This window comes from Watersipora subatra, chromosome 10, assembly GCF_963576615.1.
Source record: "Watersipora subatra chromosome 10, tzWatSuba1.1, whole genome shotgun sequence".
Lineage (NCBI taxonomy): Eukaryota > Metazoa > Bryozoa > Gymnolaemata > Cheilostomatida > Watersiporidae > Watersipora > Watersipora subatra.
The window spans coordinates 10,488,092-10,560,180 of record NC_088717.1 but is presented as its reverse complement, the minus strand read 5'-3'; the positions used below and the strand labels follow the sequence as shown (position 1 = coordinate 10,560,180).

At 35.0% G+C, this 72,089-nt stretch overlaps 1 protein-coding gene across 1 annotated transcript; it reads left to right on the top strand.

Annotated features, from left to right (window-relative positions):
* The first annotated feature begins 51,954 nt into the window (after positions 1-51,954).
* Positions 51,955-71,862, top strand: LOC137405679 (mitochondria-eating protein-like). The gene is made up of 13 exons (XM_068092018.1): positions 51,955-52,084; positions 52,764-52,869; positions 56,996-57,123; positions 57,262-57,356; positions 58,231-58,326; positions 59,594-59,767; positions 63,016-63,229; positions 65,147-65,305; positions 66,087-66,262; positions 66,740-66,910; positions 67,692-67,745; positions 68,747-68,817; positions 70,606-71,862. Exons 1-13 carry the CDS (start codon positions 51,998-52,000, stop codon positions 70,701-70,703), a joined length of 1,629 nt encoding a protein of 542 aa, XP_067948119.1. The 5' UTR covers positions 51,955-51,997; the 3' UTR covers positions 70,704-71,862.
* The last annotated feature ends 227 nt before the right edge of the window (positions 71,863-72,089 follow it).

The window sequence follows — 72,089 nt, the reverse complement described above, 5'->3', positions numbered from 1 at the left end:
GACCAACTACTAATATTCCAATGAATCTAATTGTCTCTACGGCATTATTGATAGTGTGATTATTGCCTGATTTATGTAATTGAAAGATAAGACAGATTACTTATATGTAAACACAAATAGATATAAGGATTCGTTAATAGTGTCAACAACTCTACCTTATCTATTCTACCTTATAATAATAAGAATAATAATAATAATAATACATCTACAACATATATAACATAAGCGAGAGAGGGAACAGTTACATTTCTCACACATAAATCAAGCGAATGACATCTAGAAAACATCCCTCCATTACTATTCATGATAAGAGTTGTTTTATTACTTTGGTTATGTCTATGGAATGGTTCAAGTCCACTACCCAGTAATGTAAAAGCTTTCTTTCACTTCATATTATTATGGCTACCAATGCTCATATGTTACATAATAATAACTGTTTCAGTTCATTTTATACTACAATTACATACAACAAACTAACATTATATTCTTTTATGGCTAAATCAATTACTTTAAATGGCAGCATTCAGCAACAAGAAGCCTTTTACATTGTAAATTTTGTATTATCGGTTTTGCTCAAATGAAAAATATCATTGGTTAAATAAATACATTTTTTGTACCAAATTATATAAATAGATGAGTACTAGCCCTTGAGTGTAAAGCATATATATATAATGAATAATGAAATATTAACGACTCTGTATAGAAACAGATCATAAAAAGTTTCATATTCACTATAATATAGTAACATAATATTGTATGCAAGTTTGCACTCAAGTATTATGTATCTATAGAAAATAAACTAAAAAATCTAAAAAACTGATAAAATCTCTTAAAAAATAAGGAAATTATAGAGTATAGAGGTTCTTTTAACAGAGTGTAGTAGTTCCGTTACATGAGAGTATTTGACATTGAAGCATAGCTCTCACTTTAATGGCAGCACACAGAAAATCTACAAAGATAACAAGGTGAGTATAAGTCGTAGAGGAAACAATTCATAACATTTCCTGCTATTGGACACTCGATCACTGATGCTTTCATAACACTTCCTGTTATTGGACACTCGATCACTGATGCTTTCAAGTATGGCGAGTCCAAAAAAACCAACAAAACTATTTCTGACATTTTCATAGCACCTAACTTGATGACAAGTTCTAGATAAATCTAAGAACGACTTAAACAAAGTTTTAATAACTTAACATCATTTATTTGGCGGCAACTTGCATTGCTGAAATGTTTTATTGTCTGGTTAACCGTGTATAACTTTTTCATTTGGATAATTGAATGGGAATGAGAGTAACTCACATTTTTGTGATAAAACTGAGTGTTCACTGTTAAAATAAAATTGTTTCACAGTTTTGTTTTTCTCGCCAAGATTTAGCAGCACCAGTCTAAGAGCTCCATCAGAACAAGCACAGAAAGCGTTCAATGGCAACAGATTGAACTAATAAAATTCTTTTGAGATTTCTGGTGATCTCCTTCTAGCAATTGTTAATCTTGATGAGTGTTTGTTCAGTCAGTCTCTCAATTAACTACCATTGTTAGCTTTAGGAAGGCGTCTCTAAAGGGTCCATCTCAATATTTTTCTAACATTTTGTATCAAAGAGTATAGCAAGTTGTAGTAGATGCATTAACTGAAAAGATCCCATAGTTACATACTTTCTCCTCTGTATCTGGAACGCCCGAGAGCTCTTTCTACATAACGGTGTGAAAACTTCTCTAAGAAAATGATTAATTCATATTTGAGATCTTGATATACTTCATCAGTTGGATCAGGGTAATCTTCTTTAATAAAATTGTAGATCTTAAAGAACTCTAGGTATACCTACAAGAGATAATGTGCTACAAGTAATTCGACATATTTTATTGTATGAAACAAACAAAATTTATAAAATATTATTTTAATATGTTCATGATCTTTATAGTTTTGTGATTCTAGTGCAAAATCAAATAATTTTTGAAAAAGGTACAAAAGTTTTTGGGAGATATGTTTGTACTTGTATTGCATAAAAGAAATATCAAAACATGATATATATGTATCGACGATATTTATCTATATCATATATATACACAGTATATATATTGTCTACTTGCAGTTTATAGAGTGTATATATGGAGTGTATATATATAGTATATGTACAGCTTGAAAGTATTCTATAAATACCGTATATATGTATTTGTGGAGAATATATAAATTATACTGTATATATACATGTATTTGCAATATACATATACACTGTATATATACACGGTATATATACACGGTATATATATATATATATATATATATATATATATATATATATATATATATATATATATATATATATATATACAGTGTACATACGGTATATACACTGTAAATATATGTTATATATATGCATAACTATTTTTATAATAGATAAGTAGTTAGGCCTACTGCTAACGGCCCTTTACACTCTGAAGAGTGCGGAGTGTTACAACTAACTAGAGTGTTGGAATAGGTTAAGGTTACTTACCGTACCTTTTTTCAGGTTGATGTTTCTTTTTGGGGTTACGACAGGTCTGTCTCGTGCTTCTGCACTCGTCAGGTGACTTGTATATAATCACAAGTTACCTAACGAGTGCAGAAGCACTAAACAGACCTGTCAAGACCTCCGAGAGAAATGACAACCTGAAAAAAGGTAAGTTACTTTAATCTATTACATATATATTTTTACTAGACGAATGCCCGGCGTTGCACAGTTATTAAAAATCAGCTTATAAACAATGAGATGTAGTTGCTTGCTACTTGCTATTAGCTTGGCACATGGCCAATGGCTAATTTGAATAAGATTACTTATAAGAGCCAACTACTTGCTCTCACAGTTGGGCATGCATAAAGTTAAGCTATCGATCTTCATGACGTTGCGCCATCATGCTGCCTCGTAACGAAAAGCGGTAGCGTAATTGCACTTATATAACGACATATCTATGCCTAATGAAGCTCGCGTGACTTAATTGGTAAGGGGTTTGACTGGCAAACGGGAGGGTCTGAGTTTAAATCTTCTGCCCTCCGTTTTCGTTATTCTAAGATTTTAATAGCTATAGCTGGACAAGCACACAGACACAAAAATTTTGAGAAATACATATAGATTTATATTTATCTTCATATAAAAACCATATATTTATATAAATATACATATTATATATTTGTGCACACTGACTTACTTTGAATTTTTTTGAAAATGTCATTTGTGCACAGCTCACATCACATCCTCCAATGGTTGGGAGTGTCTCCTGCAATAAATGTAAAATATGCAGCATGTGCTTATCCTACCATAAGGCTGTTGAGTTGAATGATTTAGAGATTCGCTGTAAAGCTCTAAGTACCAAACTTAATATCAAACAGTTTCTAAAGTTCATATTCTTTCTCCAATAGTGGATTTCAACTTCTGATGAGCCTACAGTTTGTGGGTCTGTCAAAGTTTTTAAAATAAAGGGATAATGTATTTCTTATGTAACTAGACTGAACTGGTAAAATATAAAGTCTACTTCTTTAGTAGTTAACATATAGGGAGTTACCACTAAATACAAAATAAATAGAATTACGCGTTCTACATCGTTAAAAAAGAAAGTACTGTAGTTTGTTAATTTTTCTTTGCAAACTGAAGTGTAATTAAACATTAAGTGTGTAAAAAATGGAGCTCAACAATCATATTTAATCAGATAAAACTGAAAATAAATATTAAAATACATGTAGATAGCTTATATTTCCCATGCGTTAAAAATATTAATAACACGCAGTGTGTCAGCACATCCTAATATAGAAAGACTTACCAGGAAGGATAAAACACTGCAGTAAGTTATTTGAGCCTGATCAAACTGGGGCACTGTCAGCAAACATGTAGATCTTATAGTACTTGCTTTTGTCAGGTGAGTTATGGTAAGAAAACCTGAAACAATATCTAAACACAATAAAATATTCCGTCGTACCTGGTTCTTTAGGAGTAGTTAAAATCTTTAGCTAACTCATAAAAGTCCATTATAGTTCCAATTATGAATGTAATAATAAAACTATGTTAGAAGTGATGTGGTAATGTTACCTGTTAACAGATGCCAGATCTTTGTCATTTTGTTCTATATGTAGTGATGCCAAAAAACAATGTCTGAAATGTTTCACTGTATGATACTGTGTACAGGTGTATCTCTATTTATATGATTTCTTTTGCTGATAATGGGAATTTTACCATAACAGCACCTTGTCCCCTTCAGATAGCCAAACCAGGAAGGTTTCCTAGTTGCATGTTTATCACTATTTGTCTAACAAGATAAAATGATAGTACCATCACTTCCTTCTTGCAATACAATTTAACTTCTTGTGAATTACTGTGCGATGTACCGCCTTTAGATATCTGCAATGTTTGTACACAGCCCTAGGTGTGTGCAGAAGTGTCGCAATTCCTTGTGATCTATTTGTGTCAATAACCATTTGACGTGACAAAAAAATTAATTTTGTTATAATATAGACACTTGTTAGCAATCAATGACCAATAGTGGAAGATCATGCTAACCTTTTAATTTAATGATATAAATGAAGAGAAAGGAGAATGAGAGATGAGAATGAGAGAGAGCGGAGAGAGAGTTGGAAGTATAAACTGTCAAAAGCTAACATCAGGATGTCTGTCTTACGACTCCTAGATCACGACAAAATGAGTTTAAAGCAACTACTAGCTTGTTGTGTTATCCCGACGTTTGAAAATGGTTTCTGTTGGCAAAAATAGAAGCCAACCAAACAAGTAGGACAACCATTAATTTTTGCAGTGATGTCACATGGAAATATGGCACCGTCGCCCATCACTGTTTACCTAGATATTGTCAGTAGATAATGCTTTCTATAGCTATCAGATAATGCCTGTGTGACGCAATTGCACATGAATGGAGGAGATGATTTTGGGTAAGCTTCCTTCCAACCTATTTATAGTTCGGCCAATTAAACTTGCGCAATAGATCAGCTCTCTACATTGTATGTTGTTGTCACTGAATTTTGAACGCAAATATTTTTTAGTTCCAGTTTTGAGAATTTAAAGAATGCTGACCTTTATTTCACTACACTAAGAACTAACATTCATTGGCTCGTCGGAGCGCATTGTAAAATTGGTTGGCAGGCAGCTAATCTTTACATCATTGTTTATTCATTCAAGATACTTAGAAAAAAGAGGATCTATTGAGCACTAAGATAGAAATGCTTTTGGGGATGTAGCAGGCATTGCATTAGTCGTAACACTTTCAATGACCAATTGAATTAGTTATTACAATTTTAATGACCAATTGAAATAGTCATGACACTTTCAATGACCAATTGAATTAATTAGTCATAACACGTTCAATGACCTATTAAATTAGTCATAAAATTTTTAATTATTAATGCTCAGGGTTCTATCAATATTTAAGGCTTTCTAAAACTAGTAATTGGTAACAAGCTACACTGGAAATAGTTTCGAAGTAAAAGCTCAACCAAATCTGTACGAACCTTGAACAGTTTTCAAATTCTTTACTGCTGTTTTTTCTTGTTCTCAAGTCTCACTAGTTCAAAATTTAATTTGATGGGATTGGATTGAAGATGTAGTAAATTATCAGTTTGGAATGTCTATGCTTTACAAAATGTTTATATGCATCAAATTACGAAATGTTGGGCATCATGTCGTGGTTGTTACTAACACTCAACAAGTTAGCGACGATTCATCATCCTCGCCACTGTTAGTAACACCTGTTACTGTATGTTACTAGCTAGAATGTTCATCAAGTAACCACCATCAAGTAGTTATTTGGGTTCCTGTTAAACATCTTGACTTTTAGGTAATATATATAATAAATAATATTCTTTTACCTTATGTAGACATCTCTTTATTTTTCCCAATAGTAACACACAGTAAATCACTTGAATATTGTAGACATGTGAGTATTGATATCGGCAAGAGAAATTTCCGATACAAGTACATAATTTTGACAAATTACGTGATATCACGGCAAGAAATAGCGATAATGCATCTATAAAAGAAATGCATATAGCAACAGCGCCAGCATACACAGCAACCTGCCAAGCATGTCGATATATGGACAAGACAACCCTTTGTGACTTTTTTCTAAAAATGGTACATAAAACCTGCATTACCATATGTACCAGTGTTTAGTGATGAATGGTTTTTAGTATCTCTAGACAAAAGCATATCAACAACAACTTGCACTTGAGTGAAATCTGGCTTGCATTTATTGAGTGTTTATCAGTTGGTGAGCATATTCTATAAGCTTTGCCTACTCTCCTAGTTCATCTTATAGAGGCTGGCAAGGAAGGCAACCTATATGGTGACACTGAGCAGTAAACAGTACTCCTCAAAAATATTTTTTTGGCCAAGAAAAGCCCTGCATATTTAATGTGCAATACATTGCAGGAATCAACAAGGCATGTTTAGGCAAATGTTATGTTCCAGTCTGTATATTGTTGTATGCTAAAATGGGGTTATCTTGACCAGCTCGGACAAATCTTCAAATCGAATGTCTAGAAGCTCCTTCTTGCCTGAAGGAAACAGTTTGTAGAGATGAATAACTCTATCATCACCATCAGATTTGTCTGTCCCTGAAATGTAGAAAAAACCGTGGGTAGGTACAAAGTGCTAGCAGACTCGAGCTTGCACAAGATATTAAACTGTTGCAGGCTTTTTGTTGTTAAAGCAGCTGATCGACTGTGATAAGATTATAAGGTGAAACATTGGCAGCGAAAAGATGCTCTGATGCTCATATTGTGGTGGAAATCCAAGCAGCAACAGCTGTTTCAATGACCCAAACTTTGAAACAAGAAAACATTGTGCAAGGGCCTGCTGCTACATGCTAGTAGACAGTCATTTAAATTTGAAGAACTATCTGATATGCTCTGTTCTTTATGCTGGTGTGGTGCTTAGCCTTGACCAATATTCAGAAAACATCTGTCAACACTTTAAAGATGCTTAGGCAAGTACCAAACTCAATTTTAAACGCTTATAACCATAGTTCACAGGCTACTAAACAGTAACTTCCTCGTATGTTCAAACAACAGTAGCTGGCAGAAATAAAGCCTCCACTAACTTGACTGAAAAAAAGACCCGAAAAAACAGAGCAAAAAAGTTAATTTTTATTAATAGTATAACAATTCGTTGCTGTTCACTGCTTTTTGTATGTTGGAAAAAGGCTTAAAATTTATTCATGGCACAATAATATGAGATTTTTGCTTACTACTCAGGCTCTTGGACTGAAAGGAACAAAGATATTTTTAAAACTTTTGAATTTTACCAAATTACAAATTAGACAATCAGTGAGAAAGCAGATGAGGAATTGCGTTGAGTACACAACTCCTTGTTAATCGTGTTAAGAAAAGATGTAAATTCAGTTCAACGTAGCCAACAATACCGTGATGATAAAATTATTATTGGACTTTTATATAGATGTCTAAATAAATAACAATGAAATATACCATAAAATTAAGAAATAATAGCCATTGATTAGATATGAATAAACATCAATTCCCAGAAACGCACTGAAAGGTACATGAGCCAATGAAATGATTAAACTTCCAGCTGATAGTTGACATCTTTATTTTTGTCTATAGCAACGCTGCTCCTGTTTAGGCAAAGAGTTCCTCATAACCTCATTGGTTGATTGTGTTTACAATTTACACCAACTATGACACCATTAGAGTGCCATGCCTATAAAAATTGACCTGCACCAGACACAACCCTCCTCCCTTCATACACTCAAACAAATCTCTACTATCGATTGCCTTAACATACACATTCTCAACATTTACAAATATCCAGTATAGAGTAGATGCTTCTATAATGTAAACCTGGAACATGAATTCAACTTAACCTAAAAGATTTATGCAAATTTTAGCTTAGTATTACATAAGAAATTCCATACAACGAAAAGCGGCAAGTCGGATCAAGCTCTCCAAATTTGATTTGAATAACGAGAGAGTTCCATGTTCTCTTGCTGCACTTGGGAGAGAAAATGACATATACAGTGTCACTGCTACATACTAGTACTACCCCGACAGTCTAGTTCCATTACCTACTACGGATCTAGTGAGCTAAATAGAAACTGCTCCTACAGGAACAACTCCGCCCTCACCATACTAAAATACTGTCAGATGGACTACAGAGAGAGATTGTCATGTGTGTGTTGATAAAGCACCGAGAATAAATATGTGCACAATCATTCAGAAATAACTAAAGGACAGGTGTTACAGTGTTGGTCTACCAATCCAAATGTTCCAAGTTAGAGTCTTGGTGAAAGCGACTTTTAATCCTAACCTCTAACTCTGGATTCAGACAAACGGACAGACAAACAAGCACCTCTTTTACCATAATAAATATATATTTTATTTTACTGTATTTCGAACACAGATAATTTTTTATCACTTCGCAGAATAGACCTGTCTGTTTAGAGAAATATTGAAAAAATGAATTAAATTGTCATTGAAGGCACACGCTCCACTTACCTTAACGTAAAGTTACTGTAACTATGGACTCCAGACTTAGGGGAAGTATTCAGAAAAAAGAGAAAAGTTGTCAATACAAACCAATAATACCAGAGGTACTGAGTCATTAGTACTGTATAGTCATTATATGACAAGTTCGGTTTGGTTTTTTCCTATTTGCCGGGCCAAGGAGGTGAGTTTGGGACAATTATAGAACGGATTAAGCAATTTACATGTATTTTAGGGTTCGCATAACGTAAAATCCCTATAAAGAAATATTTTCAGAACTGAGTATTTCATGTTGTAAGGTGTCTAATGTATATTGAACTTGAGGTACTCAAAGTAATTTGCAACACACAGAACTCTCAATATGTGAATATTTTTGTATGTATAGGAGAAAGAACTAAAGAAAATTAAAAAAAATATTAGAATAATATAAACTATGTAAGCTAAGTGAAACGTTACCTCATCTAGATGAGAATAGGAAGAACAATTCTAGTTTTGGACTAACAGATTACCAAGCCTTCGCTTCTGTTCAAGCGCTTAATTATATCGACAAAGACAATTTTATTAGAACAATGACAACTTTATTATTGGTTTATTCTATTTTATAGATTCAATGTTTTACATATCTGTATGTGATGTATTTGTTTACATATCTGTATGTGATGTATTTGTTTACATATCTGTATGTGATGTGTTTGTTTACATATCTGTATGTGATGTATTTGTTTACATATCTGTATGTGATGTATTTGTTTACATATCTGTATGTGATGTATTTGTTTACATATCTGTATGCGATGTATTTGTTTACATATCTGTATGTGATGTATTTGTTTACATATCTGTATGTGATGTATTTGCTTACATATCTGTATGTGATGTACTTGTTTTAATGCTAATTAATTACCACTAGTATTTATGAACCCTTTCGCAGGCAAGTATTTTTGGGCTATTTGAGACCCCCTGGGCAGATTAATTTTTCACAAATTGATTAAAAACAATCATTGATACACTTTTATTTATGATATTGTATACGTGTAATATGTTTTTTATTATACAGGTAAATACAAATAAACATTTTCAAGTCAAATTATTATATAATTGTTTCTCTAGCTATGGTAATTTTGGAAGCATTTACCCTGGCAGAGGCCTCCACCGCAGTCTCGACATCATGCGCTTATTCTTGTTCCTCTAAAGCTTTGCCTATAGCCTTTGGAGGACGCCATGACAGTAAAATAAAGTTGTTGCACTCTGAGAAAATATTCAGAAAGCAGAAACAAAAGCAGAAACAAGCTACAAACAAAATTCCCAATTTTATTTTAATGCGTTTTTATTTCGGATTTTTCATTCGTTTAGTATTGCAAAAATGATCGTTGTTTTTCTCAAAACAGCTAACTTTGTGGTTGCTAACAGAGACCAACAAATTGCAGTTTACTATTAATAAAAAAATTAAATAAAAAAAAGCAATAAACTAACCAGAAATCAATTTATAAAAAACGTTCGCGTGGCGACATATTAGTCGCTTTGCCCATGGGCGTCAGTATCGCGCAACGACAATAATGTTGCTATGCCTGCAAAAGGGTTAAGGAAATATTGTAGTGTTTTTAATTAAACAAACTGCAATGTATTCTTATAAGAGTGATGGCTTTAAAATGTGAACATTTAGAAAAAATCTAATTTTGTATGCAGGGGTTTGAGAGTATTGCACATGAGACAGCTGATTGACTTGCCTTGACCTGCACCAAGTTTCTCATTAACTTCAAAGTGTAAAAAGTCTCCTGCCTTATAGAGGCCTGCCTCTTGTGCCTTGCAGAGCTTCGTCACAATGCGTCTGTCAATCTACAAATGAAACACTTCCTTATGCATTCTAAATAATTCTGAATGTTTAGATAACTCTATGGCTACCGCAAGCTAACAATGTTTGATGGGTGTAGCTCTATGGATCATACTTGTACATGAGCGTGGCAAAGGCAATGCAAGAAGGTTTACACTAGATGAACGGAAAGTGTGGCATTCGCAGACATATTTAAATAATTAGAACATGAGGTTATATAGAAATCAGTGTCCCCAGTATCCTCATTTATGACGACAATTTACCAATAGAACTATCATTAATTTTTGACAATGGGCAACAAAATTCCGCAGAAGCCAGCCACTAGGAATAAGACCTAATGTTGAATGTATCTCTCTCTACCCTCTGACCCTCTGCCTCTCTTCCCCTCTCTCCCGTCTCTTCCCCTCCCTCCCTCTCTGACCATGTGCCTCTCTCCCTCTCTCCCCCTCTCCCCCTCTCCAACCATCTGCCTCTCTCTCCCTCTCTCCCTCTCTAACCCTCTGCTTCTCCCCCCCCCTTAGATGGTAAAAAATATGGTGTAATATAGTAGGCGTACGACCGGTCAACAGGACACGGTATTTAGAGAGGGAGAATGATGGTGTAATATAGCAGGCGTATGACCGGTCAACAGGACACGGTATTTAGAGAGGGAGAATGATGGTGTAATATAGCAGGCATATGACCAACGCGATCTGTTTTTGGGCAAAACAGCATACCAAAGCTCGAATGAATGAGAAGTGATCATAATATGCAACATCGTGATCCTGACGATATACAAATGAGATTACAGTAGCACATGATCAAAGATTGGAATAGTAACAGCTCACCTCGTACTTTATGCTCCTCACTCCATACTTCTCATTAAATCCCTTATCTAACATGTCAAGGATTGACCGGTGCCAACTCAGTGTCACACCATGCTGTGCGGCAGCAATTCTACCGACCCGCCGCAGCTCTAGCTCTATGACCTGCTGACGCTCCACCGAGGAAAAGGGAATAAATATGGCTAACTCATTGATTCTTCCAATCAGCTCATCTCTCCTGAATGCTGCCTAATGACAAGCAAAAAGCACTGCTTACAAAATTTCATTACAATTTTTTTAATGTTTGCTATCATCTTCTCAAGTTTAATTGCAAAATGAACAACTTGGAGCCATGTTAAAAAAGGCTAATAGACGGAGCCTTCGTGTTTGTTGCTGATGGCTTTGAAACCAAACATTTGAAAAATATGTATGGCTACATTAAACTTATCATATAAGCGGTCAAAGCGCAAAACCCACAACTCTGTTGTTACTATTTCATATAAATCAGGGTTTTGTTAACATACCGCACAATGGCATTCTATTAGAGGTGATGTTCAAATAGAGCATATCAAAGAATATCAAAATATCTTTTGACTAACTGGTTAGAATTTTCGGAAGATAAATTTAGCCTTTTTATGAGCCAAGTGATGCTAATGTGGCTTCTCCTTCAGGTGACAATAATGCCGGCGTCTTCAGCATCTTTGCTAAACAGTTTTTCATATAAGTTGAGGTATCCGACCAAGTTGAATATTGAACTACATTGAGTGGATGATATTAGATGGATACGGTTATTACATATTTTAATGGTGTTGCTTTCAAAGATTCAAGGAAAACCTGAAAAGCTTTCGAGTTGGAAAATGGACATTGATACGCAATAACAATGGCAGCTATCACACCGTACGCTGTTCCTGAAAAGTATTTTCTCCATTTATCAAAACACTTTAAAGTCTTCAGATCCGATTGTAAACCAGCTTATGGACAAATCTGAAATGGAATAATCGGATTTAGACCTTACTGACTTCGAATCAGAATGTAGTTCTGATAATTGTGACAGTCAACCTTCTCATGTACACTGTCACTAAAACCATGGCAACTACTACGGCAACAACAATATAATTAATTATTATTGATATAACCGAGTCATTATTAGTACCATTTTGTGAACAATTTTTTACTGATCACTTCCTGTTATGAGTTTGTAAAGATCATCAAACATAATGCATGTCAAAGTGGCGATCAAAGTGGTGGCCTAACAGATGTAGCGTTCAATTAAAGGATGGCACTCAACCATTCCCCTATAGCGGTGTTCTATTAGAAGTAGTGTTCAAATAAAGGGTACACTCAAATAGAAGTTTCACGGTATACAAGACAGCATAACCTATTTATATTCTACGTAACATGACAAGAAAATGCTGCATCACTATGAAGCACTCCATCAAACTACTAATGATTTTGTATGCTGACTATCCATAGCGATAGTCCGGCTACCACATCCTACTATTGTGTCAATAGGTTGTAAAGAATGGCTTCAAATTTGTATATATCAGAGAAGACAACTTCAAGTTATGTATATCAGAGAAGACAACTTCACAACAACTTTGTGTATATCGACAAGTTGTGTATATCAGAGAAGAAAATTTCGAGTTGGTTTATAGTTGCATTACAAACCAACCTTCAGTGGTCCGTGCAACAAAAACTCCTTAAATTCCCTGATAAATTCATGCCGAGGAGGAAATGAGACGTTCTTGGAGTTGTCTTCATTTTTATCAGTTTGTTCATATCTCTTCCGCAATTCCAAAGCAAACTTGTCAATCTGTTCAATGCCCAGATTGGCTGTGAGGATAAACATGGCCTCGGTGCACTCTACTGTCTTACCCGTGCCGCTGGTCAGACGCCCTTCATCAAACAGCTGAAAACACAAAGTACGGAGTTATGGAAAGTCATATCGACTATGCAGGGAACAGAAAGCTCAATGCATAAGCCATACTCAAATGTGTTCCTTCAAATACACAACAAACCTAATCCCTATAAACAGGATCAACTTTCACATCTCAGGTTAATAAGACATGAGATACCAAATATGATGCTGCCATGCTTTGGTTTCATGTGACGTATTAATCAAGCGACGTCTCACAGATAAACCCTTATTATTAAGAATCCTATGGACTGGTTGAAGCTAAAAGCTATTTATCAAGAGCAGATTTCAATTCTCAAAAATTCACTCTTATTTCAACCAAGATGGCTTCTTTTTACTAAAGCAGCAAAAAAGCTTGCGTCAAGCATAAGAAAATTGCTGGCCGATTAATCTATATAAATCTTAAAGTTGGTGTATTTGTAGTTTGGTTTGTCCAGCTATAGCTATTAAAATATTGGAATTAAAAGCTCACTTTCTGCCGGATTTGAACTCACGATGATCACAACCACAAGTTTCCAAACTACGCGCTTGATCACTGAACTATACAGTGCTTATCATTTTATTGATATTATCATATAACTTATACCTTTTCTCAATTGCCCACGCTAAATGACATAATAATTGAAACTCTATGAACTCTATGAAACATTATGCTTTTTCGTCTTCGCCGCACTAGGGCTAATTTGTTTTCCGCAAAATGATATCAACAATAATTTCTCTCGAAATTAAAATTTGACAGTCGTACTGATTACGACGAAATTGCTGATCTGCTATTCGCCAAAGTCTCTTCCACATCGAATGCAAAAAATGTTCATTGTTAGCCGATGCAAGCTATAGTTGAACCGAAAACATATAGTTGATAAAATTTTAGCGGATAACAAATTTGAAGTTTGTTTTCGTAAAATACATACTCAATTTTAGCTTTAGGCATGCGTTTTGTAAGCTACATGTAAATTCATTTAAGTGAAATTCGACGTTAATGTTATATGTCTGTCTCGCAGGTAAGAACTCCCTACGGTGCACACTGCACGTAGTACATTGTAATCTTAAATTTTCTTGCAGATTATAGCCACAAAATACACTAAAGTTATTGTATAAAGCCACTAAAGTTACCTTTTTATACCGACACACTTTTATACAACTAATAGTTATTATTAATTCAACAAATTCATGATTTTTATTTGATTTTCTTAGTTTATATTAATTGTATCATCACCGAATCACCTGTTTTGCTACGATTACAATGAAAAAGATGTTTACATCGTAGCATTGTAGGTTACATACTTGCTATTTATTTCACATTTACATTTATTTGTTCTCTTAATTTATTTCAATTGTTCAAAAGACTTTCCAACTACACTACATTTTCCTTGATTCTGATTATAACACATTAATTTATAAGGAGTTCTTGGCTCTTACCTTGCGTTCCACAATCATTAAATACGAGTAAAAACTGTTTATTTTCTTTGTTGACGGCTTTTACGTTATTTCTTTCAATTAAAATTAAATCTTCAATTAGTCTTATTTAAAACCTATTTGTTTGTATGAATATTACCTATTTTTAATTTAATGTTTATTCTAATATGGGTATAGTACATTAGCACGCGCAAGTTCCTTTCCTTAACGTACGAATATTGAGTTCGTTACACATGCGTTTCACAAAAGTTCATTACAGTGTTTGCTTTGTGTATTAGCTTACCCATATTTCCTTCCAACCTAACCAATTAGTAATTAGTGTTTGATTTCACATTTCAGAACCAAAATAGTTACAGTACTACGTTACTGTACTATCGTGTAAGATTACAAGTATCAGCTATTCCCCACTCTCTTATATTCAAGAAATAATTATTACATTAGTAAAGTTCATAAATTTAGAAGTTTGTAATATGAGTTTGTAAAAGTTATTTCAAAGTTGCGTTTTTCTAAACATAATTTGAATATAGTGTTTTAAATTTAAACATCATTAATTTTCCTATCACTATTGTCATCACTTATTCGGTTTCCAATCTTCCTTCATTATTAATATTAACTTATCATCTAACTATTTTTTCAGACATTGTACTAATAAAATCTTAATTACAAAATACTTCCATATTCAGTTATAGTTTTATTTTAAATTAATCTGTTCAATACATGTATTCTGAAAAGTTACACATAATCTAATGGCTCCAAAATAAAGAACCTGCAATCATTCGCCTCTTGGGTCGTGTGGTGATGACATATGTCTTCAAATAGTCAAATCTACAATTTAACAGCTTCGTATGAAAGTTTAAATACTAAATGTTATATGTTAGATAAAAATCGATTTTCTGTACAAAGATATTTTTATTACCCGGGCAACACCGAGTAGTACAGCTAGCACTAAAGTCATTGTAGGTACCCATAGTTACTAAGGTTAACGTGGTATTATTGTAGGTACCTCTAGTTACTATGGTTAGCATGGTATTATTGTAGGTACCCATAGTTACTAAGGTTAGCATGGTATTATTGTAGGTACCCATAGTTACTAAGGTTAACATGGTATTATTGTAGGTACCTATAGTTACTATAGTTAGCATGGTATTATTGTAGGTACCTATAGTTACTATGGTTAACATGATATTATTGTAGGTACCTCTAGTTACTATGGTTAGCATGGTATTATTGTAGGTACCTATAGTTACTATGGTTAACATGGTATTATTGTAGGTACCTATAGTTACTATAGTTAGCATGGTATTATTGTAGGTACCTCTAGTTACTATGGTTAACATGGTATTATTGTAGGTACCTATAGTTACTATGGTTAACATGGTATTATTGTAGGTACCTATAGTTACTATGGTTAACATGGTATTATTGTAGGTACCTATAGTTACTATAGTTAGCATGGTATTATTGTAGGTACCTATAGTTACTATAGTTAGCATGGTATTATTGTAGGTACCTATAGTTACTATGGTTAACATGGTATTATTGTAGGTACCTATAGTTACTATGGTTAACATGGTATTATTGTAGGTACCTCTAGCTACTATGGTTAACATGGTATTATTGTAGGTACCCATAGTTACTATAGTTAACATGGTACTATTGTAGGTACCTATAGTTACTATGGTTAGCATGGTATTATTGTAGGTACCTCTAGTTACTATAGTTAGCATGGTATTATTGTAGGTACCTATAGTTACTATGGTTAACATGGTATTATTGTAGGTACCTATAGTTACTATGGTTAACATGGTATTATTGTAGGTACCTATAGTTAACATGGTATTATTGTAGGTACCTATAGTTACTATGGTTAACATGGTATTATTGTAGGTACCTATAGTTACTATGGTGAGCATGGTATTATTGTAGGTACCTCTAGTTACTATAGTTAGCATGGTATTATTGTAGGTACCTCTAGTTACTATAGTTAGCATGGTATTATTGTAGGTACCTATAGTTACTATGGTTAACATGGTATTATTGTAGGTACCTATAGTTACTATAGTTAACATGGTATTATTGTAGGTACCTATAGTTACTATGGTTAGCATGGTATTATTGTAGGTACCTCTAGTTACTATAGTTAGCATGGTATTATTGTAGGTACCTATAGTTACTATGGTTAACATGGAATTATTGTAGGTACCTATAGTTACTATGGTTAACATGGTATTATTGTAGGTACCTATAGTTACTATAGTTAGCATGGTATTATTGTAGGTACCTATAGTTACTAAGGTTAACATGGTATTATTGTAGGTACCTATAGTTACTATGGTTAACATGGTATTATTGTAGGTACCTATAGTTACTATAGTTAGCATGGTATTATTGTAGGTACCTATAGTTACTATAGTTAGCATGGTATTATTGTAGGTACCTATAGTTACTATAGTTAGCATGGTATTATTGTAGGTACCTATAGTTACTATGGTTAACATGGTATTATTGTAGGTACCTATAGTTACTATGGTTAACATGGTATTATTGTAGGTATCTATAGTTACTATGGTTAACATGGTATTATTGTAGGTACCTATAGTTACTATGGTTAACATGGTATTATTGTAGGTACCTCTAGTTACTATGGTTAACATGGTATTATTGTAGGGACCCATAGTTACTATAGTTAACATGGTATTATTGTAGGTACCTATAGTTACTATGGTTAACATGGTATTATTGTAGGTACCTATAGTTACTATAGTTAGCATGGTATTATTGTAGGTACCTATAGTTACTATGGTTAACATGGTATTATTGTAGGTACCTATAGTTACTATGGTTAACATGGTATTATTGTAGGTACCTATAGTTACTATGGTTAACATGGTATTATTGTAGGTACCTCTAGTTACTATGGTTAGCATGGTATTATTGTAGGTACCTATAGTTACTAAGGTTAACATGGTATTATTGTAGGTACCTCTAGTTACTATGGTTAACATGGTATTACTGTAGGTACCTATAGTTACTATGGTTAACATGGTATTATTGTAGGTACCTATAGTTACTATGGTTAGCATGGTATTATTGTAGGTACCCATAGTTACTATGGTTAGCATGGTATTATTGTAGGTACCCATAGTTACTATGGTTAACATGGTATTATTGTAGGTACCTATAGTTACTATGGTTAACATGGTATTATTGTAGGTACCTCTAGTTACTATGGTTAACATGGTATTATTGTAGGTACCTATAGTTACTAAGGTTAACATGGTATTATTGTAGGTACCTCTAGTTACTATGGTTAACATGGTATTATTGTAGGTACCTATAGTTACTATGGTTACCATGGTATTATTGTAGGTACCTATAGTTACTATGGTTAACATGGTATTATTGTAGGTACCTATAGTTACTATGGTTAGCATGGTATTATTGTAGGTACCCATAGTTACTATGGTTAACATGGTATTATTGTAGGTACCCATAGTTACTATAGTTAACATGGTATTATTGTAGGTACCTCTAGTTACTATGGTTAACATGGTATTATTGTAGGTACCCATAGTTACTATAGTTAACATGGTATTATTGTAGGTACCTATAGTTACTATGGTTAACATGGTATTATTGTAGGTACCTCTAGTTACTATGGTTAGCATGGTATTATTGTAGGTGCCTATAGTTACTATAGTTAGCATGGTATTATTGTAGGTACCTATAGTTACTATGGTTAACATGGTATTATTGTAGGTACCTATAGTTACTATGGTTAACATGGTATTATTGTAGGTACCTATAGTTACTATAGTTAGCATGGTATTATTGTAGGTACCTATAGTTACTATAGTTAGCATGGTATTATTGTAGGTACCTATAGTTACTATGGTTAACATGGTATTATTGTAGGTACCCATAGTTACTATGGTTAACATGGTATTATTGTAGGTACCCATAGTTACTATAGTTAACATGGTATTATTGTAGGTACCTCTAGTTACTATGGTTAACATGGTATTATTGTAGGTACCTCTAGTTACTATGGTTAACATGGTATTATTGTAGGTACCCATAGTTACTATAGTTAACATGGTATTATTGTAGGTACCTATAGTTACTATGGTTAACATGGTATTATTGTAGGTACCTATAGTTACTATAGTTAGCATGGTATTATTGTAGGTACCTATAGTTACTATGGTTAACATGGTATTATTGTAGGTACCTATAGTTACTATGGTTAACATGGTATTATTGTAGGTACCTATAGTTACTATGGTTAACATGGTATTATTGTAGGTACCTCTAGTTACTATGGTTAGCATGGTATTATTGTAGGTACCTATAGTTACTAAGGTTAACATGGTATTATTGTAGGTACCTCTAGTTACTATGGTTAACATGGTATTATTGTAGGTACCTATAGTTACTATGGTTAACATGGTATTATTGTAGGTACCTATAGTTACTATGGTTAGCATGGTATTATTGTAGGTACCCATAGTTACTATGGTTAACATGGTATTATTGTAGGTACCTATAGTTACTATGGTTAACATGGTATTATTGTAGGTACCTATAGTTACTATAGTTAGCATGGTATTATTGTAGGTACCTATAGTTACTATGGTTAACATGGTATTATTGTAGGTACCTATAGTTACTATGGTTAACATGGTATTATTGTAGGTACCTATAGTTACTATGGTTAACATGGTATTATTGTAGGTACCTCTAGTTACTATGGTTAGCATGGTATTATTGTAGGTACCTATAGTTACTAAGGTTAACATGGTATTATTGTAGGTACCTCTAGTTACTATGGTTAACATGGTATTATTGTAGGTACCTATAGTTACTAAGGTTAACATGGTATTATTGTAGGTACCTCTAGTTACTATGGTTAACATGGTATTATTGTAGGTACCTTTAGTTACTATGGTTAACATGGTATTATTGTAGGTACCTATAGTTACTATGGTTAACATGGTATTATTGTAGGTACCTATAGTTACTATGGTTAGCATGGTATTATTGTAGGTACCCATAGTTACTATGGTTAACATGGTATTATTGTAGGTACCCATAGTTACTATAGTTAACATGGTATTATTGTAGGTACCTATAGTTACTATGGTTAACATGGTATTATTGTAGGTACGTATAGTTACTATGGTTAACATGATATTATTGTAGGTACCTATAGTTACTATAGTTAACATGGTATTATTGTAGGTACCTCTAGTTACTATGGTTAGCATGGTATTATTGTAGGTACCTATAGTTACTATGGTTAACATCGTATTATTGTAGGTACCTATAGTTACTATGGTTAACATGGTATTATTGTAGGTACCTATAGTTACTATAGTTAGCATGGTATTATTGTAGGTACCTATAGTTACTATGGTTAACATGGTATTATTGTAGGTACCTATAGTTACTATAGTTAACATGGTATTATTGTAGGTACCTATAGTTACTATGGTTAACATGGTATTATTGTAGGTACCTATAGTTACTATGGTTAACATGATATTATTGTAGGTACCTATAGTTACTATAGTTAACATGGTATTATTGTAGGTACCTCTAGTTACTATGGTTAGCATGGTATTATTGTAGGTACCTATAGTTACTATGGTTAACATGGTATTATTGTAGGTACCTATAGTTACTATGGTTAACATGGTATTATTGTAGGTACCTATAGTTACTATAGTTAGCATGGTATTATTGTAGGTACCTATAGTTACTATGGTTAACATGGTATTATTGTAGGTACCTATAGTTACTATAGTTAGCATGGTATTATTGTAGGTACCTATAGTTACTATGGTTAACATGGTATTATTGTAGGTACCTATAGTTACTATGGTTAACATGGTATTATTGTAGGTACCTATAGTTACTATGGTTAACATGGTATTATTGTAGGTACCTATAGTTACTATGGTTAACATGGTATTATTGTAGGTACCTATAGTTACTATGGTTAGCATGGTATTATTGTAGGTACCCATAGTTACTATGGTTAACATGGTATTATTGTAGGTACCTATAGTTACTATGGTTAACATGGTATTATTGTAGGTACCTATAGTTACTATAGTTAGCATGGTATTATTGTAGGTACCTATAGTTACTATGGTTAACATGGTATTATTGTAGGTACCTATAGTTACTATGGTTAACATGGTATTATTGTAGGTACCTATAGTTACTATGGTTAACATGGTATTATTGTAGGTACCTCTAGTTACTATGGTTAGCATGGTATTATTGTAGGTACCTATAGTTACTATGGTTAGCATGGTATTATTGTAGGTACCTATAGTTACTATGGTTAACATGGTATTATTGTAGGTACCTATAGTTACTATGGTTAACATGGTATTATTGTAAGTACCTATAGTTACTATAGTTAGCATGGTATTATTGTAGGTACCTATAGTTACTATGGTTAACATGGTATTATTGTAGGTACCTCTAGTTACTATGGTTAACATGGTATTATTGTAGGTACCTATAGTTACTATGGTTAGCATGGTATTATTGTAGGTACCTATAGTTACTATGGTTAACATGGTATTATTGTAGGTACCTATAGTTACTATGGTTAACATGGTATTATTGTAGGTACCTATAGTTACTATAGTTAGCATGGTATTATTGTAGGTACCTCTAGTTACTATGGTTAACATGGTATTATTGTAGGTACCTATAGTTACTATAGTTAACATGGTATTATTGTAGGTACCTATAGTTACTATGGTTAACATGGTATTATTGTAGGTACCTATAGTTACTATGGTTAACATGATATTATTGTAGGTACCTATAGTTACTATAGTTAACATGGTATTATTGTAGGTACCTCTAGTTACTATGGTTAGCATGGTATTATTGTAGGTACCTATAGTTACTATGGTTAACATGGTATTATTGTAGGTACCTATAGTTACTATGGTTAACATGGTATTATTGTAGGTACCTATAGTTACTATAGTTAGCATGGTATTATTGTAGGTACCTATAGTTACTATGGTTAACATGGTATTATTGTAGGTACCTATAGTTACTATAGTTAACATGGTATTATTGTAGGTACCCATAGTTACTATAGTTAACATGGTATTATTGTAGGTACCTCTAGTTACTATGGTTAGCATGGTATTATTGTAGGTACCCATAGTTACTATTGTAGGTACCTATAGTTACTATGGTTAACATGATATTTTGGTGCTATTTTTAATGAGGATTTTTACCAGTAGGCAATTGCATTAGACAATGACTATGGGTTTCTATACCACTCTATGTATGTATATAGCCAGGTCACCTAGTCTGAGCATAAAAGTAGAATTTAAAGGCTTAAATTGAATAAGGATCAAATTTAGGAATTTTAATTTTAAAAGTGAATACCATGAGAACATTACAAAATTTATGCAGAAACAATTTTTTTATGTCGAAACTATAATTTATATCCTGCTATGCTATTTCATTGAAACATCGCAAAAGATAACATACCTGAAGCAGGGTGGCCAGAACATCGGGGTGGGCTTTATCCGCCTCGTCAAACAATACAATCGCCTTAGGATTATTCTTAAGCATGCTGATGAGCTGCCCCTCACCTGATGCGCCGTAGCCTACATACCCTGGAGGAGCTCCTGTGAACTTGGCAGCCTATAAATAATCGTTACGACACCTGTAGCTAACAATAGCATACAAAATGCTAGACAGCTTGGCTTAAAAATACAATTGTGATGAATGATGAATTTGCCTGATGATGAATGCGATATCAACTACGTTGTACTCTCAAATCTGATTTCATTGGCAGCGCTGACCAGTGAATTAGCATACCTTTGACCAGTGATTCAATATACTCGCGACTATATATTTCCTATTATCACCTTTAAACGTATAGACCAAAGTATATCAGAGAAGATAACTCCAAGTTGTTTTATAGTTTCATCCCAAACCAACCTTTAGTGGTCCATAAAACAGAAGCTAAAACTCCCTGATAAATCAGCAAAAGTTAATAAAGCCTTAACTAGTGAGCCAACATAGCTTTGGCACCTTGAAGTTAATAAAGCCTTAACTAGTGAGCCAACATAGCTTTGGCACCTTGAAGTTAATAAAGCCTTAACTAGTGAGCCAACATAGCCTTGATACCTTGAAGTTAATAAAGCCTCAACTAGTGAGCCAACATAGCCTTGATACCTAAAAGTTAATAAAGCCTTAACTAGTGAGCCAACATAGCCTTAGTACCTTGAAGTTACTTATTAGAGATGAACTTACACCAAATTTTCCCACGACCAAACACGAGCGAAACGATTGGTTTGGGAGATTTATGATAAATGCACATGTGCACACAACTCTCGAAAAATTATCCGTTAACGGCCGTCACCAAACCCTTGTAACGAAATCTTATCAACAAATTTAACTATCTTTCTGTAAAGTCGTTTAAGTATAATAATGATACAAAGCGCATAAAAACCTATTTAAATATGTTACCAAGCCTTTGAAATGTTACCGCAAATTCCTAAAACTAACTCATCTGATCGGATTATACATAAATAGACAGATTTATTTGGCCGAAAATCGTTATTAAAACTTGCTAAGCCTCACTTTTATCAAAATTAAGAGCGGAAATTAAAACACCGAACGACAGAGAATAGAACGATTAAGTCGTGCGCATTTCACGAAGAAATAACGTGCACTTTTCACCAGTCTATAGCATTGTCGAATTGCCGAAGGTTTCTGTAATTAACGTAGGCGTACTGAAATCATTTAATTTTTGCCGTTTTCCAAGTAGCTGAGTACTTCGGTATTCTAACTGATGTTCAAAGTAGTGTAAGTAAAGGAAACGACGATGATATTTTTTCTAACGGTTCTTATAAGATTATTACAATAATTAATTATAAGTTTGGATGACTACAGAACAATGACTACATAGTACAGATTTTCTAAAAATCTATATAAATATCACAACTTCGTGATATTGTTAGCTATGACGTTTTGAAATGTAAACAAAATTGTGCATTGGTTTATATTATTACTATATTAATAATATTGGTTATTCTAATAATATCAGTGCATTTTACTTCCAATATTGGCCAATATTGCATTTCTCCTATTGCAGGGGGAGAGATATAAACATATAATCTTTTCCTTTCATTATTGCTATTTGTTGTATACAATAACACCCAGTACGTTACAGCTACCATTGCAGTCATCCTATTGCACTGCAGTGCCATTTGACTGCTAATATTGCATTTCTCAACCATCAGTACCCTTTCTTTTTTTTCCAATATCACTTTGGTCGTGGGCTGTATGACAGTGGAATTTCTAGTAGTAGGTTTTATCAGAAAGTATCAGTATTTTTCTGTCATATGAAATTGTTTTTGATCTTTGAGGTGATCAGACCGTCAGGATGTTTCAAGATTAAAATCGCCAAAACTTGTTCAAGATTAAAACGCTGGGAAGAAAATGTGTGCCGGTATGATGTCACTGGTCGAGTGGCTGCATGTCTCTCTCATTATTGGTAGCGTCAATTGCGTTCAAGTAGCTATGTTACGCATCTTTATTCTGTCAGTCTCTGGGCTGAAGTACAACTATCGATACCATAATCGCACTTTCGCTTGAATCCGAGCATTCCAAGAAAGGATCTCATGCAAACTATTATGTCTGTCCTGGGTATGTATTATAAAGACAAAAATCCATCAAATTAAAGCTCAAGATCTTAGCTTTATATTGATATTATTCTCAGTAGCATCACTTCAATTGTGTAAGTTAACATTCAAAGTAATTTCACATAAACAAAATATGGTAGTATATATCATAGTACATACTAGTGATCTGGCAGTCCAGTGCGCCATGAGAGAATTTCATGTGTGTCGGTACAGCGTGAGGAATAAGTATATACACAACTATTCTTATTATTATTGGGCCAGATGATTGATTGGCGCAGATGTACGAATGCATGGCTACCAAGATGAATGCCCTGAGTTCGAATCCTACATACAACAATCTTTTATCTCGACCTGTAACAGTGACTTCGGAGGGACAGATGAAAGGACAGACACGGCGCTCATTATAGTAAAGACCAGTTGAAAGTCAGGCGTTGCCCAGGTATTAAAAAACAGCTTATAAACAGTGACAGGTAATGTAGTTGCCACTGGCTAATTTGAGTAAGCTTGTACCCGTATTGCTAAACTTACTAATAAGAACCGTGAGTTCAAGCTTTAGTGGCGTTGCACGTAACACAGAGTCGCTATACGTACTTTAACCCAGATAATGACTCATATCGCCCAATGTACCCCGTGTAGCTTGATGGGTTAGCTTGTCGCCTTGTGAACAGGAGGCTCCGAGATCAAATCTTCAGCTATATGGATTTTTCATTTTCCAGTGATGACGACAAACTTTGAGGTTTATATAGATTGGAAACTCGCCTAAGCTAGCTCAAACACCAAATAATTTTTAGAGGAGCCAATAGTTTTAGATTACCACTGAATAGTTTTAGATTACCGCTGAATAGTTTTATTTACAACAGCGCCACAAGTCAAAAATAGAGAATCTTCATTGTTAATCAGCCAGGCCATTTCTGTTAAGTTATAAGACTAGAGATCTACTGATACAGACATAGGGCAACAAACCTCATGTTCAGTCGCGTATTCTGATAGGTTGATGTGTAAAAAAGAATCCTTATCACTGCCTCGCAGGTAGGAAGCTAATAGCTTAGCCATCTCTGTTTTACCTGCATGAACAGGATCAGTGGTTTAAGTTAAATACATAAAGATACCTGAATTACAGAAGCTTATTAAGCTGATAGAGATCAGCAACTTTTTCTGTAATTTTCACGAGTATACGCGTACGAATATACGCGTACGAATATGCGCATACTAGTATACAGGTACGAGTATATTCGTTAGAGCACAATGTTCACTCGCTACTTTATGGTTCACCTGTAGCGGCTCAAGTACTTCACGGGGTAAAATATTTATTAAAGGCTATAAATAAAAAGAAATAAAACAAAAAGACATGTAACACGGTCCTCATTAAACCCCGATGAATGAGGGAACCCTGCATAGGTAACAGGTATACATATAACACATGACAATTTATATGTAGTTGTGAACACTTTGATGAGATGAAAATATTTGACTAACAATTCTTGTTTATTACCTTCCAGTGCACCTACTAAATACTAAATACTAATACATACAGCCATGAAATACATCAAATACATGAAATACAAACCTCTTAAACTTGAACATGATAAACTTTACAATTAATGCAAAGCTTAACTTATGAATTCATAGATGTAAACACATCAAAAACAACTCCCACTTTAGTTGCAACAAGTAAAAGCAATAAGCAACAGTAAGGAACCTCGATTATTCTTATTAATCATGTTTAAACGATATCAAACCAAGCAGTCTAACTAAACTTATTAAAATATAATTTCAATACAGGAGGTTGTCACTAACACAGAAGCTTTGTTTACCAATTGTGACATTAAATGGCATGACCTTGTAAACTTAGAGGTTGACTTGCAACAAAATTCAGATTACAGTTATTTGGTATCAAAAGGTTAACCATGTCTTACGCTGCTGTGTTGAAGGTGCCAAATATGTGGAAATGTGAATACAAGCTCTTAAAAGCTCAAAAACGAACAGTTAATCGCAGCCACCACGAAAATGCCGTAAATTGGAATCCCTTTCCTAAACAGCTCAAATGGGACGTAGACTGAACATGATGGCTTCTGTTTACACTTTCATGCAACCTCATTCATCGAAATACTTTCACAAATATACTTCATGCATTCAATAAAACCATGTCTATTGTCCTTACATGTCTATTTCATCATCATTGTAATGTTGTAACTTTGAGTACTGATATCTCAAAACCTACCATAAAAATTCGTTTAATTTTTTAACTTTAGCTCGAAGGAGTGCATATCATCCTCTGATAAACATGCAGAGCCTGCTGGTCACCTGTGATAGTCAAAAATGATGCAGAAATTGTTCGCACCATTTAGCAGGAAATATAGGTCACATGATCATATTACGACTAGATGATTAGACCAGGCTGAAACAAAACTGTAAAGTAGCGAGCATCTATATTTAATACAGGCTTTCCGGCAGAACCCAAAAAGCATGTCATAAACTAGTGCTACGAGACGTTTTATATTGAGCCTTTTATTGGCCTTTAAATTCACGTGATAACATCACGTGTTAAAACAATAACCACAATGTTTGAGTACGTCATCGAAATTAAGAGATTCCAAACTACGGCGTTGTCGTGATGGCTGCGATTAACTGTTCGTTTTTGAGCTTTTAAGAGCTTGTAATGACATTTCCACATACTTCGCACCTACAACACAGCAGAGTAAGACATGGTGAACCTTTTGGTACCAAATAACTGTAATGTAAACTTTGTTGCAAGTAAACCTTGAAATGATCAAGGCAACCCATTCATATTTCTGAGAATTGCCATTGTTCTAATATCATATTTGCTTGATATATATCGATAAACTGTTCAAAGTTATGTGATTCTTTACCTACACCTCATCAGCTATCTTAAAATTATTTCAAGATGATTGAAAATATGTTCTTCTTTTATGTATGATATACTTCTTTTAGCACTTCTTCAGAAAACAAAACGCGTATCTTAACAAAGCTGTATTAGCTCACTACTTCTTGGGAGTTATTATATACAATATAATGGCCTCGCCAAACTGCCAAATGCTTCGCAATCAGCCATTGACTCTACACAATATACTATAAAGTGAATAGGTACTTTAAATAGGAGCTACTTATGACACACTGTCATATTTATTCTGGAATCTGGATAATCCAGGATGAGGCACTCAGAACTAACGTTAGTCCCAGAATCGAGGCTTTTTATCAATCATTTTTCATCTTTATCTTACTACAAATTTTTAATCAACTGGTAATGAAATCATGGGCCAAAATGCGGACAGTCACTTCAAGACTATTACCCACACGAGGTACTAATCGGGTGGAATGGCGTAGCGTAAATAGGAAACAGCAGTAGATAAGAACCATGAAAGACACCTACCAAGACCAGATGCGCCGAGAAACATGAGCACGAGGGGATGCTTTTCATTAGTCCATCCATTCTCCAGCCGGCTTATCACTGCAAGAAAATAGACCGTTTTGCACATATAGCGCTAGATTTTTGTGATGATCGTATCATGGATATGACATAACACTCATACACTTGACCACTTCAGAGCGCTGACGCTAAGCGCTGACAATAAACATTGTAATAATGCACTTGCTCGCCAGCTGCAAGTCCTGATAGAGCAAATTAAGCTTGGTTCCCATATACACCACCGCAAAGCACCGGCGACAGCACCGTAGGCTATTAGGGTGAAATGTGAACCTACACGCCGAGTACCACCGAGTACCACTGGTAGTTGCCGGCAATCAACGCAAGAGGTTAGCGCGGTTCAAATTTCGCAATGAGCCGCAGGCAAAACCCTCCTGAAATGCACTGTACAGGTGAAGGTCAGCATTATCGAAACGGCATGGCGAGCGGACATTATTTATGCGGTTATTAGTGATGCAGCTTTATGTGAACAAGATTACCGTCGGGGTCTTGCAATCGATATGGGAACCAGGCTTCACATAGCAACTGGAGGTAATGACACTGAGTGTGTACAGTAAAAATCAATATAAAATCACAGCCCAACCTCTGCAGACCTCCTCCACGGCAACTGTCTGTCCGACCAAGTTGCATGAAAGCATCTCCTTGAGTTTGATCTTCTGGAACACATCAGAACATCGTCTATTATTTTGCTACAAAGAATACAATAGTATCCATAATTTAGCCAAGAAAAACCCAATAGAGGTTCAGATTTCTGTGCACTAGTAATTGGTTTTGACCATGCTCCAATTTTTCAAAAAAGGCAGTTTTGTCACAACATCAACCCTGTCTGAAACGTTTGCCTTAACAATGCATGACAGGTATTATACATATGCATAATATACATCTACGCATATACACACATACATATACACACATATATATATGCACCAGATGAATGCCCAGCCTTGCACTTGCCTTTAATAAAATAATTGCCAATGAATTTGAGTAACTTAGGCTAGTAAGCTAGTAACTTAGGCTAGTCTAAACCTTTACTATAACAAGAGCAGTGTGTGAAGCTAGCTTAATAAACGTTACGTGTAATGATCAAGCGTGCCATTTAATAACCAATAGTGTTTTCCAAAGCGATTTAAGTGTGAATATTTCAACTGATGTATTGAATACGTGCACTATTATTCATCTCTATGGCCAGTTGGACGTGTCGTGTAATTAATTATTGGTGAGTCTGTCTGCAGACCTAGAGGTTCAGAGTTCAAATCCTCTGCGGAGCAGACTTCAAACCTACCTAAAACTATCGCTATAACTGGACTGATTAAAAACAAACAAACACAGATATATATATATATATCTATTCGTTCATTACATTATGAGTATCTAAATCATCGTATTGGAATACCTTAGCTTCACATTGACTCATGAACTCCTTGGTGGCGACAGCAGCAAGAGACCTAGCTGTTGTCCCATTACGGTTCATTATAGTCCCATCCGCACCTACATAATAACTGCAAGTATAAGCTGTGAGCATTGCGTCATGGAAAATACATTCACTCATCTGAAAACTCCCTAAAAATATATTTATATAAAACTCTGAATCAATTAAAGAGCCACTCGAGTGAGATTTTAAAAGATTCCACCAATGTATAGATATTTTCCTATCATTTGAGATTATATTTGTTGTAAGTAATCGGACTGCCAAGATGTTTCAAGATTAAAGTCGACAAAAGTTGATCGCAATTAAAACTCAAGGAAGAAAAATATTCATCTAAAATAACGAACAAAATCTCAAATGATAGAAATAAAGAAATATATACTTTCCGCTAAAATATTTCATAATTTGACATGAGTGGCCCTTAAACAAGTGTAAATGGGTCGCAATCTCAGAAACCATAGTTAAGTCCCAAATCACGAAGTTGAGTTATCTGACTTTGAAGCTGCACTAACTGAATTTATAATATTGGTAACGATTTTTGCAACACATGCATTCAGACCAATCAAAGTGTGATCTTTTTGAATCTGAAGTCAGTTTAGCCAATAAAATAGAAGTCTTCAACCCTCGGAAAAACTCCCTTAAAATCGTTGCTACGCTATACAGGAAATACTGGAAAATGGCGACCGATAAAAGTAATCGACTCTTTTTTGCCGATTTCAAAGACAACTCAGACATTTTGTACGCTTTTAATGAGTACTTTGGCATTCCAACTGATGTTGAAAGCAGTGAAAGTAAAGGGAATGACAATGATATTTCCCTAACGATTCTCATAAGATTTGATTATAAGAATAATTTTTCGATTTTATAAGATTATAAGATTTAATTATAAGTATAATTATTCGATTTTACAAGATCGTAGTATATAGTGTCTGATGGCGTGTAATATGTTACTGTTATTATTTTTTTAAAGATTCTGTTGGTGATACTACGGCTGTGCACAAAATGGCAATACTACCAACCCCTTTTTAATGTCTGTACAATTAAGAATAAGTAATACATTTTCTGGTAGATATATAGCTAGTTCTAAGACAACCAGCTAAAATCTGTTTAAAATTTTAAAATCAGAATAATCTTTTGCATATAAATAGAGAAAACTAGATAAATATCACAACATCTTGATATTGGTTGCTATGACGTTCTGTAATGTTGACAAAAATGCGCATTGGTTTTCATTTCTCAAACTTTAACACCAGTTTTCTTATAACTATGTTTTCGCACTAATGGTGAACGTGCATTCAGTTTATTGACCATAAAATCTGCAGTAATTAAGCTAGAATCAAAATTACTTTTGCAAACTAACTGAGAATTTTTTCATTCTGTTGGTGTAGATAACTTCAAATCTCACACACCCGACTTAACCATGGTTTCTGAGACCATGACTCAAATACCATTTTAGCTATACTGTCATATTACTAAGTTCATATAAAAAGTTTACCTATATAAGTTGACAATAATTAACACAAATGGTAGGAGGAGCTTGTCGATGCCACCCCATAACAGGAACACAAATCTACATTACAGTAGGCCCTTGCCATACTATTTTAATTCGTTCCAGTGTAGGCATCAGAAGGTGAAAATTTTGTATAGAGTGGTATAAAAACCCATAGTAAATACCTAATGCAAACCACCCTTGGTAAAAATCATCAAAATTATATATATTTTATATATATTTAAAAATATATATTTATATTTGTTTTATATATTTTATATATATTTAAAAATATATATTTATATATGTTTTATATATATTTAAAAACTAGTAACAAAATAATATGTTAACCTTAGTAGGCCTAACTATAGTTACCTACAGTAACTTGAGTGTATTTAGTAGTTATAATCTGCAATAAAATGAAACGTTACAACGTGCTATGTACATTACGTACCGTAGAAAGTTCTTACCATCGAGGCAGACGTATATTACAAAAGTAAATTTAACGTAAATGAATTTAGCTTACTAAACACATACTTAAAACTAAGTGTTAGTATGTATTTTTAACTATTTTAATGAACTTCAACTTTTCCATCACTAAAATTTTATCACCTGTTTCTGGTTTCGTTTTCACAATAACTTATAGCGAACTGAGTGAGATCGAGCATCCTATCTCTTTCATTCGTTGCTAGAGGCATTTCGGTGAATAACATATATACATATTTGTTATTTTAACGTAATCAGCAACCGACTGCCAAATTTGAATTTCGAGAAAATTTTTTGTTGATATCGTATGGAGAGAGCAAAAAATCATCATGTTCTAAAGCGAAGAGCAAAAATTCGTACACCAGGGTCATCGTAACCCGAGGGCGCACTGTACATTAAAATGAACTTACGCAAAATATTAGTAAGTTTTAGAAAATATCGGTATTTTTCTATCATTTGCAATTTTTTTTGACGTTTGAGGTGATCGGACTGCCAGGATGTATCAAGATTGAAATCGGCTAAACTTGATCGCCGTTAAAACGATCAGAAGAAAAATATGTGCAAAATGACGTCACTAGTTGCTATGGTTAATATCAGATATTGCGTTCAAGTTGCAGCGTTATGCCTCTCTATTCTGTCAGTCTCTTTGCAACTACAGACCTCATAATCACACTTTAGATTATACACACTAAATCGGTCCGACCAATTTAACCATGATCACGTTTCATCAGTTTCAATTTTGAAACATCCTGGCAGCCAGACCACCTCAAACATCAAAAACAATTGCAAATGATAGAAAAATAATGACACTTTCTGATAAAATTAACTAAAATTTCATGTAAATTCATCTTTAACAGCTAGTCTAAAGAGCCAATCAAGTGACTTGTACTTACCATAGTCATAGAGGAGGCTTATGATGTCAGTGTGAGCTAAGACAGCAGCGTAGTGAAGTGCTGACCAGCCAACACATGGTACGGTGTCATCAAAATGAGGAGAAAATTCATCACGCCTCACATTCCCTATCAAAAGTATTGGGCTAAAGTTGTCATTATTAAATTCAATAAGAGAATTAAACTAATAACGTTAAGCTATGGATGAGTGAATAAAACTTCCTAATGAGTGGGAGAATAGACAGTGTCATCAGAAATTATGGGACCACTTCACATTTTGAGAGACATTTGATTGTAGTGACGATTTACAGCCTAATTTTCCTAAAAACCACCACAAACCATGCAGAATTTTGTGGCAATTAATATGGTGTGGGTTTCCAATAAGCAGTAACAAACAACTTTTCTTTGAAACTGTGTATGCATCTGATCTGGACCAAGATCAAAAAGCAGCCAAGTTATTTGTAGATTGTGTATATATATATTCTCAACTAATTAATTTTGTGATACTATTGTAACATAATTTGGACAACTCTTGTAATAATTGGTGGCCCTGAAAAGGGGCCATTAGGTTGTATAAAGTGTCAGTATTACATTACCATGATGACATATGGGGGATTACCATGATGACATATGAGGAATTACCATGACGACATATGGGGATTACCATGATGACATATGGGGATGACAATTTTATCTCCTCTGCATTGAAATGAGACTGAAAGGTTTTTGCTTTATTTCACTAGAACTTGGTGAAATATTGTTATTTAATGACTAGGTGAACGCCCGGCGTTGCATAGGTAATAAAATAATTACCAAATGAATTTGATTAACTTACCCGGTAAGCTAGTAGTCTAAATCTTTACTAAAACAATAGCCGTGTTTGCAGTCAGCTTAATAACGGGCCTTTAGTGCCTAAAGATCAACAGCGCTAGTTAATGACCCCAAGCGATTTAAGCATGATTTTTTCTTATCTCTATTGAAAGTTGGGCATTGTAGCATAATGGTTAGATGGCCCTACCAGTATACCTCTAAATACGAGTTCAAATCCAGTGCCATACAGATTTCTCATTATCAGATTTTATTCGCTATAATTGGAGGCAGCGAAAATGAAGGACATACATTAAGATTTATATATAGACTAGCTGTGCTTCCCGGCGTCGCCCCGAATATTAAAAATCAGCTTATAAACAATGAGAAGTAATGATAGTTGCCTGACACACTGCCAATGGAAGGTTTGAGTAAGCTTACTAAAAAGAGCTATTGGTCTCCATGACGTTACGCAATCACTCTGCATAGTACGCAGCCATTGGGTATTTGCTCCCATATAGCGACATACATCGGCTAGCATATGATGTCGATCTCTGTGGCCTAATTGGTACGGCGACAGACTGGTGGAATGGGAGGGGCCGAGATCAAATCTTCTTCGATACGGATTCTTTAATCCACGATTCTAATAATAGCTATAGTTAGACAGACGACAAACTTTGAAAAATATATATAGACTAGCTGTACCACCTGGCGTTGCCTGGGTCGTCCCACATGGTTTCTCCCTTTTTGTAAAGAATTTACAAAGCGTAAAGTGCTTATCCATTTCCAAGCGTTTTCAGAGCTTTGTTAATTGCAATGCCGCATGCTCCAGTGTAGTCAAGAACCGAATTTATGTTCAAGCTCCGAGGCAAGCAAATCTCAAAATCTTTGGTGAAAAACCTAAGGCTAAAATAATTAGAACGCGCAGGCTGTATATTTTATATGAAAACGTACATGATCGCAATGGCGTTATAGCTCAGTGGTAGAGCATCCAATGAAATTCTCGTCGATGAGAAAGCCATCGAGAGTTCACATCCATCAGATTGCGGTAAACCAAGATTTTAATATCTATAGACGGAAACCTGACATATCTACGACACACAACATACTTTGAGAAATATATATATAGATGTGCAATATGTGGTAATTAAATAGATTAACATGGCTCCAGCAAAGGTGGCAAGATGAAAAAGGTGTGAATTATTGGGTGGTCTCATAATTTCTGACAGCACTATACAGTATCAGCCTAGTTTGACTTAACAGTGACAAAGCACAAAACTTGCAAATAAAATCCGAACTCATGACTATGGAATGGTTTAAACTAGCCAAATTTCAAAAATGGCATAAGTTACACATGAAAACAATAAAAATGATTTAAAACATAATCCAGCCAAAGCCTCTGTACAATGGAGGCTATCGAGGAGGCAGTTACTTTAACCGATAAGAGGCAGCAATATTAGTTGTAAGCTATTTTTTGCAGCTGTCACTTGAACAAAGCAACATAAAGGCCAGCAAAGCATCTCTTACAAAAATCCCGATAGCTCAAGGATATGAGATTTTCTCGAGAATGGTCAAAAGGATCATATTCATCCTGCAGATTAGGATCCGCCCCTGATTCCAGCAGTAGTTGAACCACACTGTGTTGCATATAGGAGTGCATTTCTATGTTATAACTAGTTGAACCACACTGTGTTGCATATAGGAGTGCATTTCTATGTTATAACTAGTTGAACCACACTGTGTTGCATATAGGAGTGTATTTCTATGTTATAACTAGTTGAACCACAATGTGTTGCATATAGGAGTGAATTTCTACCCTAGGACACTTATATTTCGCTAGTATTTAGTTTCGTGAGTTGCATACAGAGTAAAATTTCGCTGCAACTTAATTTCGCAGCTCTGATGAGTGCGAAAATATAGTGATGTGAAAATAAATGCAGTGGAACAAACATCATTAGATTCCTCAGGTCCAGTTCACTGGTACGAAATATTTTTCAATTTGGGACTACCGTACTTTTCGGACTATAAAACGCACCTCTATATAAGCTGCATCTGCTTTATTTTCCAATAAACGATAATAAAACAATACATAAGCCGCACCTTTGAATAGGCCGCAGAACTAAGGACTGTGCTTTTTAACGTGGCAGCAACTTTGCCGTTTAAAACGGAACAGTGCAGAACGGCAGTTTCGTATTATCCTACGCTTTTTAACTTAGTGCCTAACGGGACAGTACTGTGAGGCATTGTTTCGTATTTTCTTTCACCGCTAGAAGCGCACTAATTGGAGACGCCTATTAGTGAAAGAAAAAGCTACAGATTAGCCACATGGCTCAAATCATCAGAAAAAAGTAGCGGCTAATAGTCCGAAAAGTACGGTAATTTTTATTTGTGAACCGCAGGTAGAAATGAGTAGGCGAGATCAATTATGCAATTGGATCGCTTGCTACCATTTGTTTCCTGGACTATCAATGACGTCAAGGTCCCTGCCGCAGTGACCTATGTGGTACCGATATTAGAATTCAAGTGTTTATAGCACGCGGTGGCCATGGCTCCGGGTTGTTATTGCTTTTGGTTGGTAATAAAATTCATCACCACAATAATTATTATTCAATTTTATGACTTTCCCTACCAGACTGTCATCCTCATCAGTTACAAATTCAATGACTAAACTAATATCATCATCTTCCTAATTTGTCTAGGCTTTTCCAAAAAAACTTATTATCTTAATTTGTTTTGCCATGCTGCTCAGTCGGTGTATTAGCTATAATGAGTTTAGCGAAAATTGCCCAATGAGCCAACCACACACGAAACTTGCCTGCATTTCTAATATGACGATTTTATTGTGAATATCAATGAACAAAGCCATTTAACTACGCGTTTCCGCTCGTTTGTTATGATAGTTTAGTTTCGCTCATGAAATCTTCGCGAGAGGATGTTGCCGCGAAAATGCGAAAGTTGTATGCCGCGAATACATAAGTGTCCTAGGGTATGTTATAGCAACAAACTAATGCAGTCGAACCTCGATTTACGATCACTTCTACATACAAATTATCTGACATAGGATAGAAACTGTCAAATAATCCTTCGTTTTTTCGTGACGTCATTCTATCGTTGTCGGCCATCTTTATGGACAACTTTTATTGTTAAAAACACAAAGCTTTTGCAATGAATTTTTGAAAACGATGCTTTTGTTTGCAATTTTTTCATTATAGTATTAAAACAACACATAAAAATACTATTAAATAAAAGAATAATGATCGTTTTCTACAAATATGGCGGCTTTTTTGTAAACGAGCGCATGTGCAAACGGCTTGATGACGGCAAAAAAAACTAAGGATGTTTAGTTTCAACATACAATTTTCAAATTGCTTTTTTCATTGTTGCTTTTTATTTCTTTTGGCCTATAACAAAAAACATCATTTGGTTGATGATCGAGGATGCCAATGAAAAGTTATACATACGAGGTCTGATCGAAAAGTTCCAGGAATGGAGCTAACTCAAAACACGTTGCTTCAATTTAGCAATATAGTTAGTCCCCTTCAAAGTACTCCTCTTGACTACCAATACACTTGTCCCACCTCTTCTGCCATGATGCCATGCAGTGCTGAAAGCCATTGGTGTTGATGTTGTTTAGCTCTCTCGTTGTTGCACATTGAATTGACTCTATACTGTAAAATCTGGTTTCTTTCATAGTAAGTTTAAACTTAGGAAATAGCCAGAAGTCACAGGGAGCTAGATTTGGTGAATATGGAGGATGTGGTAAAACGACCATGTTGGTTTTAGCGCAATACTGCTTCACAGAGAACGCAGTGTGGGTGGGTGCGTTATCATGATGCAGCATCCATGAACCTGTGCGCCACAGTTCAGGTCTTATGCACCTAACTCTTTGCCTAAGACGTCTCAACATATCAATATAAACATGCTGATTTACAGTAGTACCCTGTGGTAAGTAGTCATGGTGTACTAATCCATGAATGTCAAAAAAATGCAATCAGCATGATCTTTACACCTGACCGAGACACCTTCGCCTTTATTGGTCTTGGAAAGACCAGAGACTTCCACTGGCTACTTTGGAATTTAGTCTCTGGGTCATAACCATACACTCAAGACTCATCTCCAGTTATTATCTTCGAAAGAAAGTTTTTATCATTTTTAAAGCTTCCGTGAAATCATTGCTAGTGTGCATCCTGAGCTCCTTTTGGTCATCAGTTAGCAAACATGGCACAAACTTTGCTGCAACTCTTCTCATGTTTAAATCATCAGTTAAAACCCTATGAACAGTTCCAAAACCAAGTCCAGTCTCTCCAGATATCTCTTTAATGGTTAAATGAAGATCTGCCATGACTAGTGACCTCACACTGTCGATTGACGAACAAGTTCTTGCCAAGGCTGGTCTGCCAGACCTCGCATCATCTTCAGTACTGTCTCTACCATCACAAAAACGCTTGTGCCACTCAAAAACTGGTGTTTTCTTTAGAGCATCATCTCCAAAAGCAATATTTAACATTTCAACTGTTGGAGTACGTGTTTTCCCTAATTTCACAAAAAATTTAATGCAAATACGCTGTTCCGATTGATTAGACATTCATGATAATAAATTTGTTAAAAAACGACGGGAGCACCTGACAGACAACACTTTGACATATCGTCGGCTCACGTGAGAACGCGTTGTCATAGCAACCCGAAATTTTGTGACAACACTCCGGAGGTGTTTCCCTGCAAACGGTGCAATGGTTTTTCCATTGTGCAAATATGCAAGTGTATACAACTCCATTCCGGAAACTTTTGGATCAGACCTCGTACATACATAGTGATTTCCAACATAGGACATCCAAAATTTCTTGAAAAATGACAGTTCTGTAAATAACAGTAAAAATGAAGTACTTTTATCTCTCACTCTATCAGTAAACTTGAGCATTTCTGAACCTAGACATCTGCTGACGAGTCTCTAAAGCAGAATTTTTCAATTACCTTCTACATAGTTTTATGTAATATAACAAAGTATATTATTTGTTTTTTGGTCCCGTAATGTATGAAACCAAATACAATAAATTCTTATACAAATGTGAGTTTTAAAATACAAATACTAGTATCAGAATACAGTAACTCTAAAAAGTCATGTCGAGGTTTGACTGTACGTGCTTAGATTACAGAAGGTTTGACTGTACAAGGTTTGACTGTACGTGCTTATATTACAGAAGGTTTGACTGTACGTGCTTGTATTACAGAAGGTTTGACTGTACGTGCTTATATTACAGAAGGTTTGACTGTACGTGCTTAGATTACAGAAGGTTTGACTGTACGTGCTTAGATTACAGAAGGTTTGACTGTACGTGCTTAGATTACAGAAGGTTTGACTGTACGTGCTTAGATTACAGAAGCTAACATAAAACTCAAATAGCGCATGTACAATGTAAAATGTACATGCTAGTCACTAGTAAAAGTCTATGCAGAGTACCGTTAGATGTAACAGTACATGTACATTAGAGTGTACACCAAGACTACATCAGCATGAGCATACAGCATTTCCGCCACGGATAATTAAAGAAAAATGAAAACTTGTGATATACATGTACATGTAGGATGAGAATATATGTAACTTGATTGACTTGTTAGAGCAATTATAGAGACACCTTTCGACTTACAAACCCAGACTCTTGTAAACACTTTGGAGTAAATGGAGAATAAGTAAAACCATGTAAATTGTGCACTATTTTATATGAAAATCATTCATTTGCATTAAGTCGACTATAATTATAAATTGGTAAATGAAATATGCTATTTATGTGTACAATGAAAAACTTTATTTGTTACACAATATGCAATACAAATGGCAATGTTATCTTTAGAATTTTTGAAATTAATCTTGAAATTTTAAACATAATTTAAATGACAGGATGTTGTGATGTCATAAAGCTTGCAACGAGAATAAGTGAGTGGTTAGTATTTTGGATAGCAGCGCAAATATTTTAATTTAGTCAGGCACTTTATACAATACATAAGGCACTACCGCGAAGAACTGAGTACATTAAACACAAAAACAGTTCACACTTTAAGGCATGTTTACGGTGTGAAGATTACTACACTAAAGAGAACTCAATACTGAAATATTTGAGCAAAAATACAGAAAATTCTTCAGACGTTTCACAGTGCAAAAACACAAATAACAAAAATTTAATTGCGAAAAAACAGTTGGATCTAGGCAAAAGGAAAAATATGAAGCAGAGCCTGTCACACGCATTTCTCTTCACCTAGCAGTTGTTTGCCCCTACATGCTTGTTCCATGCTAAGTGACTGTCTAATGTCCCCATCAGTGTGCAAGAATTTTCAAGGAAAAGCTGATCAACTTGAAAGATCATAAACCAAATAAAATTGAATAACTAAAAATGCAAAAAAATTTCAAAGAGCAAGTCAAAAACAAAATCTCAAAGCAAACTTTCGACCTTGACATACGATAGCTAAAGACAAGCTAAAGACAAGAGATCAGATGCGGGGTTATCAGCCAATCACTGGACGATTTGGCTAGTTATCAGCCAATCACTGAACAGCAAAAGCGCAACTTTCAAAGCGTAAAACTAATAGTTTTATCAAAACAATGACTGTTAACTCAAATCCATCAGTGCATATCGTTTAGCTAATAAAATGTGTTTCCTTCGTTAAAATGAAAAAATTATCTATTTTAAAATGTGTATTTAAAAGTATGGCAGTTTTATTATTTCAGTTAACAATATCTATGTGACACTGGAAGATTGAAAGAGCTGCTCAATAATGGAGCACCTAATTGATATAGAAAAGCTAGTGACTCGAGAGGAGTTGCGTACTCACTGTCTCTTCTGGCTATTTGTACACCATTTTACACTGTTACTAGCTCGCAGTCTATACTATTTCCTACTAGCTAGGTTATTGCGTGAAGACTCACTCTGTATGACCGTTCACAGCAGCAACCATTAGTCCAGTCCATCCAAACTGGTGAGTAGCATTTATGTTCTGTCCATCAGAGAGGATTCTGTAAAATGATACGGTAGTCATGAAATTTTATCGACTAATACGACTAATACCAGAAACGAGAAAATCAAAATGGCTAAATTTGTGAATATAGAGCCTTTCACAAATCACTGCTAATGTATTTACACTCGGAAAAAGCGTATGCACCATTTATATCACCATAAACAATGTGAAGATAAAAATATTACCCGTGTCAAGCTTCTGGGCATACAAATAGACAATCACTTATGGTTCTCAAGCCATGTCGACTTTATTATCTCAGAAACTAGACCCTCAACACATGCTATAATTCGGCTCAAAAAGATAGGTGTAAAATGATTAGGCCTATCACTCTTTTACCAGAATCATATATTAGCCACTTTGTCTTACGCTTTTCCAAGCTGATATGCTGTTGCATCAATAACTGATAAAGAAAATTTGAATGCTTTCAAAAATTACGTTTTAGGGTTATGCCACCTGATATGGACAGTTGCGACCACTGTCTATATGCTCTTAATAGTGAAGAGCTAAATGGGTTTGCAAAAATTTGCTGTTTAAAACACTCAGACCGTATCTCCTATCTGCCTGACCATCCATTATATTTCTACTTCCCAAAAAAATCACTAAACCTTTATATCAGATACCAACACCTTGCCAATTTACACTATAGAACAGCGTCATGCACAAAGAGCTTTTTCTGTCAATACACATAATTTTACTTTACCATTTTTTGTTTTCGTTTTTTGTCTCGTGGTCTAGTTGGCTGTAAACGGCTTTGACCGGTGTAAATAAAGTTAAAATTATCTACTATACGACTGAGTGATATACAGCAAGGTACAAAGAGTATTTAGTAATTCAGAGGAGAAACAGACTAAAATTCAAAATAATGCTAAAACCACCTATCAATCATTAGATGATCCATTTAGACACTTGTGAAGGATGTTTCATAGAGTAGACGATTACTGTAAAGAGTGAACAACTTCACAAACATAGAATTTGATAAAACAGATTATAAGTACAGGCACACTGTACACAAGTGCGGTCACATCTAAGTTCTGAAACATCTATGATCTAGAACAATGAGAGTTAAAACCAATGATACATTCTTCTTTGGATGTGGAACTAAAGTCCATAACTGGAAAGTCTCAATGGTCAAGGAATGGAATGGTCAAGGAAATATGCTACAAGTAATACACTTCCAGCCAAGCCTTCTCTATTAGTAAAGTCGTTATAAGAACTTAATGTTGCAAAATATTTTGTAATACATGTGTAATATTATAATATATACCATAACATAAACATAAGGTACAAATGCTTAAAAATTGGTTCTACATCATAAAATGGGTTAAAATAATTCAAATTTTTATAATGGGAAATCTCATTTCAGAATTTGTACAACTTGCCTTTCCAAAAATGCTTTTGGAATGGATTGAGGCCAAACCAAGAATTCCATCTAAGCTGTTTCGAACAGCGCAATAGTGACTGAATATTAATGAGGTGCAGCACCATCAAGCAAAAATCGTTTTTCATAAATTATGTGATAACGCCTTCCAATGTCAATCGTACTAACACTCCAGTTTCTGGAAGCCTTCTTAAATCACCGAGTAAATAACATTTAAAAATCAGTTTTGCTAGCGTAAACTTACAAATGCGAGATTATATAAAAACTTCATGCGAGACGACAACACCTTGCAAATGAGTATTATCTAATGCGTAAGTCAGAGGGTAAGATATAACGGAATTAGAATCGGAATGATATGGTAAATAGTCGTCTGTCAAAAAGACATTTTGTAGAGCTGAGAAGACAAGTAGATGTGCATCTTCCTAAGCTATGTCAACATGTTTTAGACATAATTTATCAACATTGCCGCACACAACCAGATGTAAACCTGTCTCGCATATAAGCAGACCCTGGAAAAACAGCCCTGAAATCCGGAAAGTTATAAAAATTCGCATATAAGCCCACCCTATGAGTCATAACACGCCTTATGTACCTATTAGAGCAAATGGTTAAAGAATTGGAAGGTTTGGCAAGCTTAGTACAAAGTGTTTCTGATTGGCGAGTAGTTGAATCATTAGCTTAATGCGTCTCCGCTTAATCGAAAGAAAACACTATTGTTTCCGATGAGCCAATGAAAAACACTATTGTTTCCGATGAGCCAATGAAAAACATGTTTGCATTTCACGATGACCTTAGTATCGCTTTGCAAAAGCACTTTTATAGTTAGTTTCAGTTATGCCAAATAGGTTTTGACAATAATTTATCAATACTACCACTCGCATAAAGTAGCACCAGTGTACTTTCCAACTTCTGAAACACCATTGATTGTAATCTGCTTGTATATATTTTAGGATAGCAACTAAACAAGTCTTAAAGGTTGACTTGCAACAAAATTCACATTACAGTTATTTGGTATCAAAAGATTCACCATGTCTTACTCTGGTGTGTTGTAGGGGCCAAATATGTGGAAATGTGATTACAAGCTCTTAAAAGCTCAAAAACGAAAAGCCGCCATAGATTGGAATATCTTTATTTCTCGGACGTAGTCATGAAATTTATTTATTGTCTTGTCACGTGATGTTCTCACGTGAATTGAAAGGTCAATAATAAGCTCAATATAAAACTTACCGTAGCACTAGTTTATGACAAACACTTCGGGTCTCACCGAAGGCCCCGTATCAAATATAGATGCTCGCTACTTTACAGTTTTGTTTCGGCTTGATCTAATCGGCAAGTCGTAATCTGATCATGTGACCCAATACTTCACAAATTATTTTTGCAGCACTTTTCGATTATCACAAGTGACCAACAGGCTCGTCTTGATTATCAGACAATGATATGTACTTCTTCGAGCTAAGGTTAAAAAATTAAATGAATTTTTACGGTAAGTTATAAGATATCACTGCTAAAAGTGACAGCATTACAATGACAATAAAACAGATGCGTAAGAACAATAGACATGGTTTTATTGAATGCGTGAAGTATATTTGTGAAAATATTTCGCCGAATAAGGTTGAATGAAAGTGTAAACAGAAACCATCTACCACAGCTACGTCACATTTGAGCCGTTTTGAAAAGAGAATCCAAACTACGGCGGTCTCGTGTGGCTGCGATTAACTGTTCGTTTTTGAGCTTTTAAGAGCTTGTAATCACATTTCCACATATTTTGCACCTACAACACAACAGAGTAAGACATGGTGAATCTTTTCTTATCAAATAACTGTAATGTGAATTTTGTTGCAAGTAAACCTTTAATAATTTTAGGATAGCTTCTATTAGAGTTGATAGTCACAGCAGTAGATTTGATTGCAATGTAAGCAAAAGTGTAAAGTTCATTGACAAGCCAGTCTTACATGATTGTCTGGTACAAACCAAAATAATGGCCATCGGATTCAGCAATGAATGTGTATATATACTTACTCCTTCAACTCTGCAATGTTGGCAACTCTACACGCCTCAAAGAACAATCCAGCTACAAAAAGACAAGCTTCCAAATAAACTGCTGTACAATAAGTGTGAACACATGAAACATTCAACAATGGCAACCTTACCTTCTTTCAGGAAACTTGCTTTGCAACTGAGCACATCGACTAATATACACCGTCATTTAATGTCACATTCGTCATTCTTATTGCTTGATAGGAGAGAGTAGGTTGTTCTTTGTGAGAAAATGTAACTACACTCGGTTCACTCTGATTGGTTGTCACAACTACGCAATCATTTGCAAATGGAGAAAATTTAAACTACAGTTCGGCTAACTTTTTGAAACAATTTTTGTTGATGAAAATATAATTTAAAACCTCTAATTGAAAGCCACTTCTATTTGAGCGCAACTACGAGAGACAGATTGAAAAATAGAACGCCACCCTTTATTTGAACACTACCTTCATTTGACCACCACTTCAATTATCTTTGATCTTTATGAACCCATGATATCAAGTGATCAGTAGAAAAATGTCCACAAAATCGTATTAATAATTAATCGTTTACATTAATAACAATCACGTCTCTCGTTGTCTAACTCCAAAGCTTTTCATTTTTTTTCAATTATTAAACCTTTGAAAGCAACGTCGTAGAAATAATCAATAATGGCCTTAGGCTAATAGTAGTTCCTTGTTTAACACGGTCTTGATACTTCGAACATGATTGATACATTGGTAGAGGAACTTTGAAATAAACGCCATAGAAACAATTAATATTTGTTTTAAGCTAATTATAGTTTCTTGCTTAAAGCACATCAATTACATAAGTGCTGTTTCAGCTTATTCAGGTTCTTCAATATCTTGGCTTTCAAATGAGCCATTGTTTGACATGGTGAGACAGACATTGGTTGTTGTTTATAGGATTTCCCCAAAGCTCTATCGCAGAAATGTTCAATGGTATAGGCTCGAAAATTGTGATGTCACAATTTTCATATTCAGTGTTGTGTGCTTTTACTGCTTATTTTATTGCTTAATGCTCATACCTATCAACTACGATAATGACGCTAGTGGCAGGCAAAGGTAGGACAACTCCAGAGAACAAATGGAGATGACAAAGGAATCAGTGTGATTAGCATGTACAGATTATTTCTATGATAAATAACTCGGATTCTAAGCACCATACTATGTTTTCCCGATGATATTATGCAATAGCCCTCTTTTTTGTGATGTTGAGGGGCACGACTGAGACTAATTAATTTCAAGCATTGCGAGATCTCACGAAAGTGCAATTGACATATAGTTCTATGGCCACGCCACTGCAGGTCACAATTTAACCAATATAATTCATTACCTTTATCAACGATAGTATATTTATTGAAACATAATTAATTAACCCAGAACATGTGTTTGTATTGGTCGGGTTAGCACCATCTCTGGGCGTTGTTGATTATCTAGAATCCTAGTTTATTATTAGAGCTCTCTGGGTTTAACAGCACCGATTGTCACAGAAAAGCGCAGCCTCAATGGCAGTGAAAGGGATCGACGACCTAAGGCTAAATAATAATTATGACATCACATTGTGGGAACCGCAACCAAGTGTTTTTTTATTGCAGGACATACTTTTAGCACCCTGTTCTTATAGTCCTATTATTCTTTGTGTATTGAATATAGGCTTATTTGAAAACCAAGACTCTGATGTATTGAAATATATGATAAAAAAATTGTGTAATTTATGTGCTTTAATACAGTCTTTTTACTTCGAAGTAGCCTACATATATAAAAAAAGATTTAAATTTACGATGGTAGATGAACTTTCAAAACAACACCATAGAAATAATTACTGTCTCAGGCTAATTGTAGCTCCTTGTTTAACACGGTCTCAATACTTTGAAGAACATGCATATAAAATTGGGTTGCAAGTTTTGGGCCGAAGGTCACGTTTGGTGAGCCAACTTTTACGCGTTGCATTTGTACTAAATGCAGTTTGCTAAATGCAGTTGCTAAATGCAAAAAAGTTTTGCTCTGATAAAAAATTGTTTGGACGGTAATATCGACTAGTTCAGCAGTGATGAAGAGTTGAGGCCAAAAGATATTGTGGAAGGTATTGGACAACTAGAAGATGTCTAGAAACAACTAGAGGCAACAATCAGAATGCAGCTATCCGAGCAAACAATGGAAATATTTTTGTTTTAGGAACGTAATTTTTTGTTTCTGCATGTAATATAAGTATGGTCCATTTATGTCACTTGTTCATGAATATATATTTGTATGATTTAATACATTATCATTATACTAGAAATTCCACTGTCATACAGCCCACGACCAAAGTAATAATGGAAAAAAGAAAGGGTACTGTTGGTTGTTGAAAAAGTAGTTCTCAGCAGGAATTGACAGAGTATAATGTAAATGAGACTTGTTTGAGATGATATAAAATAAATTTGAGGGAGCACGACTCTAAAGAGACGAAACAAAAATAACAGAAATGTAACAGAAATAAATATTAATAAAATAAATAATTAACTATCTCAAAATTATGTTTTACAATAATAAAATAAATATTAATTCAAGCTGTAGACCTAAACTACTGTACGTAATTTAAATAACAACAGCAATAATGATATATACATGTATGTTTATTATATCTCTTATTATATTGAAATGCAATATTAAAAGTAAATGGCAAGCTGCCGTGTAATATACAATTTGAAAGTTGTTTGTTGGTTAAAATAAATATTAATTCAAGCTGTAGACCCAAATTACTGTAAGTAATTTAACTAACAACAGCAATAATCAAATATGTTTATTATATATCTGAAATGCAATGTTAAAAGTAAAATTTATTGTAATATACAGCTTGAAAGTTGGTTGTGTTGAATGTAGAACGGTTTTGACAGCGATATGTAACAGAAATAAATATTAATAAAATAAATATTTAACTATCTCAAACTTATGTTTTACAATAATAAAATAAACATTAATTCAAGCCGTAGACCTAACCTACTGTACGTAATTTAACTAACAACAACAATGCCAACAATAAAGAAATATGTTTATTATATCTCTGAAATGCAATATTAAACGTTAAACGGCAAACTGATGTGTAATATACAGTTTGAAAGTTGGTTGTGTTGTGATGAATGAAGAATGGTTTTGACAGCGATATGTAACAGAGAGCAAGCGTTGGCATTTACGCGTCTGGAAGTTTTATGCAAACTGGAGTGAAATAAAGAAATATTCTTGTCATAAAAGGGCGTTGTAGTAACGCCCTACCTTGTAGATAAGATGTAAAGAAATCTGGCTGATGTTCTAGAGAATTTGAAAAACCTTCGGTAATTGGACAAAAACGTAGGCTGATAAACTGTGTACCACATTTTCGTACCTGTAAATCGGTCTACGCCTCAAACAGTAGACAAACAGTACACAGTAAACAGTTCTACTATCTGTCGCACGGCTTTATTGGCGTTTCGTAGGTCGGTCGAAACTATTAATAAACCAAGCTGTTCAAGCGTTTTGTGGCGATTTGTGGCAAGACTTTATCGTTCTATTCTCTGTCGCTCGGCGTTTCAATTTCCGGTCTTAACTTTTATTAAACGAAGCTTTTCAAGCGTTTTGTGACGATTTTCGTCCTAATAAATCTGTCTATTTATGTATAATCCGATCAGATGGGTTAGTTTTAGGTATTTGCGTCAATCTTTCAAAGGCTTGGTAACATATTTAAATAGGTTTATATGCGTTTTGTATCATTATTATACTTAAACGACTTTACTGAAAAATAGTTAAATTTGTTGATAGGATTTCGTTGCAAGGGTTTGGTGACGGCCGTTAACGGATAATTTTTCGGGAGTTGTGTGCACATGTGCATTTATCATAATTCTCCCAATCAATCGTTTCACTCTTGTTTGGTCGTGGGATAACTTATAAACATGCAGAAATATATTCAATATGTTATTCAATAGCATTCTTGCGGCTATCGTATCACGGCTTACAATGGATCAATGCTCATAACTCCACTTTTATTGCACATAAAAAGCTTAGTTTTGGTTGCAACCTGTAGGAAACATATCAATGAGTGCAATGAGCTTCTATGCTACATCGTTAAACCTTAACTGTCACGCACAACTTTTATCGTATTTTCTAGGTAAATCAGACACGCTGATTCCGATTTTGTACTTAAAATAAAGATTGGTCCACGAACCTTCAAAGTCATTAAGGCTTTTTTAAAGCGCTTCAATATCCGTCTCGAAAACAACACAATTGGCATAACAAGCTCCACCCATAAATATGTGACGAAACATAGCTTTTTCAGGAACGAAAGTTAGGGATGTTTAGTCCGAACTAGAATAATAGAGATGGGTGTCTTAAAACCCATTATTATCTAAATCCAGCCTGTAAAATAATCTCGGTCTTTTATGAAAGGTATATGAACTACAGTGCACCCTCAAGATACGATTACCCTGATATACGATTTTTTCACCTTACGAAGTCAAATATTGTGACCTAAGTAGATCTATATCTTCACCTCGCTATACGAATTTTATTTCACCATACGAATTTGAAAAAAGTTTCGCCCGAGTTAAAATTTGGCCGTCGGTGTGCTTATAACACACGTCGAAATAAAAAAGACACCGAAATATAGTTTGCCGAAAACATTCTTAGAACGTTTAGAAGAGACACGATGATCGACTTCTCTCATGTCCGCGTGGAAAATTTCGTGTAAAATACACAAGCGAGAACAAATATTCATTTGTAGCGTTATTATAGCTTTTACTATAAACATTCAACTCAGCATACGTATATAACTACAACTATCTACATTTAATTCGTTATCTATGGAATCTGAGACCGATACAAACGTTACAAAACGAAGGAAAAATTATTTCTATGTCAACAAAGTTGGATGTCGTAAATAAGAAGAAGGGACCCGTATTATTAACATTGTCAAGGAATATGATCGCAACCAATCAGCATTTGCAATTATTATTAAAACAAGAACTCCATTAAAGCAAGCACAAGAAAGAGCTTCCAACTGAAGATTTGAATGAGCTAGGTCATGCACGCAATCAGCATTCAAAAGGAGCAACCATTTTGTAAAGGCGAGGATTTAGAAGATACAGAAAATCCCACATTCGCAGAAATGTTTCAAGTGTTTAATTTACTGATGTGGACTGGTACATTAAAACAATGCATGTATAATATATAATATTTATCTCTTGTGTGGCATGTTTTTCATATTTTATTCATGTTATTTGTTTCCTTTTGATTTTATGTTATATTTTCTTGTTTAACCATGTCTTTGCATATGGGCTTGTTTTCTTCTACGTGAATACAATTCATCGTATGTATGTATGTAACTCATATAACTAACTACTCAAGATAGTTGACGCATCCACATTACTTTCTGAAACTTGCTAAAGCCCTGTCCCCCCATAGGGTATAAATACGTACAAACGTTGTATGTATGGTTACATTGATTCTTGTGCACATTTCATACAAGACAAACTACTGTACCACATTCTCTGGATCCTTTTACAAGCGCTAGCTAGCAATTTTCTGCATTGCACCATCAATTTTTTTGTAGAAAAATTGGACAGGAATGGACAACTTCTTTTAGTGTGCTAAAAAATTCCAATTCATTACGTTTTAAATTTATTTTCAAGAGTACAGCACCATAATTAACATTGATACGTTTTTGCCTCCTCTCTGCTTTACCCGCTACATGTACTAGCTACATTACTCCAAAGGTATGTACGTCCAGTATAGAAAATATAATTTTATTTTTCTTTTCGGTAGCCATTAAATGGTCAAGTGTGCGGGAAGCCGCTTTCTATAACTGCATCGCTCGGCCTTATTGATTTAGGTCGAAAAAGATTTCAACCACATAGGCTAAAGTTTATAGTGAAAGTGAAGATAGGAACTGCTGAAGGATAAAATTTCGTAATAAAAAGTTGAAATTCAGTAAAATAGTTCAAAATACATACTAAAACTTAGTTTTAAGTGTAGGCTTAGCAAGCTAAACTTACTTGAAGTGAATTCAAAGTTTATGTTATGTGTACCTTTTGAAGGCAAGAACTCCTTACCGTACGTACTACATTTGGTACACACATTATAATTTTGCGTTTTATTGCAGATCATAACCATTAAAATACACTAAATACAATACAGTTACTGTAGGTAACTATAATTACTAAAGTTAACATACTATTTTGTTGCTAATTGTCAATATGTACACATTTTTATAAACAAAATTGACGATTTTTACCAGGGGGTGTTTGCATTGTATAATTACAATGGTCTTTATACCCCGATATACGAATTTTTCACCATACGATGCCAACTCTGGAACGAATTAACATCGTATCTCGAGGGTGCACTGTATTTAAAATTGCTCGTAACTTGTTATATGATGTTTAAATCTCCTGAACGCCGAGAAAAATTAGCTGAAAAAGCGCAGTTTTATCACAAGCTAGCGTAGTTATCGGGGTTTTTGAGCTCATTTTTAAATATGCAATGTTAAATAGCTTATCTACCTTTCAAAAATGACAGAGATTATTTTTAAGGCTGAATTGAGATAATAATGGATTTTAGAACACCCATCTCTATTATTCTAAATCGGTCTAAACATCCCTAACTTCCATTCCTGAAAAGCTAGGTTACGTCACGTATTTATGGGCGGAGCTTGTTGTGCCAACCGTGTTGTTTTCGAGACCGATATTAAAATGTTGTAAAAAGCCTTCATTACTCTGAAAGTTAGTGGGCCAATCTTTATTTTGAGTACAAAATCGGAACCGATGTGTCTGATTTACCTAGTAACTACAATAAAAGTTGTATGTGACAGTTATGGTTTAAATATAGATCTATATAAAATAAAAATGTCTGTAAATTTAAAATGAAATAAAAATTAAAAATCCCAACAAATTGCAAAGAAGGACACAGGCCATAATATCATCGCAAGCAATATATATCAACAGGTAGAGATAATTCTTGGTTTCTCAACGCATATTTATTGAGAGATCTTCGACAAGTTGGAGGTAAGTTAGCAGATTTATTGCATCCAAAAGGTTTAACATCACTGTACCAAAAAAGGGAGCAAAACATAGGCGACATTTGCTTCGCCCGTAATAGGGCTAAATCTATCTTCCTAAAATTTTGATGAGCCATTTGAAAAACAACTCCAGCCTCTATTTGAACGCCACCTCCAATTGACCGCCACTATAGAGGAAGGGTTGAAAAATAAAAATAGAGCGCCATGGCACTCAATTAGAGGTTTTACAGTATGTAAATTCTTGGCCTCTGTCGCTTGTTGGTCCGTCGTTCGTGTGTCCAGTTATAACGATAAACTTTTAGGAATGAAAAATATGCTATGCACTAGGTTTGAACTGATTTAACACAGCTCTTATTGCTAGCTTGAGTTACTGAAAATTTTTGGGTAAAGAAGCTTAGCTAATTAAAAATAAATTTTATATGCAAAAACTTTTTTATTGCCTTCAAAACGAGGGGCATTCAGTAGTATATATATATGTATACATATATATATATACTATATATATATGTATATGTATACATAATATATACTACTGTATGTATATATATATATATATATATACATAATATATAACATTACCCTCATGAAGTATAAGAGATTAACAAAGAAAATTTGGCAAGTAAAACTAAGATTTAAAGTTAATTTTCCAGCCTCAGTTAATGAGGGGTTTGTTTTTTACCAGGCAATAAATAGAAAATTCTAAAGTAAATCTTATGAGTTAGAAAGGGCAGTGAACATTTGAAAATACTCTATGTCGCAAAAGACTAGTTTACTAACTACCTCAAGTGCATGGCATGGAGGCAAAAATACAACTTTGGTTCGACGCGTGCCAAATCATAGTTGAATGGTTTGGCAACTCATAGCTGTATGGTTATCATGAATATACAACACATACCAACTATGGTTGCCAAACTTACCAACCTCTTTTTGAAGAATCCTTCAAGTTCAATTCTTGCGCCTGACAGGTCAATGTCTCAGACCATGTATGGTGTTTCAGAAGCCAAATTCCTGCTAGCAGTATATAGGCAATTGGTTTCAAACATTTAATTCTGTTAGGAACTGTAACATCAATAGACCTGTTTAGCCGTTGATATTTTCTTGTCTAAAAATACATATATGCAAGTGGTTGTGCCAGGTCAAGGATGACACAAACAAATGCGCTTTCAGGGTACTGATGCATAATTTGGAATATTTATTAGTTAGGGACCATTAGGAAACAAATCGTGTTTTCAAAACATTATCAGAATTTTTCCAGAGAGAGATATTATTCGATCAATATAATGCCATTACTATGAAGAAGCAATGCAGGCATAGGCAACATTACACAAGAAAATGTGCAAACTCCATTGTTATTTAGCAGTCCGTATTAAATCAACGCAATAGGCCTTACATGTACTCTAATCATGTATTTAATCAAAACCTGAATAACGAAACATTAGTTTATAAAAAAAATGTCGTTTCAGTTCAGCCCGGTACAAACACCAAAAAGGCTTCATGAACAAGAATCTTGGTGTCGACAAAACCATCTTCACATGTTTTAACCTGATCTAGAGCACTTACATGTGCGAGTAAAAAGTAGCAAGTTCTTGTCGTAAAATCTTTTTTGAATAATTGACGAAACATTGCCATTTCGTGTTTCGGTTTTTATTTCTTATTTTCTTTCATTCAACCCGTCAACTCTAGCTAGTTGTTCTCCTACTACTTCGCCGAGCGTGCCTTGTCCAACCTTGACCCACACGGATTTGCGCTATGACGTCACTGGTTTTTATCCAATTAGCATACATCCAATTTACGGCTTCCCATAGTAAGCCTGAATCATTGGCTCCGCAGAATCGGTTGCGAACACGAGGATAAAAAGCGTCGAAAATGGCGGATTCGCTACGAAGACTTGTCAACATTGGCTCTTTTGGAACACTGCAAGATAAATTAGATCGTTGGCTTGACGTCTATCACGTAAGATTGAAAACTAGTTTTGTTTTTATTTAAAAAATTAAGTTCACACAGTAATTCAACGTAATTTGTGATTTTAAACCAGTTTTATGCTTGAGTTTTTCGTTGCTAAGGAGTTTACTCGATTTACCATAGGAATAAATTATTCTCCTAATAAGTTATGATCTCCTAAGTAGAGATCAGTAAGTGTACGGTTTTTGTTATAAATCTGTTAATTTATATTTTAGCAAAATCAAAGAGTGCGCTGTGCTTTAGCAAGCCTCTATCATTGAAGCGTCTAGATGAATTCTTATTTATAGCTACCAGCCAGTGCTATTTCTGCAAAAAATCTAGTTTTGCCTGGTATTTTGCTTTTAACAACGTGAATTAACGCAGAGTGAACTAATGCGTTTTGAAACCTTTTAAGAGAATGTAGTCAAACGCTTATCTTGTTGATTTTGTCATTATTTTAATTCGCTGGCATATATATTATACAGGTATATAGTCTTAAGTACCTTGAGTTCGATGTTTTTTTTCCGATATATGCATTAATACAAACTGTCAAGTATCAACGTTGATACACATTTAAGTGTCATTCTATGTATCCTATAATTAAAACAGCATCAGCATATTCTAGCAAACTATTTGTGACTTCAGGCAGATATTGCTTTGGTGCATTCTTGACTCATTTAATATTTTGCAGTACAACACTTCAGACCAGAATGTTGCTCGCTGCTGTGAGATAATAGAGCTAAATGGCAAGGTTCAAGGGCAGCTGTTCAAACTTCTTAGTCTCGTCGCATCTGGAGGTAGAGATTAGCATCTTCGTTTCTAACCAAAATATATCAAGTATTTAACTATTTACTTGTTAAATAGTTAGTAGTAGTCTGTAATGCATAGATTAAAGTTGTTACGTGTTTTAGCTTAGTCATTTGATAGTTTTGGTTGTCTTGGAGCAGCGTCATGACATCTAACCGGTGCAACTGATAAGACAAAGTAATTCCTATCAAAGCTTATCTTGTCATGATTGTTACCACGTAAATCGCATACACATGTTAGAGCATTGCAATTTTCATATGTCTGAGTAATTGAATCTGCTGCTTGAATTAGCCTACAATGCTATGTTTCTAAGCTTTCTATTTGTACTCGATATATTTTTAATTCTGGTAGCAAGCTATGGTTGAGTTTGACATAGCTACTCATGGCTGCTGCCAGTTTAGACATTTGTTTGCATAGACTAGAGTAGCTGGTATCAGCTTGCTGGTTGCTAACAACAAGGGTCAGTTACGCTTTTATTTGATCAAAGAATATCATGCTGTAACAGACTGCTATGAGCAACCAACAATAAGTCCTTATCTCCCAGCCCCAGGTTGTAGACCTTGTAAATCTGACACTGTAGACATTACGAACCTTTTGAAATTTGGCTGAAAGAAATTTAATCAGTTTGTTGGAAGCTTGCCAGTTTCCATAAATGCTGCCGATAGTTTAATATTTAAAGGTCAGCAGCATTTAAAACTTTTAAATTGGAATCCCGACTGCCATAAGCTGTCAACTCAGAGCAGGGATGAAAAGGTGTTCTAGTTTTGCTGTTACTGCCGGCTGCCAGGGAATTACAGCTCTATACAATAAAAGAGATTTCATAGAATTAGATAAGTGTATTGATTGCTTGTACTATGCAAATACAATATCAATGATCAATCTATAGCGATATACCTTCATAAATTAGCGCAGTCAATTAATTATGCATAACTTTCTAAAAATCCTTCATATTTGCTTACACCTTCAATCGATTTCCTTCGAGTGAATGCGAGTCGCAATCAATATATGCACCCTTTATTTTTACAAATTCTACACGCTAATGCCGTATCTCGTATTGCTTTGACTTTGTGCATACAGGTAACTGAGCAATCACAGTAAAGGACTGCTGCCGGTTTAATAAAGTGGCATAAAACACTCTTTTGTTAGTTTGCTGTTTCAATAATAAATGCTGCTGCGATAATGGGTTCAATACATTGTCGTGCTGACTAGATCACCCACAGAGTGGATAGACCAGGTGAATGCCTGACAACTTGCTTAAAGAATGGATATGCATGCACATGTTTTAGAGCAGATGTGTTCACTGTGAAGCAGGGTTGATAGCTTGTTTAAGGGGTGGATACACAGGCACATGTTTTAGAGCAGATGTGTTCACTGTGAAGCAGGGTTGGTAGCTTGTTTAAGGGGTGGATACACAGGCACATGTTTTAGAGCAGATGTGTTCTCTATGAAGCAGGGTTGATAGCTTGTTTAAGGGGTGGATACACAGGCACATGTTTTAGAGCAGATGTGTTCTCTGTGAAGCAGGGTTGGTAGCTTGTTTAAGGGGTGGACACACAGGCACATGTTTTAGAGCAGATGTGTTCACTGTGAAGCAGGGTTGGTAGCTTGTTTAAGGGGTGGATACACAGGCACATGTTTTAGAGCAGATGTGTTCTCTATGAAGCAGGGTTGATAGCTTGTTTAAGGGGTGGATACACAGGCACATGTTTCAGAGGGTTTATGTTTATCTTGAGACAAGCTTGACAGCTCATGTAAAGAGTGGATTTGCAGATGGATGTTTTAGGGCACTGATGTTTATTGATGGCCATAGTAATCACACAGGCAAACATGTTTCTTTGCACAGAAACATGAATAATTCCATATAGAGTTTCTCTTTTCACTAACTAGGTTTATTGCTCTGAAAGATTATACAATCGAAGTTATTTTTAATGTCTTTTGTGTTAAAAGACTTATAGAAAGACTTATAAAAATGACAGGCATATATTTTACACCTAATTTTGCTAAAATACCAAATGTGGACTCATCACTAATGGGGCTACACAATGTTAAGCCTATCAAATATTCTATAGGCACATGCCAACACACTGGCTTAGCACTGCTGCCATAAAACTGCGTAAAACATCAGCCCAGTGCCACGAGCCAGATATTGATGCTGAAAGGTTTTATACCGTCCGGATTGAGTAATACTAAAGCAAAAGTTCTTGCAGTCATTAGATAAGCTAGGAAATCGACAATCAGTTAGTTTTATTTAAATGGCAAGAAGCCACGCAGTTTAATTGGTGATCACCAACTGGTAAAACATATCATTATGGTGTAAACCACAGAACAATCTTACTGGTAAAAAGAATCAAGGTCAAGAGCCTAACCCTTTGGCTGGGGAATTGTCCAAAATATCGTTTATCGGTTCCGTGGGGAAACGACTTTTCTGTCGCTTTCGATAAACGTTTATAAAGCTGTCATCTAGTAACAATAAACAAAGGATATGAACGCTAGTAGATCTTAAATATTATTAACAAGATGTCAGTCGATGAATTACAATATGAAATGATTATCTGAGAGGCGTTGCTTTGTGCTAAAAGCTAAAGTAGTCGCGACTCCTTTGAAAAAATTGAAGTTGGAAAAATCAGTCAACATACGGCTCGACGTTCAAAATGAAAAAATAAAAGTTTATTTGATCCCGCGATCGCTAGTGATCTTTTGTCTGATCAGTATAATAATAATTCAGATGATGGTAGTGATGTAAACTCTGAAGATTGAATATCCAGAGAAAGGTGATCGTTATGGTAGCTCAGACGATGACCATGCTACTTTAGTACAGTTGAACCTTGACAGCCACCTCCATATATGAATTTGTCGGTTTGTTGTAAAATTTAAGCAACTATTTGTTTCAATATACAGAGTGATTTTCAACATAAATGTACAAAATTTTTCCAAAAAAACGATTTTTCAAGTAGAATTAACAAATGTAGTAAAAATTATCAATCATTCTGCCACAGGATCTATGCATTGCCGAGCCTAGATTTCTGTTCACATGTCTATAAATATTAATAGAAACCTCTATTTACTGGACATTATTAATTTAGTTTTACTAATAATTTAGATTTTTACATTAAGTCTTTTGCCTAGCTTTATATTTAGTTTTATAGTTGTCTTAAAGCTATATGTGGTTACGTGAAGTGTTTATCACATTTTCCGAACTCTGGAACGAATCAAGCGCTATGCAATGTATTTTTATAAGAATATTTGCTTCAACTTACAACAGACTTACACACACAACAAGCACTATGGCAGATCAATTTTATATGTCAAGGTTTGGATGTACAAATTGATCGAATAGATTATCTAATTTGGGCTGTTGCTTTCAGTTGCCACATTCAAAAGCAACAGCATTTATCTTATGACAAACACGCTTGATCGGAGTATTTCTTCATTTTGTAGCCAAATTATTTTTCACTTCCGAGTTCTTGTTCAACAGTGTGGTACAAATAGCTGCACCATTATCTCCATGTATTCTTCCTCATTGTCAGTTGTTGAACACGTTATCATGTGCTAACAGTGCCAATACTACATGAAGGCTGCAAATCAGCTTTTTTTTGGTAGATTCCGTTACAACCTAAACGCATTCATATTTTCATTTCATTCTTTCACTCTTGAGTTGTTCAAGAGTTGTTCACTCTTGAGCTATTATATTTATAGACAAGTTTAGTATAGCTTGTAGGAGTCTTTGCAGGTTTATTTGTAAAGTGTCTATAGGCTCAGTAAAACTACTGTTACCAGTTTCTAGTCTGGTAATTTGTGTGTCATTGGATTGCCACTAAAGATAACCAAAGCACAGAAGGCGTGTCGCCTTTTTCAGATCTCGTCAGCTAAGAACTCTTCCTCTAAAATTCTTCTCCTTTTACACATTTATCCACTACCTCTGATCTTTCTCTCTACCCATATTCTCATTTTCATCTCACCTTCCATTGCGCATAAAATGTCTATGCGTAGTTTTCATTGGTGAAAATTGTAAATGCAATTGTAGTAGCACAACTCCAAGAGCATTTCATGGTTGAAACATGATTCCAAATGTCTGAGTTATTGGTGAATCCTTATGCTCTGTGATATTGTCTTTAGGCGGAATGTATGGCGCGAGCCTTAGCACTATCAAGAGTCGCCTCCTGCCCCACCTCGGTAGCTCATACTTTGGCACCGCAAGTGTAACAGCTGAGGCTAGTTTGGCATGTCTAGCCAAGGAGAGAGAAGTGAGCAGATTTATGATACTTCTAATTTACCTACTTGTGCTAGTTCATGTCTGTTTATTCAGACAGCTTTTCCTTGTCTACGTTGATAGAGGTTACATATGAAAGACCAAATAGCTTAGAATCACACTGTACTTGTAGCTGCGAGAGGTGCAGGACATGTATGAGGATTCCCTGGCTACACTCGAGGATGAGCTCAGTCTAATCAGAAGAGAGAACAGTGATCTACGTGATGAGTAAGAAAATTACGATTGCTAACGTCATTTTACTGATTGTATCTCTTATATTTAACTAATAAAATGTCTGCACATATTGATGAAGAGTCTGTGATGTTGCCATGGCAACATTGCGCTGTTACATGTTTGCTGTACTAATACTAATGACAAGGTTACGTTCCGAAGACCCCGTCATTGAGCAATTCTGTTGTTAAATAAACTGCCTCCCCTCTTGGAGTCTCCATTGCAAACATATAGGCTATTTACACTGCACTTCTTAACCTTTTCTCTTTTTCTTTTTTCTATTGCCATTTTTAATTTAAAGTGTGAACTGTTAACAAGTAAAATTAAATTTTTACTTCTTTCCTTTTCATTTACTTTGCCCGTGTACACGAGACTGTAAACAGGCTACTGTAAAGTACATCGTGGTAGATGTTATATATTTTTATTTATATTTATTTTGTTGGCATTTCTCTTTTTATTTAGCATTTTGTATGTACCGTAGGTGTTTTTATTATAACGATTCAACAACCTGCCATAGTTGAAGCATTATAATAAACAACCTGCTGTTTGAAGCTAACCTTACACATTAGTCTAACTCCTGGTACTGTATTTGCTTCAATGGCAGATCTTAGGTCATCCATAAAAACAACGTCATGGCAAGACAAGCTGAGTGCATGTGTAGTATCTATACACTCATGTTTACTTTAATAGTCTTAAAAAATATATTTTTATTTACCTTTTTACAATTTTTAACACGGCTTCGTAATCCTGAGTCGCCTCAACTGAGAACTATCTTCAGTTTTGCTTGTGCACTGCAAAAATGCGTGTTCATGATTTGACATTGACAAGCAAATTTAAGGTTATATTCTCAGTCTATCTGTTTGGTTTTTAGGCTGCTAGACACGAAAGACGAACTGAACAACTCGATGAGAGCTTCCTCAAGTGACAGGATGTTAGACGAAGCTGAGATCCGTGACCTCCGAGCCAAGTATGTGTTTTAATGCCAGATACATTTTAGAAACCCTTGTTATGAGAACTCACACTAACGTAATGTTATCTAGTTATCACAAGCCATTTGTTTGGGTAAATAAAATATGTAAGTCGCTGATCCTAATTTAAAGTTTAACACTTTGAAGCCTTACCTTGTATACACAAGCAGGGCCCCTGATTCTAGACAGTATTAACAACCTTCTATCGACTGTGAAACTACTTAGAATAGCACAATTTCTTTTTAATTGAATGTCATTTTGAAGCTTTAAGCAACTCAAAGAAAAAAAGGGAAATCAACTATAACAATTTTTTTTCATACTTTCGAAGAAGGGATGTTTTAGAGATAACTGAAGAATCATGACGATTGCAGTAAACCGAGTCTGATAGAGTGTCTATATTTGTTATGAATAGAAAAACAAATATTGTTAGTGTAGAGATCTTGTTACTAAGGAGAAGCTTTCTAGTTTTGTTTATGTTTTATTCTTGATTACTAAAAATTTTAGTCCGTGTGTCACTAGAAACTAATATTCTGTTAAAATCCATTTTTTATTTCTCGGTCGGTGACAAGTTCCCTAGTTATTTTAGCCGTCAGTATCTCAAGAACTAATTATCCAATCGACTTGAAACTTTGGAATTATTCTAAAAACCAATACTGCAAAAATCGACCAAAATTCTGTTATCCTACGTGAACTGAGAGGGTAGAAAAACAAAATGAAACTTTGAAGTCGAGTTCACTGCATCGGATCAGGTCGAAAATATTGCCCCCAAATGATCTCAGCCCCCAGGCTTCAGTGTGTTAAGCATATTTCAAGTTCTTATGTTCATGAGCAGAGTAATGATGGCTACTTCCTGTTTAATGTATCTGCTGCTTAGATCTTACCCACAATGCAAGTTAGCCAGCCATGATCTCGTGTGACTGAAGCAAGTTCTACTCTACTTCAATCTTAATATTTTATCTATGCTGACTGCTGCCGGCATCTATTATTTCACTCTAACGTAAACATTGTAATTCAAAAGGTTTTGCAATCGGAGTTGATTTGCTGTTGCGATGTTCCATTGTAATAATTGGTTACACTATTTACACCTTTATGCATAAAACAAACATTTCTATCTTATTACAAGGCATAATTCACTACTTGACACAATAGCTTATTATTGCCCACTCGCTGGGTAACATTTTGCCTTCAATTGCTTAGCGTTAGTGTTATCAAGATTTGCTCATTGGTTATGTCACCCTAGTGCACAGCTGACATTGCTGACTTTAGACTAGCGGCAGCTGAGGCAGAAAAACTCACATTGAAATGTCGCACTGGTCATATGGATGACCTTGAGCGACAATGTCGTAGCCTTAGAGAAGATATCGCATTGTTGACGGGCAGAAGGGACACTCTAAGATATTCTTCACCTACCCGATCTTATACAACTGGAGATCAAACTGGGTAAATGCGAATGGTAGTTAGCGGGCTTATCTAGATGCTTGGGTGTGTATGATGACTAACCCTCCTTTTCTAGAACCTATGGCTATGTTATGTATGCCTGTTAGATACAACGCCTCCCAGGATGAGCTGATTCGACTGCGAGCTAGATATGCATTGGCAGATGAGCAAGATTTAACTATTAGACGCTTAAAATCTGAATTGTCAATTGTCAAAGGAGCGACTGTTAGGTAACGGTTCAACTATGGTGCCACAACAACACCTTTTGTCACTTGTTCACTTACCCTGCACACGTTTGTTTGTCTCTCACGTGTCATTTAGTATTTTTGTTTTTAGATGAGTGTTGCTTCCAAGTATTTTTCGCAGTTAAGAATTGGCAGTAAATTAGTTGGTGATGAAATTTAAAGATTCATTTTGATGACCCTAATTTAATTTAGAATTAAAATTAATTTAGGTCAAATTTAATTTAGAATTAAGATTTAGTTAGCTTTTGAATTATTCTAGTTTAATTTAAAAATAAAAAGCGCTGGTACAAATAATCTTTGCAAACCTCAAATTCTTTATTTGCAGTTTGACTTCAAAAGTTTCTGCTCCAAATTAGCTTTCCTTTCATAAGATATGAACCCTCCAAATCATTTATGAATAAACATTGATGAAAATTTGTCTAAGCAATTTCATAATAATGTTTATTTTAATGTATGCACGTTTGGTTATTTCTTCAGTTTTGGTCCCATTTATTTTATTTTGTTCACTTTAAAATTGTTGTTATTTTAAATTTCGTTTTGATGCTTTATTGAAGATTGAAAACAGCAGACGATTATGAAGATGTCTATTCGATAGATATTCCTCGATAATGACTGCGTAGGTCGAGTCTTTGACATCGGCGATGGATGCATTATTATTATTTATCATTTTCTCATGATGTTTTAAAGATCGGGCACTTTTATCACCCGGCAGCTTCAATTTTTAAATTTTGCTGTTTAGAAACTTTGCTTGATTACCCTTAGATTTGTTAAGGTTGGCCGCGGTCTAGTTGTATACATGTGTGAAGTGTGGAGTGTCACTTTTTCGTTTTGTGTATCTTTACGGTTGCATTTAGCTGCTCAAACAAATAACTATTTAATAATTATTTTATGTCTGTATGAGTGTACTAAACCAAAGTTGCTCACTTGTCTTGCCATACTATAGAATATGATATATTTCCTACTTTGATTAGAAGTACACCATTATTTCAACTCACTTTTTTTTCAGATGTTTTATATTGATCAGTTACACCATTTGGTTCACAGAAAATTAAATTGAAGCAACCACAGACAAAGAGATTTGATGGAATAGCGAGTCAATAAATTGTATCACAACAAATATTTATAATAACTAAGTATGCCTACACACTCTAATATGTTTGGAAAAAGACAGCACGCTGATGCCCTAGTTGATGTCATTTTAAGATGCTTTTACTGAAATCATATAATCAATAATATCAGCCCAAAAGAGGGGCTCTTGAAGTTTGCTTTTCAATTAATATAATTTTGCAAAAAGGATTACCATCGCTGCGGAGTACCATTTCCAATATTTTTTATATAAGAACTTAAGCTTATTGTTAAAAGAATTAGCCAATGAGACGTGAGATAACAACTAATGGTGCAAAAGTTTTGTTAAAAGCCTTGCAAAAGCCTTGACGGGCCATTGTGAAAGTGTGTCTTGTGCAGCCTGCTTCAACACACTTTCACTTGGGTCTCTCAGGCTAATGATACTCAAAAGTATTCCTTCCTAAAAACCTGGTGTATAATCCAAATATCAGATGGTAAATAGCACTCAAGCTTGCTCTCTTCTCACCATATCTACTGTGTGTGTAATTATGCTATGGGGTTGAGCTGAGTTTACATAGTGCATGCAACTCCTGGCTAGGTAGTCATTATATCGCTACAGTCTCCTATATTCTAGCGAGTCTTCCCACTATGGCTCGACGTACCGTAGTCGTCGTCGCAGCCTGCCTAGTGTCGCCGATTCGGTGACGGTCTCTAGGCTTGATGAGTAAGTATAAAAGGTCTTGTACACCCGCATAGCAGGCTAGTAGTTACCTTGATTCACATAGCTTCTACAGCTTCCATTCTATAAGATGTCTAGGAATTTCATTTCTTTTTGTCTTAGCAAAGCAATAGAAGTCTCACAGCAGCAATAATTTATTTCTCTTCTCAAACGGCTAGCCGTTCAGGAAACATGAACATCGTGGTTGAAAGATTATCTGTAATAATATTGTATGTCAGCTCTGACATTCCATAGAGTAATGACTTGTCTTACAGCTTTAATAAAAATAAAGCTATGCACCTTGCTCATACTTCTATGCAAAGTTCTGAATATGAATGAAATAGAAATGAATTTTGAACACAAGTTTTGTTTAAAGTCAACAGGCGAGATAATCTTTGTTGTTTGTTGTATGCTCCTGTATTTTCTCTCTGTCTGGCTGTAACATGTCAAACACTTGATGTATGTGGATGGGTTTTGTTGCAATTTATAGAATTCAAATTAAGTGATTTGCTAGTTCTATTAAATTGAGTACTCGAATACTACTGGTAGATTAAATTCATTAAAATTTTTCAATTCTTGGCAGTTAATCAGTCATGATCATGTGCCAGAACTGATATGGGAACCAAATTGTAAACGGTAATAAGACACGCCTACTCAAATAGATGTTTATGAAATAGCAATTAATATGGCACTCAAAACAATAAAGTAAAATTATAGAAAATTATTAAAGGATATGTTGATGTCTCAAAATTTTGTTACCCCTCTCACCCCCTTCCCCTCCTACTATATCAATGAAGCCATCAAATGCCAATAACTATGCTAGGAAAGGAAATATATAAGTAAACCAACCTTCATTCATTTTACAAAATATAACTAAAATATAATAGTATAATAAATATAATAATAAAATATAATTAAAATATGTTTAGTTTTGTATGTTTTTTTCAAAAGAAAACTTAGCATTTGGTTGTTTTGTAGCAGTAGAGCATTTTCTGTAGTAGTTCCCATAAACTGTTAGAGTTTTCCGTTGTTATCCTAACTTTATATCTCACCTAGCCGCTGTACCCAGCACACGCTTTGAATTATTGCTGTACCTCATTGCTAGTCGTAGTCAAAATGTGTCTCATCCTACGCTTCTAACCATCAAAAGGTCAAGCTTTGAATAGCCTGTTGTAGTTGTTCTCTCTTGTTATTTGAAGCATTACTAGTCAATTGTTTTGTAGTGACCTCTCTGACTCCCTGAAGAGTTATCGTTACCTGGCAAGGGCGAGCTCTCCTCTCTCAACTCAAGATGTAACGCAACGGGTGAGACAGGAGAGCCTCATCAACAGGTTCAATGACCTCTTCTCCATTGATCGGCTGAATGCCATGGACACTTTGGGGAGATATCAGTCTGACTATGAAATGAACCAGAGAATCTGTAATGCTGTGGTTCAGGTTAGCTTTACAAATTACCACGGTTGACTTCGCTCAGTTTTTGGCTTTGTTAAGCGATTTAATTTCAGAAAATTATGTATTCACACTCTCCACTAGTTGTGCACTTGCTGAGCTCTTAGGCTATTCCAGTGTAGGATAGAATTTGTTATACAGGGAATTACTGCGCAATACAATAAAAGAGATTTCATAGAATTGGATAAGTATATTGATTGCCTGTACTATGCAAATACGATATCAATGATCAATCTATATTGCCTGTACTATGTATATGCAATATATACATCAATGATCAATCTGTGGCGATCTATACAAGCTTCTAAAAACAAACTTCTCCTTGTTTTTTCAAGTTTGTACTACAAGTAGAGATTAGTAAGATGACAGATGAGAATCCACTATATTAATAGAACATAAGAATGAAATCATAGAATAACAATAGAATAATTAGAATATGTTGATAGAATAACATAGAATCTACTATGGTAATATTAGCACTGGAATATATGAGAATAATCATTGTGTAGCATTATGATGTAGAGTGGCAATAGTTGATCTGTGATAATATCATTTAAAGGTAAATAAAATATTGACTAATGATTAAACATTTTGTCGTTTTTCTGTCTGTTAGTCTGCGTTAATGCTATGCGTTTCCACAATCTTTGACCGATTTCATCCAAACTTTAAACTCGTATGCTTTGTACCTTCAACCAAATTGCTAAAAATATCTGGTTTCTAGACTCCATCTGGTTTATGAGAGGCAGCCACTTAAACAGCCACCTGCTGACTCTGATTAAAAATGTAAGAAGGCATTATAGAGCTTACTGCTGGCTATGAATAGAGTGAGAAATAATGGCAATCCAATTTTGGCTCTGCCAGCTATTAAAGCAGTACTAGGTAAAGCTTATTAAATTTTTGCGAAAAATGAAAAGTAGTTTTGCTGTATATTTTATTATCTGTATAAGCTATCAACATTATACTAATGATGTTATGAGCTAAAGATTATAGAAAATTACAGAACTTTTTGTTATGGGTTATGTCAGGCTGGTTACACTCTGCTGTGGTGACAGATGACAGCCATGTTAAGATATACTTTTGTGCAAAATCTTCAGTTTTCATAGTAATTATCATTTTATTGAGAATTTGTTACCATGGTTAGAATGTGCTTCAAGAGTTATCACATTAACTTGACAATATTTTGGGACTAGCCGAATCCCAGCGTTGCACGGGTATGAAAAAATAGCTTATAAACAGTGGCGGGTAATGTAGTTGCCTTCCACTTACCATTATCCTGGCACATTGCCAATGACTAATTTGAGTAAGCTAGTATTCCAATTGCTAAACTTAGTAATAAGAGCCGTGAGAGCAAGCTTTAGTGACATTGCGGAGTTACGCAGATTGATATATGTATTTTAACTTAGATAATGACACATATCCCCCAATGAATCTACTGTATCTCACATAGCTCAATGCAATAGTTCATTGCCTGGTGAACCGGCGGTTCTGTGAACCGAAGGTTTGAACCGGTTCACCTAACTGGTGAACCGGTTCAAATCCTCTGCAATACTAATCAGTTATAGCTGGAAAGATTAAATGACTGACTTTGGGCTTTATATATATAGAATGAAAGGCGCACTCTTGAAACTCTTACTACTTGCTACATTTTTGCGGTCTTTACCCTAGTAAAGCTGTTACTTTACTTCTTTAAATAAACAGTTGTATACGGTTTAAACTACAATTTAGCTTCAGAACCTATCAAGAGCTTGTGTTTGAAGCTAATTGGATACTAAGTTTGGATACTAGTTTGGATACTAATTGTATCCTAGAGAGTACAACCTGTTTCTAGGTGTCAATTGAATCCAGTCGAACTGATCATAAAATCAGTCTAATGGTTAAGTTGATGAGTCATCATTTATTCAACAGGAAGCTTTTGTTGCTGCCAAGTTGGCCTTCAGGGAGCACAAGATGAAAGTGAGGTCTAATCTTGCTATTACCCATGTTGGACCAGAAACTCTAGAAGAGGCTGTGCAGGACTATATCAATCGCAACACTGACCTTTTTGATTTGCCTGGCATAATCAGCGTGAGTTGACATAACCTTGTCGGCCTAGATATCATTAGAATTTTACCGGATCAATTTGTTTTTGTAACCTGTGCTAGCCTGCCACTCAGGCTTCATTGTCACCTGCACAATTCTGCCACTTACACTTTTGTCACTCGTGCAAGTCCAAAATATGTTAAGTGAGTCCAAGGAAAATGGACGACATCTTTTGGACTTGAACAAGTGACATGTGAGGTGAATTTTAGGTTTATTTCAGTTTTGTCGTAGATTTTAGGTTAGCTTACATTTATTATATCCATTCTTAGACTGGCCTCAAGCCATTTTGTACAATTAACTGCTGTCATTGTTTCGCGTTCGTCACTGGACTAGTTCCTTATTTTCTGGACTCACAATCAGCTTTTAATCATTTCCTGTCACGTGATTTCGATTGGTTAGCTGTACTTTTAACATGGTTATCTGTACTTTTAGCATTGTTGTCTGTACTTTTAACATAGTTATCTGTACTTTTAACATGGTCATCTGTACTTTTACCACGATCACCTGTACGTTCAACACGGTCATCTGTACTTTTAACATGGTCAGCTGTACTTTTAACATGGTCATCTGTATGTTTAACATGTTCAGCTGTACTTTTAACATGGTCAACTGTATGTTTAACATAGTCATCTGTACTTTTAACATGGTCATATGTACTTTTAACATGGTCAGCTGTACTTTTAACATGGTCAGTGACGCTTTGAGGAGGATTAGCCTTGCATATCTGTTTCACTATGAACTGAATTTTTTGCCTGTCTGTTTGTAGGACGTCACTCGTGCCCTGAATCGTAGTCTTAAACTCTACATTCCACCTGAGGCCTCATACAGCCTCATCCAGCCTTACATCAGGGAGGCCTGTAAACTAGCCTGGGAGTGTTCTTCTCTTGCCCACCCTCTGGATGTAGCCTTAGCTACTGATGCTGAGCTATTTGATGACCACAAGTGGGTACTTTGGGTGTTTGAGCCACTGTTAACATATTTCATATGTTAACATGCAATACTTAACATTTTTATGTTAACATACTATTAACATATTAATGTTAAATATTACAAAATGTACATCTCATGGCCTCTCACCCTTCCGTATTGTGTTTAGTTTGGATGCATATTCTATTCTTACCATCACTGTATTATATGATCTTAGCTCAGTGTTTAGGTTTATTCTACTTTTTTTACTCAGCTGAAAAATGATTACGATCCAATATTGCTCATTTCCTCTTTTTTGAAAGGAATTCACATGTTTCCTTTTTGCTGATCGGTTGTATAACGTAACTTTGGCAACAAAAAACTACAGCCGAAGTGAACTCATTTAAATGTTAATAATTAAAAAAGGGTGAGTTGTTAGTTGTAAGTTGTCTTTCCTTTTAGTATAGTGTTGTTACAGAGCTATTTTAATATCTCAGTATCCTGTCTTGTTAGGTATCGCCGCAGTTATGACAGCGAGTACTCGGCTCCACTCGTCAACCACCATATCTTCCCATGCCTCATGCAGGGTATTCGAGTTCTAGTGAAAGGAGAGGCCTGCACTAGACGAGGAGCTTCTCTCTCCTCCCCCAGAAGGTCAAGGTCTAGGTCCACTAGTCCTGTCAGGTACAACTTTGTCCCGTCAAGTTCTCAGTCTAATGCTTAAGTGCACTTTCGCTTAGAGGTCATTGGGTTTGGTTAAAGAAAATGCTAGATTACCGTGTGTCTTATAAGAGTGAGTTGATGGAACTAGGTGAGCCATAAGTGAGTCGTAACAGGACGTACATGTTGCTCTAATTTCATTGGTCAAACATGAACTTGCATAAACTGTTGGTAGACTATAGTCAGAAAGTATCGATATTTTTCTATCATATGCGATTGATTTTGATGTTTGAGGTGATCTGACTGTCAAGATGTTTCGAGATTAACATTGAAAAAACTTCATCGAGATTAAAACGCTTACTTCAAGTGAAAGTGCGACTATGCTGTCTATAGTTGCAAAGAGACTGACAGAATAGAGGCGCGTTACACTCCATCTTGAACGCAATAGCTGGTACCAATTATAGCAACGATGGTAACTAGTGACATTATTTAACATGTATTTTTTAACATGAAAAATGATAAAAAATACCGATACTTTCTGGTGAAATCTACTAAAATTTTTGTCAGTTCATTTTTATATATAGCAGTCTTATATTTGTGGCTCAGCTCATGTTGTTGTGTTTTTTACCTATTGACAGCATGCTGTGTGTTGTTGTTTTGTGAGAAGAGCTTGTTTGGTATCATATTAGTTAATGCTGCCTGAACTATTTGTCTGTTAAACGCCATTCCATCTCTCAACATCGACTTGTTTCTATTTGGGTAATTAGCATATCTGCTTACATCTGCGATCATGTGGAATGTGTAGGTTTGCTTTGGGCAGAACATCTCGTAGCAGAAGTCGTTCAGTTAGTCCTCGCAGGTAAAACGTGTTTAGAATAGAACCTGTCTGTCCCTCTACCTGTCAGCCCCGTGTGTTTCTACTGACCTTTTTTGTTTATCAGCTGAAATTGAATAATACGGAGAAAAATGTTAACCTTTCGAATAGAGTTGTTAAAGCTGTTCATTTTGGGGCTCACCTCTGACCCTCTAAGGTTAACTTTTTTCTCCGCTATAGTTATCACAATTTACTCTAGCTGGAGACTAACTGTACATTTTATGAGTTGTGCTGACACAATCTTTAAGTCTATGTGTGTTACATGGGTGCTTTTACTGACAATTTACCTTTCTGCTTTCGCATTTGCTACCAAATGTATTTGGAGATAACTCCTGTTATTTCATATTGACAGCTTAACTGTTCGCTTATCAAATGAGTTAAACTCGGTTAACCACCAATTGAGAGATGGCAAATGTTCATCGGTTCAACTATTAACATATAAGTAGCTGTATTCAAACAAAATTACTTATCGCTTCAAACTTGGTAATCGTCTTTTTTTCGTCAATCCAGTATCGCACGCGTATAAATTATTCTTGTTCCTACTGGGTTTGTCCTTTTGGATTTTAGCTGTTAGTTTAATTTGTGAGGATTTTGTGTGATGCATTGCCTTACAGTAAAACACCTCAAAATACTCCATTCCTTATGTAAATAGGCAATAAAGTACTCATTTTGTGTTGCATCCCCTTACACTCTCTGTTTATATGATTTTCCTCAAACACAAACAGATCAAACAATGACTCTGAATAGGTGCTGAACTTGGTGACATTTGTTAGGAAAGGAATCGGTTCAGCTACACATATAATTTGGCACTGGTTTGAGGATGGCTTTGTGACAGTTTTTAATATGGGATTCCTGAAATGATTGTGATTTCATTCACCGGGATCAAAGAGCCAATCATTAGCAGGTGGATAGAATTATGAGCTATGATTGGTGCGTTTGGAGTAGCCTGAAATCAATTTATAATAGATAAATTGGTAATGCTGCAGGTCAATGAGTCCATTGAGGACCAGGAGCAGGTCTCCGAGCCCACGATTTGGCAGATCTTCAAGTCCCCTAGGTAAGCCTATTTCCTCTTATTCATGGTGTAATCTCTGCAGAAACTTACACATGCTGATTTTGTTCAACAACCGGCTTCCTGTTAGTAAACACGACGTTTAAGCTTGCAAAAGTACCAACCGTAGTTTCCAATCGGCGTAGCGATCTTCACAACCGCTGATGGAGAGACTGCTCATGCTTTGGATAGGAGACAAACAATTGGCCGGCGACAGCGTAACTGAAACGATGCTATGTGAAAAGGCCGGCGCTATCTATCAAGACTATAAAAAATAGACATTCGGACAAGTTGGCTAGTGTTCATGCATAGTCCTTTGTGACGACATCTGTGTTCATCCTTTTTACAATGTGTTGAAAGGGCAACAAAGGCAAACATCTTTAGGTTTCTCTTAAAACGACCGGCTGATCGTGAGAGCGAAACAAAGGAAGAATTAGCTAAGCCAATTTGAAACTGAACAAAATTGTTTTTAATTACTGTAAGTTTAAAATAAGTTTGCTTTTAAGCCTGTGCATCAGAATCCAAATTTATCAAAGTCAACTGTTGTAATGAAAAATAATTTTTCTTTTGCTCCATGGCAAATGCTAGCATTAGCTGCAGAAATATATATACATGTATATATATACATGTATATATATTTCTGGTATATTGTATGCATATAATATAGCAATATATTGTATATACTGTTTTTTGTATATATAACAGAAACAATATATATGTATAGTGATTCTGGTATATATATATACATGTATAAATATATATAAATATATAAATAAATATATATATATATATTTATATATATATAGACCAGAAGCAATGAGAAACACTAGAATTTGCTTCAGGAGTTCCTTTTTTTGATACTTCGTCTAGAAATTAACCCAGTTTCTTACTTAGATGACGCTATTGCATGTTCTCAGGTACAGATGAGTTCAAATCTTGCGGCAATGTTTCTTCTCATCCACTAAAATTTATGTGTTTAAAACAAGGCAGCGCTCTGACTGTCCATAGGTCATGGACAGCTCATGATATAGTTAACCCTTGTTAAAACAGACCCCATTAGACAGGATATCAGATAAGATTTTGGGCATAAAAGCTGCAAAGTGCAGTTAAATTTAAACAATAGATAATCAGTTTAAAAGGATGTTCGTACAAATTTACAGGATTATGAAATGTAAGAAAACTTGTATATTATATTTGCCGTTGATATAAATCGTTCACAAAAGTAAAATACGTATTTGTATCATATGGTTTATATGCTATTCAACTTTTATGACGGTGAAATATAATTTTATTTGATTTGTAAATATGTTAAAAAACTACAACTTAAGTTTTAAAGGATAGTTTAGTTAATATTTAGTAAAATAAAATGTAATACTTCCTGTAAATGGAAGTTTTTGCAATTAATTTGCCATTCCACGAGTTGTCTAACCTTCGTTGCTATTTTTAGAAATTTCCGCAGCTTAGACATTATTTTTCTCACTGGCTAAATATTTTAAAACAGATGCAGTATAGTGTACAGTATATAGTACAATGTATGCAGGTCTTCATAATGTTGATGTTCATTTATATATAATCCTAAATATAAGCAGATCTGTTTCACCAGACAATCAGCCAAAGCTGACCACTCACCACCGGTATTAGTTCGTTTTAATAGGGGTTGACTGTGTTTGCAAGCCACCTCATGGTTTCATATGCTGAGTAGCATGAATAGAAAGAAGTTATCCACTCTTGCTACCGTTTCTGTCCTAGCAAGCAGTGAGTGAATGTTCCTAGTGTTCATTTCCTTTTGGCTAGGTCTTGTTGGTGGAAGTAGGTCTGCGAGCCGTGGGAACTCAAGTGTGACTGGTTCAGAGAGAACTATTTCATCACTGCGATCAGCCTTGAAATATTAGTCTAACATTTTTCACCCTAATAGCCTCGGCACCCTCCCCTTGTCATCCGCACAGTTTCAAATGTTTGAGATTAATATAAGTTTTCAGTGTGTCTGTGTCTCATGCTTGTATTACCTTCGTAGTCTCATAGTGTCAATTTTATGAAATGTTCCAAAGTGCCAAAATGCTTCATTGGATAATTCCAATGTCGATGCCTCTCAACGCGAGTTGAATGCTTTTGATTTGCTCTTTTTGTGTTTTCCTAACAAACTCACTACATTTCAGCCCACCTTTCCGACAGCCACAGCAGCCATCTCTCTGGCACGCTCTCTTACTACTAGTAGCCCTGGAAACTAGCAGTAACCATGGTAACAAGATCGTCTTCGCCGTTTCCTTTTTTTCTACCTCTCCGCACATTTCCATTCTATTGAGTTAGGTGTTCATCTCTCACTGTGTTGTTCTCCTGTTGCTTACAGCTAAAATCATGTGAAAATAAAACATTGAAATGGTTTCATCATCAATCACCTGCTGTCACAAGTCTAAGAACTACTGTAGATCTCCTCTGCTACTCTGTTTACATATGCTATGATTTACTACCAGGTAGAAGATACTAGCATTGCTGGAGTGTTGTTATCCCTCTGAGTGTACCTAGCACATGAGTTTCCTTGCGTGGAGAGAGCCTTTAATGCGGGCCGTTGTATAGCTAGCCTCATTTGCCTCTGCTTACCATTAATCTATGCTTAGCTTTATAAAGACTGTTAGTGTAGCTTCTGTAACGTGTTGAGTAACCGTCCAAACTAGACACATTATTCTCTCGTATATTTTTTCTTGGAGAAGCCGTCCTCTTACAAATCTTTTTCTTCTTTGACCAATCTGGCTAGTGTTAAGTACTTGAAGTTATCTCCCACTTTTCAGTTAGCTTCAAAGTATGCTGGTTTTTTCACTGGTGCAGTAGAGACTATTTCTCTAGATGTGAGTGCAGTTTTCTGTCTTCGTAAATATTGTATTTTCTTATGTATAACTATTTTTTTAGTTGCAAGATTATATTTGACTGCTCTATGCACCCATAGATATGATACACCAATGTTATTTGTACTATTAACATAAATTTTCTTATATCGACTGCTGTGTGCCTGCGTGATTTTATGTGAATTTCTAAATTTCTATGTCAAATATAGTTCTAAAAAGTGCCCAAAGCAGAATATGTGTTACAATTATAAGTTGTCTTTCCCTGTCAAAATATAAATAGTTGCAACAGTATGGTATTTTTGATCAAATTCTCAGTGTTCGTGTTGATAATTGATTGTTAGCTAATAATATCGTATGATTGTCTGAGTAATAGAGCTTTGTTAAAACTGCTATTTGCGCCTCACTTGGTGCATTTAGAAATACCTATGTGATGGCAGG

Bases quoted from the DNA above. Each gene is read 5' to 3' on its own strand.
- LOC137405679 (XM_068092018.1), top strand. From the start codon at position 51,998: ATGGCGGATTCGCTACGAAGACTTGTCAACATTGGCTCTTTTGGAACA. The intron at 66,263-66,739 runs GTGGGTACTTTG...CTGTCTTGTTAG, and splicing joins GAGCTATTTGATGACCACAA to GTATCGCCGCAGTTATGACA. The intron at 67,746-68,746 runs GTAAAACGTGTT...GTAATGCTGCAG, and splicing joins CGTTCAGTTAGTCCTCGCAG to GTCAATGAGTCCATTGAGGA.